Genomic DNA, 58,326 nt, shown 5'->3' with positions numbered 1-58,326 from the left:
CAAACTATGGTAATGCAAATAAATAAAGTGATGACAACATCAATATAAAAATTCAAGGTTTACACAAAAACAGTGTAAAGAACTGTGCAAAAATACAAATACAAATATCACAGAATTTTACGGACACCGAATTTTACTCTAAACTTCAATTTGTGCTGTATTGGCCATTCTCAAAGAGAATGTTACACCCCTGCACCACGATGAGGTTACAGCACGCGCAGGGGAAGAGATAGATGTTACGAAACAAAACAAATTCAACAGCAGTGTGTGTGTGGGGGGGTGGGGGTGGGGGGGGGGGGGGTGGGGGTGATAAAATATTATTTTTGAAATTCAATACGAAACCATTCCTGTCATGTTATGCTTTAGAATACCTTTCCAAATATCTATAACACATGCGTTTAGCATAATTTTTTACCCCTCCCAAGGTCACATGTAGGTCACATAACAATTCGTAATTAGAAAATTGGTCATAAATGTTTTAACATCTTGTTATAGTGTGTTTTATTACTTGAATATGCTTTAATGAGTTACTAAAATGTTAGAGTTTTTCTGTCCCACGACTGGTATAGACAAAGGCCATGGTATGTGCTGTCCTGTTTGTGGCAAAGTGTATATAAACATATCTTGCTACTAATGGAAACTACCGACTTTTGTCTGAAAACGTGTTAGATTTACCAAACGTTTGACATCCAACAGCCGATGATTAATTAATCAGTGTGTTCTAGTGGTGTTGTTAAACAAAACATTTTTTTATATATCTGGACAATATTGAAGATACAGATTGTCTGCAAGTTTGAAAGTCGGTATGTTTTCTAGAGTATCCAACTATAACTGCAGAATATGAATCAGTTCTCTTTTCTAGCAAAGTCTTTAGAACAATATTATACATCTTTGCTGTTTTGACGCAAGACTCGGCGACTTTTTTCCCGCATCCTTTTAATTGTTTAGTTGTACAATTTCGGGTGCCTTGAATTGCATTGAATTTAGTGGTTATTGTCGTCCACGCACGTTCTATTTCCCTGTTACTTCTGCTGTTTGTTGGGTTTTTTTTCATCCTCGACAACATCCCTTTGTTCACTAATAATAGAAATAAGTATTTCTCGTTCATATAAGGTATAATTGTTACTACGGGCTGTCATTACTGGCAAAAAGAAACAAAACATGAACATATGAAGGGGTACATGGAATGTCCGCTTCATGGAACAGCCTGGTTTAGTTGAGCGAGATAATGATTTCGCACGAGAAATAGGATCTGAAATGAATCATGGTTTATTATGAACTAGGTTTAGTTGATCTTGACCGAAGGTTTAAACCTAGCTGCTTTGAGCGGTCAACGAGAAATCGGGCCTAAGACTAACAGTCGATGATTACAGTGAAATCTGCGTGCTCTTGTGGTGTTGTTAAACAAACAAAACAAGAATTGATATTTTTTTTGAAGGTTTATGTCAAGAAGTTCATTGAAATAGAAAGAAAATTCCTTTCTTAATAGTTAAAAGCGTTGTGCTGTTTGAATAGCTGTAGAAAACCCCACATTAGTGTGTGTAGTTTTTATTTATTTATTTATTTATTTATTTATATTGTATTGTATTGTATTTTTATTGTATTTTTTTTTACTACCTCCTTGTTATTTTACCTGTATATATAATAAACGACAATTATAGTCCGTCCCATCCTTCTACAAAAATAAATTTGTAAATAATTCCAGTTTGGTTTGACGTAAGAAGAAAAGTGTTTTGGAAATAACAACGAAAACAACTACAACTTTTTGTGTGCAGTCGGTTCAGAAATAAATATCTTGTAGTAAATTTCATATGAAAAAAAGGCGATCCTTGTGGGAAGGACTATAGACAGGAAATCATCTTGCTGAAATATACACAATACGACTTTCAATATCCAGGCTATTGAAAGAAAAATACTGTATTCTTCTCTGCATTTTAACTACTATTGTATTGTGTTTAAAATATGGGTAAAAATTAATTTCCACCAAACACAGAATAAAATAAAACAATTTGCAAAGACCGTATTGGCGTAGCCAGGATTTTGTATTTATAGGGGGTCGCCCACATTGGGGGCCGGGGGGAAACCACACTGTCTGTAAATCGTGCTGTAGGGAGATAGGAAAATATAAAAGGTCAATGCATGTCCACAGATTAAACTGAAGGGGAACACTCCTAGGAAGTTTCTTTAACGACACACCAACACATGTTAAAGGCAATGCCGTATGGCACTTTTTTATAGACCTACTTCAATTTTTATTTTTTGTAATTCATCCACTAAAGACAGTCACACGAATTACCTAGATCTGAAATATACATTATATTTATCACGACTTTGCCAAAATGCCTTTCAGACTGTTTTTTTTTTTTTAAGTCATAAGACACATCATAAGGATACGAGAAAGGGGACGGGTGGGGTCAACTGAGCAAATCCTCAAATTCGGGCAAAAACAATTGAGATATTCGGGAAAAATGAGCTGTCCTATTCAGCATGGTTTTTTTTCCATCATTCTACTCTCAAAATTAGTTCTAATCCATGTAAAAATAAGTAGTGATTCGATTGCAACCCTATATAGCTGTTTGGCAGTAATGCTAATATAAAAAAAATTGTTTTATTAATTGATATATTAATCATCGGCTATTGGATGTCAAGCATTTGGTAATTTTGGCATATAGTCTTAGAGAGGAAACCCACTACATGTTTCCATTAAGAGCAAGGGATATAAGCACCATCCCATAGACATGATAGCACATACCACGGTCTTTGATGTACCAGTCGTGGTGCACTGGCTGGAACGAGAATTAGCCCAATGGGCCTACTGACGGGGATCGATCCCAAATCGACCGCGCTCCAAGCGAGCACTCAATACCACTGGGTTACGTCCCGCTTCTGCTAATGAGTATAAATGTTGTTATCCAGATTCGGGCATTTTCGTTTAATTCGGGCAAAAATTATCCTGGCCCCCTACAAAAATTGGAGCACATTGATTTCTTAATCATCGGCCATTGGATGTCAAACATTTGGTAATTTGTTTCCATTAGCAGCAAGGGATCTTTTATGTGCTTTTTGCCACAGAAAGGACAGTACATACCACATCCTTGGGGCACTTGAGGAAATCAATCAGGGAATGGGCCCACGAAGGGAATTCGATCCTACCACGGAAGCACCTCAGGAGAGACTGGTGTGGCTGAGGAAAACGATTTTGTCGTTCAGATTTATTTTCATCTTTCGCCTACGCTCACTACCATACACTGTTCTACAAACAATGCTTGACAGCTAGCGTCATCTAAAACTGAACAAGATTATTTATTCTAATTTGTAGCTCAGGCGCGTATGTAGGGGGGCTTCTGGGGTTCGACCCCCAACCCACGACACCCCGCATCAAGCGACTTTTTATTTTTTAATTTACATTCCGGGGTAGCATGACTCGACCCCTGCCCCCCCCCCCCCCCCAAAAAAAAAAAAAAAAAAAAAAAAAAATACCTTGGCTCGCCACAATACAGATTCCCCCTACCACACACACACACACACACACACGCGCGCGCGCGCGCACACGCACACACACACCCTCCCCGCACAGTTTCTTGCACACGCGCATGTATCTACATATCGAATATTCAATTACATTCCAAAATCACCATAACTAGTGAGGTATGATGCTCGTGTGGTTTTGTTGAATAAAGCACGTATAGATTGGTAATTACGGTACCCAGCAGGTCGCCATATGTACAATGACACACAGTTATTTATGTACACAAATATAAATATATTTTAAAACTGGATTTATTAATCATCGGCTATATTGAATGTCAAACATTTGGTAATTTGGCTATATTGAATGTCAAACATTTGGTAATTTGGCTATACTGAATGTCAAACATTTGGTAATTTGGCTATATTGGATGGCAAACGTTTGGTAATTTGGCTATATTGAATGTCAAACATTTGGTAATTTGGCTATATTGAATGTCAAACGTTTGGTAATTTGGCTATATTGAATGTCAAACATTTGGTAATTTGGCTATATTGAATGTCAAACATTTGGTAATTTGGCTATATTGAATGTCAAACATTTGGTAATTTGGCTATATTGAATGTCAAACGTTTGGTAATTTGGCTATATCGGATGGCAAACGTTTGGTAATTTTGACATATATTCTTCGAGAGGAAACCCGCTACATTTTTCCATTACTAGCAAGGGAGCTTTTATATACACCATCTCACAATCTTTTATATGCACCATCTCACAATCTTTTATATGCACCATCTCACAATCTTTTATATGCACCATCTCACAATCTTTTATATGCACCATCTCACAATCTTTTATATACACCATCTCACAATCTTTTATATGCACCTGTTTCATTTCAGCACATAATGGGATTTATACAAGATAAATCGATATATTTCTACATATCTATCTTACTATATATATTTAATAAACAACAATTGCACCCAAAGGATCGATAAAAATGCCCCGTATTGATGATGAGATACACAATGTACATTTACAAATTATCAATAGTATAAATTTATGTATGCCAATTCGTATTCGATTTAGTAGTTATTTCACCAATATAAACGAGTATTATTTTCATCCAACATCAAACAGTAAATAAATCATTTCCTGGCAATAGGGATATGAACAGTACCCAATGCTGACTAAACACATCAAGCCTGGTTTCCATAAACACAGTAGCTGGTTGTCCACAAACAACAAACACAGACCAAAATGTGTTTGTTTTGTTTAACGACGCCACTAGAACACATTGATTGATTAATGAATTAATGAATTAATGAATGTTTAACGACACCCCAGCACGAAAAATACATCGGCTATTGGGTGTCAAACTATGGTAATGCAAACAAATAAGGTGATGATCAACATCAATATAAAAATTCAAGATTTAAATAAAAACTGTGTAAAGAACTGTGCAAAAATACAAATATCACAGATAGATACTGACTTTTACTCAAAATTTCAATTTGTGCTGTATTGGCCATTCTCAAAGAGGTTACAGCACGCGATTAATCATCGGCTACTGGATGTCAAACATTTGGTAATTCTGACTCGTAGTCATCAGAGGAAACCCGCTACATCTTTCCTAATGCAGAAAGGGATCTTTTATATACACTTTCCCCACAGACAGGATAGCACATACCACGGCTTTTGATATACCAGTCGTGGTGCGCTGGCTGGAACGAGAAACAGCCCAATGGGCCCACCGACGGGGATCGATCCCACACCGACCGCCCACTGTATGCATTGAAGAAAAGTACTTTCATCATAGTTTTTTACTGAAAAATCGATCTCCTCTCCCAAGACGTCCCTTAAATAATTCACGAACATAAAGAAACATATATTATAGCCCAAAACTGATAGCCGTGCTGTCATTGGCCTACTTATAAATTATACACACACGAGGAAAGAAACAAAAAGAGTTAAATATCGCTTTATTTAACACCACCACTCGAGCACGTTGTTTTGTTAGTTACCGGCTACCGGATGTGAAACATTTGGTAAGTGTGATCCTACACTCCAGGGGAAAATATATAGTTTATATGCTGACCACATAGTACATAACACGGCCTCAGATATATCAGTTGTGGCGTGTCCTTAGGAACCGGGGTGGGGGATCTCTGCTCCCCCCCCCCCCCCCCCCCAGCCAACTCTACACTCGGAAAATGTTACATAAATGTACGTGTTGGTTTGGGTGGGGTGTTTTTTTGTCTGACTCTGTATAAACACTGCGATGGCATCATCGTATTACTCGTTCAAAACGTCATAATCCTATTCGTAGATATGAAATTTCGTGAGAATCAGATGAGACATTAAGTCTCTGTAGCGGTGTGTCGTCTCAAGTGCCTTTCCCGTATGTACGTACGTACGGGAAAGGCGATATATCCTCTCTAAGACTCGTCGCGAGGGGATAATAAAAATAGCAATACGGTTACACACCACCATTAATTACCCCATGCAGTTTAATAATAAAATGTGTATGTCAGATATATTCACTCCTGTCACGGGGATCCTATAATACCCGTAATTGAATAAAACACGATTATCCAAATATCTCTCCTAACTGTATATCTATTAGATCTCTCTGTATCGGGCAGTGTATACCCGAGTAGCTCGGCTCTAGGTAGAGATAAGATCTTATATAAAGTATATATAATATAGCACGTTAGTTCGCTAGAAAACACAAGAAAACACAATACACTTTGGAATCTGTATTAACCTTAAGCTGGCAAATATATTTGCCGCAGTTAATTAGTTAACAACAACAATAATAATAACAACCCAGAATTAATCACTTAATTAGTTAATCACTAGGTGTCTAGTTTACACAATATTCTAATCACTTCACCGTGATACAACACACACACGTGTGATAATCGAGAAACGCTGCCAGGGGAACTTAATTAATAAAGGAATTACAACCCTATTCCTAACTGGTTAATTTTTAATTAACCCTTAACTACTCATTCAGTAACCTTGTAATACAGAATTAATACTGGTACCTATCACAATAAAGACAATAACCTACAGTTTACCTAGGTCCTCTAGGATGACTGGTTAAGCTTAATTAATTTTAGACAGTGAAGCCTACAATTTACTTCGTCAGTTTACCAGAAACACTGTCTAAATAATATTGGTATAATACAGTATTAAAATATTTAAAGTCACATCAATCACATCAAGGTTATACAACAGAGCAGAAATAATATATTTACCAGTCCGGACGGACAACGTTCCCCCTGGAAGCCTTCCTATGTTTCTCCCCGATATCTCTAAATCCTATTTATTTATTACAAACCGAATATCGCCTGGGGGTACAAGGCGGTACCGAATACCTATAAGTGATATTTCCACAGCGATCAAGACGCAATATTTTTCTTAGATGGTCAGACTAGCTGTCGCCAGTCGCTAAAAATCCCCGGTCGTAAAACTGAACTCGCGGAGGTATTACGTAACTACTGGCCACATGGCCTCCGCACCTGGTCTGGGCGTGTAATGGGAACAGCTCACCACCGTCGCGCGGAGGTATTAACGTAACAAAGTGCCCACCTAGTCTAAGTGCTTATTGGGACTGCACACGGCCCTCTAAAACAATTAATATCGCCACAGGCGAAAAGAAATTAAGAGCATGTTCCGTCACAATTCTGTAAAAATAAAAAAAACACTGTCGAGAGGGTCACGTGACTACTAATTTTCGGGAATACTGTGTAAAAAATAAATATAGATCGACCACGAAATCTTTTAATTAACAGTCCCTATGCCTGACCATTGCCTTGTGTTGCTGTTATACATGTGGCGCCATACCACATGCACAGTTGTTATCAGTTAGTACTATATTATATAACAAGTTACTTCAAACCAATGGGTTATTCAAATACTACAGAGATAGACTAACGTGTAATCATCAAGGAAAGATAGCATATCAGAACAGTTTTTTTTTATGAGGAACTATTTCCAAAACCGGACTATATTAAGCTGCTACAAAAATAAAAATGTTTTGTTTAACGACACCACTGGAGCACATTGATCAATTAATCATCAGTTATCGAATGAATGAACGAATGAATGAATGAATGAATGAATGAATGAATGAATGAATGAATAAATGAATGTATGAATGAATGAATGTTTAACGACACCCCAGCACGAAAAATACATCGACTATTGGGTGTCAAACTATGGTAATGCAAACAAATAAAGTAATGATCAACATCAATATAAAAATTCAAGATTTAAATAAAGAACTGTGTAAAAATACAAATATCACAGATAGATACTGACTTTTACTCAAAATTTGAATTTTATGCTGTATTGGCCATTGTCAAAGAGAATGTTACACCCCTGCACCACGGTGAGGTTACAGCACGCGCAGGAGTCATCAGCTATCGAATGTCAAACATTTGGTAATTATGACTCGTAGTCATCAGAGGAAACCCGTTACATTTTTTCATAATACAGCAAGGGATCTTTTCTATGCACTTTCCCACAAACAGGATATGCTACAAGTGAAGGAAAGAAATGTGTTATTTAACAACGCACTCAACACATTTTATTTACGGTTATATGGCGTCAGACATATGGTTAAGGACCACACAGATATTGAGAGAGGAAACCCGCTGTCGCTACTTCATGGGCTACTCTTTTCGATTAGCAGCAAGGGATCTTTTATATGCACCATTCCACAGACATGATAGCACATACCACGGCATTTGCTATACCAGTCGTGGTGCACTGGCTGGAGCGAGAAATAGCCCAATGGGCCCACCGACGGGGAACAATCCCACACTGACCGCGCATCAAGCGAGTGCTTTACCACTGGGCTACGTCCCGCCCCGCTGTAAGTGACGACACACCAATGGCGGTGTGTTGCCATAAGGTTCGTTCCCTGCCCCACTAGAGTTTGTCACCCCATCACTAGAGATTGTGCCCCACCCCCCTTCCAAATATCGTTCCTACGGGCTTGTTTGGGACATTGACTGGGACGAGAGGGGATCGGAAAATGAATTTAGCGATATGATTCGATCCTTTGACCCAAACACTGATCTAGATTCCACTCCCAGAAAGAAATATGCCTGAAAGAACCGAGGGGGGGGGGGGGGGGGGGGAGGGGGGTTGGGGGTGCTGTGCCACTCGAGGACGAAAATATACAGGATTTGTTTTTTTCCTTCTCTAATGGGAAAATGTAGCGGGTTTCCTCTCTAAAACTTAATGTCGAAATGATCAAATGTTTGAAATCCAATAGGCGATGATTAATAAATCAATGTGCTCTAGTGGTGTCGTTAAACAAAACAAACTTCTAAACACACAACACAACACACACACACACACACACACACACACACACACACACACACACACACACACACACACACACACACACACACCACGGCAATATGGAGGCTGTCAAAATATATGTATAAACGTATTATGTACATCATATGCCGTGGTTTACGGCTTGAGAGAAGTAAAGTTCAGTTCAGTTCAGATTTCCCACTAGAGGTTGTGCCCTTCCATTATCATTCCTACGAGCCTGGGAAATCAGTACTGATGAACAATGGGTCAATTTGACCGATATTTCTCTCGAGTTTTAATTCCTCTATAACCGGCCTCGGTGGCGTCGTCTTTAGGCCATCGGTCTACAGGATGGTAGGTACTTGGTTCGGATCCCAGTCGAGGCATGGGATTTTTTATCCAAATATCGACTCCAAACCCTGATTGAGTGTTCCGCAAGGCTCAATGGGTAGGTGTAAGCCACTTGCACCGACCAGTGATCCATAACTGATTCAATAAAGGCCATGGTTTGTGCTATCCTGCCTGTGGGAAGCGCAAATAAAAGATCCCTTGCTGCTAATCGGAAAGAGTAGCCCATGTAGTGGCGACAGCGGGTTTCCTCTCCAAATCTGTGTGGCCCGTAACCATATGTCTGACGCCATATAACCGTAAATAAAAGGTGTTGAGTGCGTCATTAAATAAAACATTTCTTTCTTAATTCCTCTATAATACTATATTGGTGTTGTTGTTGTTGTTGCTGCTGCTGTTGTTGATGATGATGATGATGATGATGATGGTGGTGGTGTGGTGCTAGTGGTGGTGGTGATGATAACGATGACGACGCTGGTGCTATTTTTGATGATTTTGGGGTTTTAAAGATGAGGAGGTGTAACGACACCACTAGAGCTCATTGATTTATTAATCATCGGCTTTTGAATGTCAAACATTTGGTAATTTGACATATAGTCTTAGAGAGGAAACCCGCTACCTTTTTTCCATTAGTAGCTGCTAGGGATATTTTATATGCACTATTCCACAGACAGGAGAGTCCATACTGCGGCCTTTGATATACCAGTCGTGGTGTACTGGCTGGAACGAGAAATAGCTAAATGGGCTCATCGACGGGGATCGATCCCATACCGACCGCGCATCAAGCGAATGCTTTACTAATGGGCTACGTCCCGGCCCGTGGGGAGGTTAAAGACGTACGGTTATTCAGCTCACACTCGGTTGGGGGGGGGGGGGGGGGGGGGATGAGGGGTCAACAGTGTAACTAAGTAAGGCACGAAACGTTTCCGAAATGTAGAGCAAAAAAAAAAAAAAAAAAAAAAACATTGTGAGGATGTTTCATGCTTTGTTAATTAATCTGGTGTCAGTTTCGCGAGATCACTAGTGACTATCTGTCCGCAGTATTGTACATCGTGAAATGAATACCTTTAATGTGCTTTGTCATCATGATGAAATTGAGTTAAGGTCGACGACAGATACATGTACGTCCCGCACAATCGTTTTGCCTTCGTACACATTAAATACAACAGTAATTTGTTAATGTTATATGTTGTTGTTTCTTTCTGAAAGTTTGTTTTGTTAAACGACACCACTAGAGCACATTGATTTATTTGCCAGCGGCTATTGGATGTCAAACATTTGGTATTTTATTTACACATAGTCTTAGAGAAGAAACCCGCTACATCTTTTTTTCCATTAGTAGTAAGGATAGCACATACCACGCCTTTGATATACCAGTCGTGGTGCACTGGCTAGAACAAGAAATAGCCCAATTGGCCCGCCGACGGGAATCGATCCTAGATCAACCGCGCTACGTCCCTCCCCTTCTCAGATAATGTGCTCAGAAGACTGAAAATGCCGTGTTTGAACACCTAATATTCAAACATTGCTCAGGGTGCATACTCCCGGACCCCTCCAAACATACAAAATTAGGTCATGGCGTCGTAAATATGTACATTTTTAGGAACTACCAACAAGTACCCTATACTGGTGGTGGTCAACAGAATATTATATCCGTGGTCTTTTCATACCACTTATCTTGTAACAAGTTATTTGAAACTTCGCCTTCACTCGCTCGATACGTTTTTAAAGAACTCGTTGGTATCCAACAGCCACTCCGTTAGTATCCTCTATAACCGTTTATTGTAAACTATTTATTATATAAACATGTAATATATACATATATAGATGGTTATATCCCGTGCTTAACACAAGGAAGTGTAGATGGGGTGTGGTAGCTTTACAGTGCATGGGTTTTTCCCCTAAAATATGACTGCCGTGTACATAGCCAGGTATCATTAGCATTAGCTATATATACACGATCGCCGTGTACATAGGCACTTTTGTGTTAAGTAACACATTATGGCGACTTCCATTTCGGTTGTATTACTGGAATTCATCTTTGTACGCAACATTAATTTAGCACGATGTGTGTACGGTAGTCGACTGGACTTGAGAGCAAATATATCCTTACGAAACGCTTGACCTGGTAAGTACAAAGAATGCTGTCGGCAGTAAATATGAAAAAGAAAAGAAGCGGTCAGAACTATTGGAAACTGTTAAAACTGCCTTGCGTATATTAATAGATTATATTAGAGATACATGTGTATATATTTCGATATTTGGCTTATAGCGCGAGAAGAAACTTGCTGCTCAGCATAGCTTAATGCACCCTGATAATAGCAATGGGGATTGTATATGTAATTCCCCACAGACAGGACAGCACATACCACAACATTTTATGTGCCAGTCGTAGTGCACTTGTTGAAACAGGCTTATTCTGTAACCCTTATGTTCTATTTACATATCTTTTGCAGTGATCTATTGCAGTTTATATTAGGTCCCTGAACATATTCATAGATAGAAATAAATCGATATCTGGATACTCTCTAGACCATGTGCGAAATTACCATGTTTGACACATACATACAATAGTACAACATAGCTGTTGATTCAACAAAGCCTTGGTGTCATGTTACACAAATATTTATTTCCTGTAAATCGGTAATCAATATATGCTATGATGTCATTTATAATCCTTGTGGTTCATTAGCACTTCTCACAATGTTTACTTAGCATTAACGGTAATATTATATCTGTTTATATATTTATGTAGCTATCTAAATGTATAATAAAGCATATAGTGACACATATGTATAATAAATCATATGGTGATACATATTAAGTAGCCAGCATCAGTGGTGTAGTGTTTAAGCCATCGAACTTAAGGATGGTAGGTACTGAGTTCAGATCCCGGTAATGGCTCCCACCTTAGAGCGAAATAGATCATTTAGTTTTGTGCTGTTGCGATTGTACTCTGGGTGGATATGACATGTAAATAAAGTATTCTACTAACAGCTTCCAGTTAAAATAAACCTCATTAGTGGAGTATACGAAAATCAGCTATGTTCGCTTTCTCAAACAATGAAAATTTTCATTCTTGAGATTACATTAAACAATAAATAATAAATAAATAAATGAATAAATAAATGAATAAATGAATAAATGAATAAATGAATAAAATAAATAAATAAATAACGGTTTTGAAACTTCAGTCTGTTGTAACTTTATTCAGATATGTTACAGGTTTGGAGCGGGAGGTAGCACTGAGCTCGCATGATGTGCGATCGATCTAGGATCGATTCCTGTTGGTGGGCCCAATAGGCTATTTCTCGTTCCAGACAGTGCTCCACAACTGGTGTATGTACTATCCTGTATGTAGGACGGTGCATATAAAAGATCCCTTGCTGCTAATCGAAAAGAGTAGCCCTTGAAATGGCGACAGTGGGTTTCCTTTCTCAATATATGTGAGGTCCTTAACCATATGTCCGACGCTATATAACCGTAAATAAAATGTGTTGAGTGCGTCGTTAAATAAAACATTTCTTTCTTTCTTTAAAGTCTGGAATTTATTAAAGTCTAGACTTTAAGGTTTATAAGCACTGGGCATGGTACTGTCCATTTTAACGACACATTGATTATTAATCATCGGCTATTGGATGTCAAACAGTTGGTTATCCTGAAACCCGCTACATGTTTCGATTTGTGTCAAGGGATCTTTTATATGCACCATCCCACAGATAGGACAGCTCACACCACATCATTTGATATACCAGTCGTGGTGCACTGGCTGGAACGAGAGAAACTAGGATCTGCCACTTTAATACCGAAACTTACATTTCTCACTTACATTTCGTCCACTCCCCCTCCCCCGTTCTAAACAGGTAAATCAAGGGCGGTGGTATGTACTGTCCTATCTATGGTAAAGTGCATATAAAAGATCCCTTACAGTGTGTTTACTCTCTCTCTCTCTCTCTCTCTCTCTCTCTCTCTCTCTCTCTCTCTCTCTCTCTCTCTCTCTCTCTCTCTCTCTCTCTCTCTCTCTCTCTAAAATGTGCTGAGGTGTCGTTAGTCGTTACATATATAAACATTCATGTTCCATCTTTCCGTGAGGAACCCTTCTCGAGTTACTGCAGAAAGAGATTTACGTGACTTTCTGTAGCCGCTTAGTTTGACACTCAATAGTGGATGTATTTTTATGTGCTGGGGTGTCGTTAAACGTTATAGATTCATTTCTGTAGCCGCGGTTCCAAGGTTGGTCGTAGGTCTCAATACACAAATGCCATCTGCCATTGAAATGCATGTTAACTTAGCAAACTTCAAATGAAGATTGATAATAGAACGGATTCTCGTTGGCACCAATAACATATACCATATATACTCTTCAAAAAAAGAAACGCAAAAGGGTACAAATGGGTTATAACTCCGATTTTATGTTTCCTACCGGTTCATGCTTTGTGAATATAAGGTCATTGCATGTCCCAAACACATTCCCACGGTTACATTCGATAAAACGCAGCTACTGTACAATAAAGTTCCAAAATGTGAATATTCGCAAAAACGCAGCCACGTGCAAACCATGTCACCACTGCACGTGCGTTGTCTGCACGTGCAACATGAACACCGACAGTATAAAAGTGCAGGGTGTTCGCTTGCCTGGCCTCTGTATCTGGCCGACAGTTGACAATCCAGGACATGCCACGTCTCAGTGAACCGCAGAGAAACAATGCCATCGGCCGACTAGACGCAGGCGAATCCAGAACGGCCGTTGCCAGGGCATTCCATGTGTCCCCAAGCACCATCTCCAGACTGTGGGACCGTTACCAGCAACATGGATCAACACGTGACCTCCCTAGATCCGGTCGACCACGGGTCACTACCCCCGGGCAGGACCGCTACATCCGGAACGCCACCTTCGGGAACGATTAACTACTGCCACCTCCACAGCCGCAGCAATACCAGGTTTGCGCAGGATATCCGACCAGACCGTACGGAACCGCCTACGTGAGGTAGGAATTCGTGCCAGACGTCCAGTTCGAGGTGTCATCTTAACACCACAACACCGTCGACTCCGACTGCAGTGGTGCCAGATTCATCGACAATGGCCTCAACTGCGATGGAGACAGGTGTGGTTCAGTGACGAGTCCCGATTTCTGCTCCGACGTCATGATGGAAGATGTCGCGTGTATAGGCGTCGTGGTGAACGTTATGCGGCAAACTGCGTGCAGGAAGTGGACAGATTCGGCGGGGGTAGTGTCATGGTGTGGGCAGCCATCTCACACACTGGCAGAACTGACCTGGTCCACGTGCAGGGCAACCTGAATGCACAGGGCTACATTGACCAGATCCTCCGGCCACACATCGTTCCAGTTATGGCCAACGCCAACGTAGTGTTCCAACATGACAACGCCAGGCCTCACACAGCACGTCTCACAACGGCTTTCCTACAGAACAACAACATTAATGTCCTTCCTTGGCCATCGATATCACCGGATTTGAACCCAATTGAGCATCTATGGGACGAGTTGGACCGACGCCTCCGACAGCGACAACCACAGCCCCAGACCCTGCCCGAGCTGGCAGCAGCCTTGCAGGCCGAGTGGGCCACCATCCCCCGGGACGTCATCCGTACTCTGGTTGCTTCAATGGGCAGGCGGTGCCAGGCAGTTGTCAACACACGCGGAGGCCACACCCGGTATTGACTCCAGATGACCTTGACCTTGGTGGTGTGTCCTATCACTTACTCACAATGGACTAGAGTGAATTGTGAACAATCCTGCAACATTTGGTAATTATCGGACTCACCATTCAATAATTAAATCAATTCTCCAAATGTTACGACAATGTGGTTTTGCGTTTCTTCTTTTGAAGAGTATATGTTTATTATATATTATATAAGCATTTATTTTCACTCCAAAATTGAGAACATTTATGTCTGTTGCTATATGACCACATCTGGCTGTAGTATCGGTTCGAATAGGTGGTGGAGGAACCGATTCACAGCGGCCGCCTATTCCACTGTACACCCATGTCCAAAAAGGTCAATGCACAATATTGCAAAATAACATGGGCAAAATCCAGCCATAGGACTTGCCAATGAAAAATACAAATTGTTTTAATTCTTCCCCATTTAATAAGAATTACATTGGACCGTGGTGAATAAACTCTCATCCGTAAGTGAACTGTGTAGTGAGACCTTAGTGTTCTCAAGACACCAACGCACCCACCCTCCAGGTCATATATCCAGGTAAGAACTATGAAACCGATCTTACCCCACCCACTCTGGTAAATATTATTAAATACACAAATAGAACGTGTTGGCGGTGTATAATTTTTGGAGCTGGACGTAATCCAGTGGAAAAGCTTATCGCCTAATGCGCGGTCGGGCTAGGATCGATCCACGTCAGTGGACCTATTGAGCTATTTCTCGTTCCAGCCAGTGTAGTATAACAAAGGTCATGGTATGTACTACCCTGTATGTGGTATTGTCAAAATAAAAGATCCCTTGCTACTAATGGAAAAATGCAGGTTACATTATAGGGCTATAAGACATGGAGGGAAAACAAAAGACAATGCAGTGCATAATGCGATTTTACTTGTTTATCTAGTCTCCTATTGTCTAGGGTAAGTGTCGGGTACTCGGGTCCGGGTCGAGTGTGACCCTAGTGTACTCAAAGAGTCCAATATGTTGGACTCGTGGAGACCCCACTTACTTGTCACAAATTAGAATGAATAAATGCATTATATAAATAGGCTATAATACATAAAACCTAGATGTTTAACCCCGGTGGCTTTTTGCTCGTTTGTTGTTTGTTGTTTGGTTTTGTCGGTTTTTTGCTGTATTATACTGTATACAAATAATTAAATTATCCCACTTCATATTAAAAAAAAAAAATTCAGGCGCGTGTGAAGGGGTGGGGGGTTTCTGGGGTCCAAATATTTTTTGGGAGAGCATCACTTAAAACTTCGCTCGTCAGAGACCCCCCACCCCCCACCCCACCCCACCCTTCACACACGTACTGTGTTAAAATGCTAGCATATACAGCATCCATCATTTATTGAATTATAGCCCTAAACGTTTTGAGACATCACAATGTGCCTCTGTTAATAAACCTGTACCAAACCAATGTCATCCCGTATCCAGATAACCTTTGGTTTAACCATTTGTATATTATACCTGTCAGCAGCTCAACTCATTTGGAATCGTCATTTGCGACAAAAGGTCACATGGACACGAACAATTGCAAGAGAAAAAGTTTGTTTTGTTTAATGACATCACTAGAGCACATCGATTTATTAATCATCGGCTATTGGAAAGAAAGAAAGAAATGTTTTATTTAACGACACACTCAACACATTTTATTTACGGTTATATGGCGTCAGACATATGGTTAAGGACCACACAGATTTTGAGAGGAAACCCGCTGTCGTCACTACATGGGTTACTCTTCCGAATAGCAGCAAGGGATCTTTTATTTGCGCTTCCCACAGGCAGGATAGCACAAACCATGACCTTTGTTGAACCAGTTATGGATCACTGGTCGGTGCAAGTGGTTTACACCTACCCATTGAGCCTTGCGGAGCACTCACTCAGGGTTTGGAGTCGGTATCTGGATTAAAAATCCCATGCCTCGACTGGGATCCGAACCCAGTACCTACCAGCCTGTAGACCGATGGCCTACCACGACGCCACCGAGGCCGGTTTCATCGGCTATTGGATGTCAAACATGGTCATTTCGAGTCATGGAGAGGAAACCCGCTACATTTTTCCATTAGTAGCAAGGGATCTTTTATATGCATTATTCCACAGACAGAATAGCACATACCAGGCTTTTGATATACCAGTCGTCGTGCACTGGCTGGAACGAGAAATAGCCCATGGGCCCAGCGCTTTGCCACTGGGCTACGTACTTCCAGCTAGAGAGAACCCCATGTTACCGCGCCTTCGATCTTTGAAAATACCACAAGCGCAACCCCCCCCCCCCCCCCCCCCCCCCCCCCCCCCTCCCAAGAGAGAATCCCCCAAGTATAACGGTGGTAAGATCCAAACAAAAATGCGTAACAAAATTCCGAAATAGTTTCACAATTACACTTTATTTTAATTCAATATTTTTTGAATTTTCACACCAAACATCACTCGATGCTACCGGACACATCTTCCAACAACTCATTAACAAACTAAAATAACATATATGATGCAAAAATAACTAAGAAAAAATATATATATAGCATTAAACAAAATACATTTACATATGTATTGATACATAATACATACACGATACATACACGATCCAACCAATTCAGGAATCCTGTCCCTGGCCTAATGGAAGAATAAAATAAATAGACCACGTGCCATGTGGTGCAATATAAATAAATGTAGTTAAACCTACATATTATCTTTACGGAGACTAAGATCGTCAAGCCTACAAGCTTTAGGTTGGTAAAATGTTATAACATTCCACAGTTAAGCATTTACGTGCACCATGTTTGAACTAAAAACGTAACTAATTACAAATTTAAAAACGTTTGTCCCAATCCAGATTAATTTCCCTTGTGACAGTTGTCAAACCAATTGTCACACGATCTTATGAACAAACCAGGCAGACTCAATTTTGCACACACCCTCGAATCTGTATATAAAAATATAATGACAATTTTAAAATAAAGAAAGAAAGAAAGAAAAAGAAAGAAATTAAGAAAGAAAAATTAAAAACCAAGAGAAAAAGACGTAATCTATTAAAGGCATACGGTCACAGATTTAAGGAACTTTTTTCTCTAAAAATTGATAATACATGAAAATTACATTAATTTGTGGAAACCAAATCTACCTATCACATCACCTTAAATGAACTATGTTGGAGTGAAGTCAATGTCAACCCTCTTGGAAATATTATTTTTTGAATTATGGACCATTGCCATAATTCAATTATTGTTACGAAATATCATTAATAGGTGAAGTATAGTAGTTACGTAGATGGTTGAATAAAGTACATTTAGACACAAATCAAATATATATTTGTTCAGTTAATACTTTGTTAGGCCATCTAATAGGTTAGTGCTCTGTGACAATATGCCTTTAATAAATAGCTAGGCTCGTAATAGGAAGTATAATATGGCATGCTGTTATGTTTTCAAAACAGCAGGCCAACAGAAATGAGTCCTGCTATGAAAAATAAACAAAATGGCGTGCTGGCTATACGACAGCATGTGGTTTGGGATTGTGCTTGAAACAGTAGGACCTCTGAGATGAATTTTAGAGTATTGTGTAATTAAAATATAATAATCTCGAGCTAAATAGCAGATGAGATAATTGTATGTAAATGTGTCTCTTGAAAAATTACTTGTGAATTTCTATTTCGCCTGCTACGTCTAAACAGATGGATAGCTTTTCGCAGGCCACTATTTCGAGCCCGGAATAGTAAAATGGACACGATGGCATGAATTAAATATTTTTCAGATGTAAATGCATATACTCCACTGTATAAAACCGTTTTACTTGGGGTGGGTTATTGCAGCGATAAGAAAATACCCTCATATAAATCTTTTTATTTCATCTTATTTTCGTGTTTGTATCCAATTAAGGTTCACGCACGCTGTCCTAGGCACACACCTCAGCTATCTGGGATGTCTGTCCAGGACAGTAGGTTAGTTGTTAGTGGTTAGTGAGAGAGAAGAGGGTGTATTGATCTTACATCTTCGCATCGAGTCGTTAAAACTCGTTCTGGGTGGGAGCCGGTACCGAGCTGCGAACCATGTACCTACCAGCCTGTAGTCCGATGGCTTAACCACGACACCAGTGAGGCCGGCTACTCACATATAAACAAGAAGCCAAGACCAAACGGGCTATAACTGCCAACACAGCGATACTGGAATAAAATATCTTCACATGGTGATAATTCAAACTTGAAAATATCATACCCATACAATATAAAAAAAAAATTGTAAAACTAGTTGAAGTGAAACATTTTTGACAAATGGCAAAAACCAATGTCTGTCTCTCTCTTAATAAATTGCCAAAGAATAACATTATAAAAAAAAGACAGTGAAAAGTGTAAAACGCTTCTGTACTAAATTTTGATTTCAAACATTTGGGGCAGATTTACGATTTTAAATCCGAAATCCTAGATTCCTCGATCACCCAACAAGCCACAGGTTTATTAAATTCCATGACGAATTCACAAATTAAGCACTAGTCCTGGAGGTACAGTTATGTACTGCCCCCCCCCCCCCCCCCCCAAAAAAAAATGAATTATGATTTTCAATGTCCACACATATCCACCCTAAAAAAGCAAAACAATACATATAATCTATAAAACTAATATATGGACAAACGTACGTTTCTTTATGTCGGAAACGAGAAATGAATGGGATTCGCTCCGGGTACAGTCATATCAGCATGGCTCATTATAATAAGATGTAAACAAAGATACAGTTAAATCTACGATACAATTAAATCTTCATTGATCGCCAAACCTAAAACAAATATATACAAATCCAAAAATAATAATAAAAAATAAGACAAACGGAACGTTTTTTTATGTAAATTGTAATAATTTTAAAAGGTCGCACGGTATGTTGCCAATTAATGGTAAATACATTGTAAATCTATTTAAGCACCAAAATGAATATATTGCCAGAGTAGCAAAGGCGCTCAATTAATTGTAATATCAATATATTATTATTATTAACTCATAAAAAGTCAAATATATCATATTTTTAAAGAACATTGGTCAATGGGTTACTAGCCAAAACTGGAGGTTGCGACAAGCATTTCAAATTCGAAGACAATTTTAAATCAACGATGGTCATCATGCATGATCACCTGACGTAACCTTTCCTCTACATTGCTCAAATCAAATCAACAGTTAACTTTATACTTTGATACATCTAAAAATACACAAGAGGGCAAATTAATATTACAACAAAATCCCATGACCGATACCTTGAAAAACAATCTCGTTTCCATGATGCATAATAGCGATAAATGTCACCGGGTCTAACAGTTTGTTTTAGAATGTTAACAGCTTTCAACTTCAGCTGTCGTTACCTTTCGGAAACCTACGGATGTGTGTCGTTCATCGAAATTCGGAATCATTGTTTCGGTTAGTCCCGAAAAATATCCGTCGAACACACTAAGAGGGTAAAATTTACGCCTGGAGAACGATGGGTTTTCGAGCAATGGACCCCAAAAATTTATTTATTTATTTTATTTTATTTTATTTTATTGCTCATTTTCTTGGTTCCATGTTGTATATCTAATAATAAATGTCGATTAAACAACGCTTCTTTTCTTTCGACACAAATAAACCAACAAGAAATGGGAACGATCTGGTCAATTGAATTTCTTAATAAATAAATATAAAGGCAAATAACAATAATACAAATGATCATATAAAGTTAAAAAAGATGCATGTACTTTCACTGACAAATCGCGTTTTTTACATTACATAATATGACCGGTATAATTTCAGAACCATAAATGGCTGTACACCATCATTGTCTGTAAATAATTTTATTTTACAAATATTATAAACACTGTACGAGTGGTAAATATGGAATGCATTTTACTATTCACATTATTCTGAATATCGGCGTGTGTTGGCCTCATAAATTTTACATATGTACCTACAGAATGTTTTTTCCTATTTTCTTGCTTCTTTGTTTTTTGCGATGTAAACCTGAACATATATAGTATGAATTATCATGACCTAGTGAATGTTTCTAAGCGACTAACGTAGAGCAAGCAGTGCGCTTCTAACACAGACCAAATACTAACTTCAGACATGTACTGGATTGTCTCTATACCAAATAAACACTTTTAAAGCGGGACTATATGGTGGACGAATAATAGTGGTCAAACGCTATGCGAGAATACAGTCACCATGCTATAGGTCAATAAAAGGCCAACTAACTATCAAGGTTATCACGTGTATTGGCCGATTCTCTCCATCTGTACATACTACCACCGTTCGACTGTAACATAATAACAATAAAAATCCCAGAATGACGTTTCGCTTTCCTGATTGACAAGGAAATTCAATTTAGTTTGAGAATAGAGTTACCTAGACAAGGCAAGCCATGTGACCACACTTAAAATGCACTGTTTTGTCAAACTACTGTTTATATGAAATATTTGGCAATACCTATGGAATATCCCTCGGCCACCACGCATACACACGCAAACACTCTTAGGGCAGCGAGGTGGAACGAACGCGCCCACCCTACTAAATGTTCATTTGTTAGCGCAATGTTCTGCAGAACAATAAATCACAAGTACATTTTGAATACCGTGCCCATGGACTCCAAAAACGAGTGCATGTGCAAACATCAGTTTTCAAGTAAATGTAATTACGTAAGAGATTGAAGAAAGAAGTGCATAATATAAAACAGTTTCAGTATAAATGGCCAGCGAGGCGGGATCTAGCTCAGTCGGTAGAGCGCTCGCCCGAGGTGATTGCGATGTAAGATTGAATCACTTCAGTGGACCCATTCTCGGACTGGGTTTTTTCCCCATCTCGACCAGTGCACCACGACTGGTATATCAAAGGCCGTGCTTTGTGCTGTCCTATTTCTGAGAAAGTGCATATAAAAGATCCCTTGCTACAAATAGAAAAATGTAGCAGGTTTCCTTCCTAAGATTAAGTCAGAATTACCAAATGTTTGACATCCAATATCAGACTATTAATAAATCAATGTGCTCTAGTGGTGTCGTTAAACAAAACAAAATTTAACTTTAAAATGCCAACGAATGAATAATGGTTAAGCCATTAGCTCCAAGGATGAACAGTAGCCTAGATACTGGGCTCGCACCCCAGTACCGGTTCCATTTCAAAGCGAGGTTTAATGGTTCAGTCGTCCACCACACCGACAGTGCTCTCTGCGACTAAGCAATTTTCAAGTTATCAACAATAAAGTCTGATTTTCTTGACATCTTTAACCTGTTGCCGGCCGAGCAGAACACAGAAAGCGATTATAGGAAGACAGCTGCAAGATGGCCTGTGACCGATCGGCGACGGATCGCAGTTGAATCATGTTCAACTTTGCATATCTGACGCATAGCGTCAATGTTGGATAGACAACTAGTTTAACGTGCTCATATACTACTGGGGTTTCGAACACGCCCATCCAGAGTCCGACCTCCGATAAGATTGGTGGCCTGACTCGGGGTGAGGGGGGGGGGGGGGGGGGGGGGGGGGGGTCAGCGTCCGTTACAGATTTGATGTAAACCAGGCTTAAGCCGTCTGACACAGAATGAGGCGACCCTGTCTGTACACAGTGGTGGTGGCAGGACAGATCTGTAGAACGAAATTCTGTTAAATACTAGCAGTTTTGACCGAATTACTGCATGCTTGTTTTTGTTCAACACCACTGGAGCACACTGATTAACTAATCATCGGCTATTGGATGTCAAACATTTGGTCATTCTGACATGTAGTCATTAGAGAAAACCCGCTACATTTTTCCTAATGCCGCAAGGGATCTTTTATATAAATACTGCATGTATAAACTAAAAGGGAGGGTGGCTTTAACCTAAATTATCTACTCTATTCTATCATTCTTTCTAATCAGTAACGGACAATAATGCTCATTCTAACATTTTACTGAAACCCTATAAATACCCGTACATTAAAAAAAAAAATTAATGCATGTATATACATGCGGGTATTATTACATAGTAATGTCGCATTTCAATGACTTCTTTGGGCTTCATGTACAAATGATGCTCAACACTTAATATATAAATACAAAAATAGGATGAAAATGTTTAGATGGATGAGCCGAATGGTATGTATAATAAGCCAGATTCACACTTCGCAATTTCAATCATACTGCATTATACTGTACAGCATCGTATGGCTGGTCAGTAAATTCGAATCGGGTAAATCACAGTACGTCGACACATGCAATACTAACAGTTGTGAACGTGTTATGTAACACGCGAATAGGATTAATACTAAGTAGTCAAAGCTCAAGATTCTGCAAACGCCCCGTGAGCTTAGTGGTTGAAGAATCCGCGATTAAAGGCATACTGTCACGGATTTAAGGACCTTATTTCTCTAAAAATGGATAATAAATAAAAATTACATTAATTGTTGGAAAACAAATCTAGCTATCGCATCGCCTTAACTGAACCATGATGGAGTGAAATCCATGTCAACCTTCTCGACAATTTTAGTTTTTGAATTATGGACCATTGCCATAATTCAATTTATTATTTTTACAAAATATCATTAATAAATGGAGTATGGTGGTTATGAAGGTGGTTGAATAAAGTACATTTAGGGACAAATCAAATCATTTTTGTTCAGGTAATACTTTGTTAGACCATTAAATAGGTCAGTGATCTGTGACAATATGCCTTTAAGGTTTGTGTTCGCGTCCCAAACCGGCCTCGGTGGCGCAGTGGTACAGGGTTTGCAGCCCAGTACCGACTCCAACCCAGAGCGAGTTCTTAAAGGCTCATTGGGGTAGGTGTAAGGCCACTACATCCTCTTCTTTCTCTCCACTAACCACTAACCTACTGTCCTGGACAGACATCCCAGATAGCTGAGGTGTGTGCCCAGGACAGCGTGCTTGAACCTTAATTGGATATAAGCACGAAAATACGTTGAAATGAAATGCGTTTGTGTCCCAGTACTGAATACAACCCAAAACGAGTTTCAACGTCGCATTAGGCATGTGTAGCCTAAAGTTAATACTCTCACAAATTAACATGTTACATGTAACCATTAACTTCTGCTCTAGACTGTCGAGGTAGCTTACATTTGTATCAAGGACAACGTGCAGAATCTTAAGTGGACAGAAACATGAAAATATGAAGAAAACACTTAATTGGTGCAGAGGCGAATACTGACGCCAGTACCCGACCTAGTTCTTTTCACAAAACGTGAACATGGCCAGATCAGTAACTGATTGTCAGTCCTTTTATATTTAGGACCAAATGACAGTTAAAACTGAAATTAAGCTCACGATTTAACATACATTAAACAAATATATGTTTTAAACAACATAACATGATCCCATAAAATGACTTCCTTTTTTGCATCTCGGAAATTATGTTTCATTTCAGCACATAATGGAATTCATACAAGATAAATCGATATATTTCTACATATCTATCTGACTAGTTACATTTATAACCAGAAATTGCACGCAAAGGATCCATTAAAAAATGCTCATATTATTAGATACACAATGTACATTTACAAACTCAATAGTATAAATTTATGTATGCCCATTCGTATTCGATTTAGTAGTTATTTCATCAATATAAACGAGTAATATTTTCATCCTACATTAAACAGTAGATAAATCATTTCCTAGCAATAGGGATATGAACAGTACCCAATGCTGACAAAGCACATCAAGACTGGTTTCCATAAAAACCTGCAGCAATTCGCTCACAAACGCAGACCAAAGAAAATGTATATGGGAACACACACACACGTTAAAGTTTTGTTTAACGACACCACTAGAGCACATTGATTATTTACCATCGGTTATTAGATGTTAAACATTTGGCAATTCTGATATGTAATCATCAAAGGATGCAGCTAGGGCTCTTTTATATGCACTTTCCCAGATAGAAAAGCACATATTACGGCCTTTGATTCGTTATGTGCACTGGTTTTAACGAGATTTTTTTTTTTTTTAATGAATTGTATGGATTCATCGAGGTGGTTCGATCCTGCGGGGAAAAAAAACAGTACCTCAAGCGAGCACTCAACAGACACAGATGTCTGCGACTAGGTTCCCATGAAAAGGTCTTTGGTCTGCGTGGGCAAGGGCGGATCAGGAAATATTTTGAGTTGTCAAATTGAAAGAAGCATTTAGAAGTACTGCTAACGCAATACATTATCCCTAAAAGGCACAACAAAATTTCTTATCCTAAATTCAAGGGCCATAATTGGAAAAAAATTGCTCGTATTTCCCCAAATTCAAGGGCCATAACTCTGTCACAAATGGGTATATCGTGATGAAAGTCGAGCTTGTTCTCCAACTACACGGTAAAGCTATAAACACAATTTCAGCTCAATATCTCATGGTATTGTAAAAACAACAGCCAAAAACCTATAGGTGGGACAGACGGACGGACGGACGGACAAACGGGACGGACATGAAACCAATAATCCCCTTCGGCTGGACGGGTAGGGGACTTAAAAAAAAAAAAAAAAAAAAAAAAAAAAAAAAAAAAAAAAAAAAAAAAGCACCAACTGATCAAAAGGGCATCCCAGTGACAAAAAACAATTAGAAGAAAAAAGGGGCACATGAATATTTTTCGGAGGAAAGGGTTCTCTAGTCCGACCACCCACTCCCCACCCCCCTCCCTGGATTCACCTCAGAGTCTGTGAGCGATCTGCTCTAGTATGTACGGAAATCAGGCTTTACGCAAGTCGGTATGACCCGTCGGAACCGCAAGGTTTGGTTCCAATAGGTACACACAAACAATCCATTATATTATTCTAAAACAATTATCACATGAAAAAGTGCATGCGTGCATGCAGCAAAACTGTACCGGTTTACAAATCAGACTTAACATTATTTGTGTGTGCTAAATTTACCGCTTTTTCATCAGAAACTGCAGCTGGCAGGGTCTTTGGAATAATCTTGATTGTCCAAAAAAACATAATACTGCTCGAACAAGTTTTAAAAAAAAAGATCAGTTTGGTAACGAAGTTCCACACTTACTTTGATCATAGTTTGGGTTTGTTCACTACAAAATATCAGGTATTAACACGGGACTTCGTTCTTCATATTAAACACTTTCCAAACACTACGGATTTGAAGGCCGATTCCCAACAAACACACCTCCGTAAATTCTGGAACCTTTGCACGACGTTACGTTACGAACTGAACACAAATGATTACACAAACTCTGTCGGAACGTCACCGGTATATCAAACATGTAGGTAAAAATATTGTTAAAATGTACTAGTATCCACAGTGGATTTTTTCACTGTACGATTAGAAAATGGCTTGGAAAATCAATAATGGTTGACTCATTCTTCTCCAAATGTGCTGCATGCATGATTTGCTGCCAAGAAATAGCTACTTTTTTTTTTCTCGTTGACAACCCCTCGCCTAAACAAAAGCTGAATTATAATGTCCCCTGGTTTCTTGTCCATCGAGATGGTGAACCAATGCTTGCTTATCGATTTAATAATTTAGCAGAAATGAGCATCCTCTTGATGACCGCTGTAATCAGCCTAAAGGCGCGACTGTTACAACCGATGCAACATAACCTATTCTCCCAATCCTTAACGCAATTCGTTTAATCAATAGTCCGTTAGGTTAGGATGTCGAGGCCAGGCGATCCGATTTCCAGGTAGGAACATTCCATAAGCTGTTATCAAGACTTCGGTCTGCTTGCAGAGGCGAAAAAAAAAGACGTGGGAGTAATTATTAATGTCAATGGAAGGAAGAGGGTTTTTGGCATCGTCTACAAAATAAAGTTGCTTTGTTCGGTAGAAATTCAAACAGTAGTTAAAGTAGAATAAAGAATATCGACGATCACAATTTTTTTTTATTCCTGAACTCATGGTTGTTGGGGGTGGGTGGGGAGGGGGTATCTGTGTTCATTTAATGGCACAAGATCTCAGAATTCATAAAATATCTTCGAATTCTGAAATTCAAAACTATATCTTCAGATTGACGATAGGCTACCGGATATGCCATATTTAACAAATATATTTTTAGTTTATGCTTTTTTGCTTCTTTTTTTTTTTATCCTGGTACACGTTTAGACTTCTTTTTTGTCACTATTTTATCAAACAAACGTATGGTTCGAAGTTCTTTCAAATTAGCAACAATTTTTTTTCTTCAAGTAATCAATGCTTTTAACATTGTGTGGGAGCTTCCCTTTAACTCATCGTTTCTGAATCAAACCTTTTTTTTAAATTTTGTATTTTATTTCCATCTCCTACTTCAGAACCAGAGTTCCAAGTTCTCTCTGGCTGTTCCTTGGCACTTTGGAATTTAATAATTGTTTTCTTTTTTCTCATTTCACTGATTCGTATTGTTACTTTGTTCCCTTATGCAGCTTTCTTTGCTGGAAGCTTTTTATCAATGTATGTATTATAGAAAAACTGTGCGAACAGAATAAAATAACTCAAATACATCAGTGACGAGTATTTCAAATTTTCGTAACTCTGCTGGCAATATTCTCCCCTGGCTTTCACTCGGTACACGGAAATGTTGACGATGCACCCCACCGACATCTGCAGGAGCTGCAAGGACGTGATGACAACGTTGACGTACTTTGGGAAATTGAACCGCATGGCCCTGCACGCATAGTAGGTATACATGAACGAATGTACTATGAAATTCATCACCATGAACCACCTACCGGCAGCGGTGTGTGAAGCGTAGCTGTACCACACATACAGTAGAACCGTTATGTGATGATACCAGTGTAGAAAGATTAGCTGTTGCTTCCTCAACACGATGAATATCGTGTCCCCTAGTTCGAACACTTTTGAAACAGTAAACAAAAAGCACCAGAAGCCCGTGGGGCCTATGAAGTACGTCGGCACACATATAGAATACTGGAACCCGTGGACTTGCAAGACGGTGTGAAGTTCCGGGACGGTGCGGATGGCGCCGATTATGCTGAACACCGCCAACAAACCACTCCACAGCGCCAACGCCGGTCTCAGTCCGTAACTTGGGCGTTCTTTCATGTACATCTGGGCTCCAAATATTACGAGGACGTACATTCCTGAATAAAAAAATGAGTCGGTCCATCTCTCGAGCATAAACTTGAAGAAGGACGGTTCGTCGAAATTTTTCTCGAAGTGGAACAGGTACGAGTAGTTGTGTTCTCCCATCAGTGCCATCTTGGAACCGATAGTCGTGGCTCTTCACTCACGTGCAAGCGACAAATTCACGGAGAAACCCTTCTCTCGCACACGCCGTTTCCACGATAAATTACCACACCGGGTTCATTTATCACAAGGTCGCTGAAAAGCGCACGCCGGAAAACGGCGTGTGTGATTTGCTGAATGAATGAACTGAGAGTAATAGGCCAATGAACATCGCGGACGCATTTGACACACGAGAAAACGTGCTTCTAAACAACCTTTAACAGCGTTGTCATCATACTGTTATATAGGTATTATAATGGGCGTATATTCGTTTAATAGTCGGGGTGGTGGAGTGGGGATGGATGGGGTTGGGGGTGGATGGATAATTAAAAATGTTTCAACATTTAATACATTAACTTATTTCGACCTATTATGTTTGATACTAATCCAAGATGGATGATACATAATTCTATTTAATAATATTTGGCGATATTATGTGTAAAAATATTATGTCAGTACGATTAATTTTATTTTTCCAGTCACTAATGCAAGTTTACGTATTGCCTTGTTATTTTCATTTTCAACAATACGCCTTTTCAATATAAAAACCCCCCAGAACTTACTGTTTTGCTACATTTAAATCAAGACAAAAAATTAATTAATTATCCGATATCCGTGTAATCAGATTTTAAACCACTACATAGATTTTGTTCAGATTATTAACACATATAATATATATATATATATAATTATTTGTGCGGATTGCCAGGCTTCAAAATTATATAATAAGTACTACATTGTCAGCATAAACGTGCGAGACAGGGAGGCGGGGATGGTGGGGGGGGGGGGGGGAGGCTGCATAATTACCATTACAAAAGCACTGAGGGTAAAATGTTCGATTTCACATTACAAAAAAAATGATATACTTTCTTTTGATCTTCAGTATACGTTGTGGTTTATCTGTCATATAGACGTACCAGGCACACAGGGACGATATCTAGTGTGTGTGTGTGTGTGGGGGGGGGGGGGGTACAATCTCTAGTGCGGGCGCCACAGTCTCTAGTGGGGGCGGGGGTTCACAAGCCAGCCTTTTATCTCTAGTTATGTATGATAATAAAGACAGTGCGACATTTGTGGCATAGTGGTGTTGATGGTTATTGTGAGTCAGCATTCTATGTAATAGTGCATTTATCCTTTTTTTCTTCAAAATTTCATTCATGGCGTTTGTAAGAATTGTGAAATAAACAGAGTATTATTACATGTATACTTTCTTTCTTTTTGTTTAGTATAAATAAATAAGTATATATATATATATATATATATATATATATATATATATATATATATATATATATATATATATATATATATATATATAGACCACACACACACACACACACATTAAAAAAAAAATTGTATCTGATTTTTACTTACTTACATGTATACTTTCTTTCTTTTTGTTTAGTATTAATAAATAAATAAATAAATACATGTATACACACACACACACACACACACACACACACACACATTAAAACATATTTATTTGTATCTGATTTTTACTTCCTGTATTTTGCTTGAGCAGGACAGTAATACTAAATAAAATAACTTTTAAATTATTATTATTATATCGAAATTAGACCGAAACAACAGGCAACAACGACTTTGTATTTTGTGTTGACAAAAGCAAAAAGTCATATATCAACACTTAAAATGTTTGACACGATGCTTCTGTCAATCTTATTATATGATTTGAAATATGGCGATACGAAAACAACGATATCTATGACTCGGTTCAAATTAATTGTATTACATATATTCTGCTTGTCGAAAAGCAGGAATGTATCATCTTATATGTTGAGCTTGGTATAATGCCAGTCGAGTTAGTTATTTGACACGAGTTATCTCAGGGAAACAATCTAAACTATCTTTATTACTATACAAAGCAACTGAATTAACCCCAAGTTTTGAAATCCTTAAAGTCAAAATAAATTTTTATTATAATTTAGAAAAAGCTGCATATTGTAATAAGAATAAATACGAGAAATTTATTAAGAAATGGAAATTATGGAATCATACTTTTCAGCAGACTCAAACCTGATGGGCGACAAAATAGTTCTGGACTAGGTAAAAACAGAGAATGTTTTGGTGTGTCGACTATCTTCATAAACAAGGAAAAACTGCATCATAAAAGACTGAAAGGAAAGAAAAAATTGTATATAGTAACCTTTTGTATAACAAGCATTGTATATGAACAACTCTCAAGTGTGTATTGGTTTATATTCTACTTTTTGTGCAATGTGTAAATGTATGTGTGGCACTATAATACTTGTATATTGTGAAAATGGAGGGAAAATGAAAAAAAAAAAAAGCAAAAACAAAGCAACTGAATTACTGATGTTAAATATATTTTAGATCACTTAGGAATTAGCAATATATGAATATTAAAAATATTTTGTATAGCCTACGTAAAATGGCCATCACAACAAATTAGCATTAGATAAAACGAGCAGTACTTACAAAACACGGAGAAATAATCTACCAGAGGTAAAACCTACAAACTTTTCGAAGAGCAAATTATCTTAATAATATTCCTAAAAAAATGATAGACCGTTATGGTGGAATTTAAGACTTCTAACAACGATTTACCCGTCAAAATTACATTCTCGATGGTAACTCGGGCAACATCTCTCTCTCTCTCTCTCTCTCTCTCTCTCTCTCTCTCTCTCTCTCTCTCTCTCTCTCTCTCTCTCTCTCTCTCTCTCTCTCTCTCTCTCTCTCTCTCTCTCTCTCTCTCTCTCTCTCTCTCATTGCGATGGAAATGGTATAGGGGACTATTAATTTCGTTATTTATTCGTATTTAAATTTTTCCATGATACCCGGAGAGTGTTTGCATCCATACTATTAAATCCAACAAAATATCTATAAATGTAGGGAAATTATGAGCAGTAAAGAAATATGTACACTATAAAATTAACATATGTTAGCTTTACATATTTAAAATACTGGCATTTACCAAAATTTGCCATGATTAATTTTACTTATAGAAAGCAGGAAATTGGATTTTAGAACATCAGATTCTCAAACCTTTTCTCGCAGTATGCCCCGAACCTCCTCTAGAAATAATATAAACTCGCTATACCAAGAGATTTGAACCAGAGTTCAGCTAAACATTTCAATACATCCTACATAAGTCCTACATAGTAATGCGATTGTTTGTTAACAATATTCATAATATTTGAGATTTTAATTGTATCAAATAACTGGATATGATTGTACAGGTGTTCATGTAAGTAATTATTTCATTATATCTAACAAACTGTGAAATTCATATATTTAGCGTATAAATTGCAAACAAATGTTACAGATAGTGACAAATGACGTGTTGCATTTGTCAGCATTTGTAAATTTGTTATGCCCCATAACCCACCCACCCCCGAAAATCGGGCGCTTTGCACTCAATCTCAATCATTCGGCCCCTCAACACAAAATTACTGTTCACTTACTTTCGCCTAGGCTGACCACAATGTATAATCTGCCACCATGTCTCACCCCCACCCACCCACCCACCCTCTCTCTCTCTCTCTCTCTCTCTCTCTCTCTCTCTCTCTCTCTCTCTCTCTCTCTCTCTCTCTCTCTCTCTCTCTCTCTCTCTCTCTCTCTCTCTCTCTGGAAAAAAGTCTGGGGATGTCCATGACAATATATAGTATAAGAGTTACGAATGCCCTTAATTGGTTCATATACATACATGTATTTGTTTTTGATCCACTTGAAAAGATCTCCTTAATCCGCCACTGTGTGCCATGCTTGTATGAAGTAAAATTTGTTTTATTTAACGACGCCACTAGAGCACATTGATTTTTTTGGGGCGTCGTGGTTAGGCCATCGGATCCCAGTCGAGGCATGGGATTTTTAATCCAGATACCGACTCCAATCCCTGAATGAGTGCTCCGCAAGGCTCAATGGGTAGGTGTAAACCATTTGCACCGACCAGTGATCCATAACTGGTTCAACAAAGGCCATGGTTTGTGCTATCCTGCCTGTGGGAAGCGCAAATAAAAGATCCTGTCGTAAAAGAGTAGCCTGTGTGGCGACAGCGGGTTTTCCTCTAAAAACAAAACAGTGTTAGAATGACCATATGTTTGACGATGATAAGATAAAAAAATCAATGTGCTCTAGTGGCGTCGTTAAATAAAACAAACTTTACTTTTTCATACCACTATATAGTTTAGAATACCGATTCCGTAACCGGCCTCGGTGGTGTCATGGTTAAGTCATCAGGCATAAGGCTTGTAGGTACAGGGTTCGCAGCCTGGTACCGGCTGCCACTCAGAGCGAGTTTTAACGACTCAGTGGGTAGGTGTAAGACCACTACATCCTTTTCTCTCTCACTAACAACTAACAACGAACACACTGTCCTGGACAGACATCCCAGATAGCTGAGGTGTGTGCCATGACAGTGTGCTTGAACCTTAATTGGATATAAGTACAAAAATAAGTTGAAATGAATAAAATGAACCGATTCCGTAGATTGTTTTTTCTCCAAGTACAGGTGTATTAACCTATCAATGGTGTATATACATAACTGTGATATGTTTTGCACAGCTCTTTATCAATTACATGTATACTGTTTTAATTTAACTATTGAATTTTTATATTGATGTTGATCATTAATTCAAATTTTTACCATTGTTTGACACCCAATAGCCGATGTATGTTTTGTGCTGGTGTCGTTAATCATTAATCCATCCATCCATCCATTCCATCCATTCCATTCATTCATTCATTCATTCAGTCAGTCAGTCAGTCAGTCTGTATGTGCGTTCATATTTTTGTATGTGCTTCGGTTTGTACGACCACGTGCACGAAATTTCTTGTAATATTATGTACTATCTTGTCTGTAGAAAAACGCATATGAAAGATCCCTTACTGCTAACGAGAAAAAGTAGCGGGTTTCCTCTGGTGATTAGGTGTCATAATTATCACGGTTGACACACAACAGAAGAAGATTAATTTTCTGAAGATTAATTGATCAATGTGCTCTAGTGTTACCGTTACACAAAACAAACTAAAACTTATAATTATTTGCCACTATTCCACTACATCGCACTGTCGAATAAATAGGTTTAGAATTAAACCAAAATTAAAACGAAGTTGTGGGAAATAACGTTTGTGAACGTGCGTGTATTTTCAATCCTGTGTATCCTGTGTATCGGAAGACCCTTCTTATCGTTTCTTCACCTGTCACCTGATCTTCGCTTTATCAAAGGGTTGTATCCATCAGTTTGAAAAGGGAAGGATTCACTTGAAGCTGCAAACATATACGCAGAAAATAGCAAATAGGGGGGCATTATTTTGAGTTCCTGATGCACATTTATCTTTTGAAAGCCGGAAGGGAAGAAGAGGTGTGTTACGGGACGGAGGATTAGATCAGACCACTGTACACATGTATGCTCGATGGGGTGATGTCAACCCCCTCTACTCAACTCTTTGGGGTCTTCCATGTTATCTACTGTGACAACACTTACCCCAGATGTTTAACCAGATATTGAAAAGTGAAAGATAAATGATACCGAATCGGAGATTGAGGCGAATGCGTGATTTAGGCAGTTACCGGGTGGGGTGGGGTGAATAATGGAAAGGGTAAATCATGAATCTAGATATAATTTTAGGTATATGTGAGAATTCCATCCATGTCAATTACTAGTAATACAATAACCTTTCATTCGTTCGTTCGTGTGTTCGTTCATTTATTAATTTGAAACCAAATGTTTGACATCCAGTAGCCGATGATTAATAACTCATCGCGCTCTAGTGATGTCGTTAAACAAAACAAACTAACTTTATTAATTTGAAGGGTCAGGATATAGCTCAAGAGTCGACCACCTGCCTCAGGTATGATTGAGGGTCGGTCTCTCTCTCTCTCTCTCTCTCTCTCTCTCTCTCTCTCTCTCTCTCTCTCTCTCTCTCTCTCTCTCTCTCTCTCTCTCTCTCATCTATATCTTTCTCTGTCTGTCTGTCTTTCTGTCTATCCATCTGTCTATCTTATCTGTCTTATCTATCTACCTACCTACATATATATCTGTCTATCTATCTATCTACCTACCTACATATCTATCTGTCTATCTATCTACCTACCTACATATCTATCTGTCTATCTATCTACCTACCTACATATATATCTGTCTATCTATCTATCTACCTACCTACATATCTATCTGTCTATCTATCTATCTACCTACCTACCTACCTACATATCTTTCTGTCTATCTATCTATCTATCTACCTACCTACCTACCTAATTATCGATCTATCTATCAGGCCCTCCCTCCCTCTCCCCCACACATAAAGGAAAACCCCCACCAAAACAACATATTTTTAGACATTAAATAGCCGTCGTTTAAAATGTGCAAACACCATTTATAGAGAGTAACCAGTTATTTTATTCATCCTGTAATTGCCATCTCTTAACATTTGACTTTCGCCCAATAAGACCACGCATAGATAGTGTATATGCCCCCTTCCCCCCCCCCCCCCCCCCCCCCCCCCCCCCCCCCCCCCAACTTCAGTGTGGTTGCCCCTTCAGTATTAAAAGCTTGGTTAGGCTAATGCCTGTAATTCTACATAATTTGAAAAATAAATAAAATTAACCGTTTTACCTTTACACTTTTACATAGTAGTAGGTGCACTCATAATGATCGTAGACTAGTGGTAAAGCGATCGACTGATGCGCGGTCTGTGTGGGATCGATCCCGTTCGGTGGGCCCATTGGGCTATTTCTCTTTCCAGGCAGTGCACCACGACTAATACATGTATATATTAATGTGCTATCCTGTCTGTGTGATTGTGCATATAAAAGATCCCTTGATACTAACTGAATAATATAGCGGGTTTCTTCTCTAAGACTATGTCAGAATTATCAAATGTTTGACATCCAATAGCTGATGATTAATAAATCAATGTGCTCTAGTGTTGTCGTTAAACAAAACAAGGTTGGTTTTTTTTAGCCATTTTGATTAGGTAGCCGATGTTCTATGTTAACTACAAGTATCTATGTCTGTGTTGATGCTTGTTCTTGTCGTGTATGTTAACTGTGTTTTGTATTGTCCTCCTGTCACACTTTGCAATGTTTCTAATTCTGTAAACAATAAATCCACCGCATTTCGTTCAGTCGGTACTTCAAAGCTAGAACGCTACATTTTCTGGCAAACAAAAAAAACAAAAACACCTAGTAATTCATCTAATCCTATATAAGTTCCCGCCTCATATTTGTTTTATATATTTTTTGTTTTGTTCATAATATGTTGTTGATAATTCAGTAAATTAATACTTGACAAGAAGTCAAAATAAAGCTAGATTAGCTACATGTACTAGTCACTCAAGTATTATGATTTTTATTTGTTTTCTGTCATACGAGAAACTTGTTTTTGTGGGGATGTTTATTAAAAAGTTCATTACAAAATTCAAGCTATGAAAAAAAGACGTCCCAGATAGCACACCATGGTTGGCCAAACTTTGGCCCAACGTAAACCGCACCGTTGACTGCCGACGTTGGCACATGGTCATTTTGTCCGTTGGGCCAACGTTGGCTCAATGTTGGTAATTCCACGTTGCACCAACGGTGCACTAACGTTGTGCCAAGATTTCCATACCGCGTTATATAGTTGGCCCAACATTGTGCCAACATTGGGCCTATGTAATTAAGAATAACAAAAGCACAGATGTAACATTTATTATCGAACTACATATCAATCTTGTTTATCATCGTTTCGGATTCCGACTACGTCTTCGTGGCTGCTGGTCTCGCACGTTGCCTCTCCTCCTCAAGTGCTGCAATGACAAATGCAGAAGATAAGGATGTCATACTAAAAGGATTTCAACAGTTTAGTCTTAAATATACAACTGAAATTATTTAAAATTAAAGAATACCACTGAATAAAACGTTTGTTCGTGTGTATTCAGTATACGCAAATATCTCCTTGTTCAGACTATTACTGTTATAAAAATTCATAACATATAACATTTCCTGGAGTTAAAATGAACGTACTTAAAGTTTGTTTTGTTTAACGACACCACTAGAGCACAGTGATTTATTAATCAATGACTATTGAATGTCAAACATTTGGTCATTTTGACATAGTCTTAGAGAGGAAACCCACTATATTTATTCATTAGTAGCAAGAGATCTTTTATATGCACCATCCCACAGGCAGGATAGCACATACCATGGACTTTGATATACCCGGCTGGAACGAGAAATAGCCCAATGGGCCCACCGACGGGGATCGATCCCAAACCGACCGGGCATCAAGCGAGCGCTTTACCACTGGGCTACATCCCGCCCCATGAAACTATTTATTCGTAGGAGCGGGACGTAGCTCAGTAGTACAGCGCTCGCTCGATGCGCGGTCGGTCTGGGATCGATCCCCGTCGGTGGGTCCATTGGGCTATTTCTCGTCACAGCCAGTCAGTGCACCACGACTGGTATATCAAAGGCCGTGGTATGTGCTATCCCGTCTGTGGGATGGTGCATATAAAAGATCTCTTGCTGCTAATCGGAAAGAGTAGCCCATGAAGTGGCGACAGTGGATTTCCTCTCTCAATATCTGTGTTGTCCTTAGCAATATGTCTGACGCCATATAACCGTAATTAAAATGTGTTGAGCGTCGTTAAACAAAACATTTCTTTCTTTTTTTTTACTTATTCATAATTCTAAAACTAAATAATCTAGCTATTACATGTCTTGCCACATACAGGTGTGATATACAACTATAGGCTTTGTCTTATTTTGTTCCATGTTGATGGACATTACTTGTCGTGTCTTAGTTCTTTATTTGTTTTATCTTATTCAGTGTTACACATTAAATATGTTTAAAAAGATATAATGGATATTTCTTTTTTAAAATGGGTGGGGTTAAGCCTGAAGATTTTTCTAAATGTAGGGAGGGATGTCTTTATACAGATTCAGCTATGTTCACCATTATTACAAAATACTGAAAATGTGTAGATAAGGGGTCCAACAATGTCCAGGCCCTCTCCTCCCCACCTCATGACTAAAAAAAGGAATAGCCCTAATAAAATTATAAACCGAAAATAGTCAAATATGATGGCAAAACCTCACTTCCTTTTGCGACACTCACTTCGGTCTGATGCATATCTTAACCAATTTCTAAGATGCAGTTCCGCTCCTGCGTCTTTTATGTCGCTGTTTTTTTGGCAGTATCTTCAGAAAATAAGAAATGGCAAATATTAAATACATATTTTCAACTTATTAGATGTAGAATTATGTCACAAGTTAACCCAATTATAGCTTGAAGAAATTAGAAGTTGAACATTATTGAGTTAATGGTTTTTAACTTGAATTATTAGCAAAATTAATCATTGTAAACTTAAAGTGACATTCCCGAGTTTTCTGCATTGTAAGATATTTCCGACTAATAAAATAGTCCTACGTTAAACTTACATATTCAATAAATTTTCTTGTTTAGAATATCAGTGACTGTATATTCAATGTGTTTCTGGTCGTCTTAATATTTGTAAGAAGCCCAAACTGGATTTTGTCTTCAAATAGTTTCGTACGTACGAAAAAATCCTTTTTAGGAAATAAAATGAAATTTAACCTAGTACATATATTAGAACGATCAGAAACACGTTTAATATACAGCCACTAATATTTTATGTAGAAAAATATATTTGATATGTAAATACAGTCGTCAAAAAGTCTCTGTTAGTCGATAACATCTTAAAAATTGCAGCAAAGTCAGGAATGTCCCTTTAATATATGCATATACTAACAAATTTCTAACAAACAATAGATATTTCGTGTCTGTGTAGTTTATTATAGGATCTCAAACGACTGTCCATTTCTTATCAAGTTTATGTCACAAGTGAAATTATTTTTATTTGCCTTAGTGAGTGACAAATAAAAATTATTTCCAGTCTAATATCCTATTTATTACCCAAATAATTATGTATTAAATTGAGAAATCAGTGTATAAGAATGCAGACGGTGATCATTTGTGACGTCAAGTGGGACGTTACACTCCTAGTGGGTTGTAACACTGTCACGGGGATTCTATAATACCTGTAACTGAATAAAACACGATTATCCAAATATCTCTCCTAACTGTATATCTATTAGATCTCTCTGTAACAGGCGGTATATACCCGCTGTGGCTCGTCTCTAGGTATATCAGAGATACGATCTTATATAAGGTATATATTATTATAGCACGTTTAGTTCACTAGAAAACACAACAAAAACACAATACACTTTGGAATCTGTATTAACCTACGCTGACAAATGTACAGCCGTAGTAGTTAATTAATAACAACAATAATAACAACCCAGAACTGATCACTTAATTAGTTAATCTCTAGGAGTCTAGTTTACACAATATGCGAATCACTTCACCGTGACACAACACCCACATGTATAATAATTGAGAAACGCTTCCAGGAGAAGTTAATTAATAAAGGAATTACCACTCTATTCCTAACTGGTTAATTTTTAATTAACCCTTAACTACTCATTCAGTAACCTTGTAACACAGGATTAATACTGGTACATATCACAATAAAGACAATAACCTACAGTTTACCTAGGTCTTCTAGGATGACTGGCTAAGCTTTATATTACCAAATACTCGTATAATGTTAGAACAAAAAGTCTACGATTTACTTCGTCAGATGACCGAAGACACTGTATAAAGAATATTGGTATAATACAGTATTAAAATATTTAAAGTCACATCAATCACATCAAGGTTATACAACAGAGCAGAAATAAAATATTTACCAAAGTCCAAACGGACTACGTTCCCTGGGAGCCGTCCTTTTTGCTTCTCCTCATAACTCTAAAACACTAGCTATTTATTATAAATCGAAATATCACCTGGGGGTAAATCGCGGCACCGAATCTTATCATCTGATATTTCCACCGCGACCAAGCGGTATTTTTTTCCTCAGATCGTCAGACTTAATGTCGCCAGTGCGCTAGAGATTCCACGGTCGCGCGGAGGTATTACGTAACTACTGGCCACATGACCTCCACACCTGCTCTGGGTGTGTATTAGACGACCATCGCGCAGAAGTATTACGTAACAAGTTGCCCACCTAGCTAAGGGCATTTGGAACTGCACACGGTCTTCTAAAACAATTAATATCGCCACAGGCGAAAAGAGATTAAGAGCATGTACCGTCACAAACACTTTGATACGTACCAAGATATTTTGAACCATAATATTAGGGGTAATAATACCTTGTATCACCTTTCTGGGAATTAATTTCCTGATGCCGTTTTTTTTCCTCCTGCCAACCCAGTTGTACTGACAGGCGAAGGACTGAGTGAATATGCACTCCATTATTCTCTCAATGAGATCCTTTGCTGTTATGCGTCCAAAGAATTCAAATAGGCAACCTATATGTAATACATAAATACAGCAGCATTAAATATCATTAAAATATGTTGCAAGTGGATGTTATATTAATTGTTCAGCTCTTAAAATACATATTAAAATCACACATTACAGATTTATACTATTTGTTAGAATATGTCACAGGATTTAAAATAAATGTTTTGAAAGATTATTTTTTGTGAACAAATAATATAATACATTATGTCCACACCTTACTACAAAAATTTCAAGCAGACTGTCTGAAATTTTCAATATCACTCTGTAGATGCTAATAGTGTTAATATAAATATCATATATTTTTTAATTATAAATTTTATTATCCCCAGATCAATGAGAATGTCAGGCTTGGGGAGCCCTGAATCACTGCCTTACAATATGCTTTTAACGACATCAAATATATTAAATTAAACAAATATATAATATAATTATAGCATTCATAAAGAGATGTTTAGCTTTTTGAAAAATAAAATAAGAAAGGAAAACAGTGAGAGAGAAGAAGGGGAGAGAATGCAGGTAACATTTTGTTCAGTATCGCGTCGTGATTTGCTACATAAGTATCAGAGATCGCTACATAATTTTAAAACATTAAACAGCAGTTGCTACTCAATTTTCAATTAACAAGAAATACCACTAATCAAGATTTTGAAAACAAAATGTTTCCTGGAATGATAAGATACCGAGATATTAATAAGATTTTTTGAATGTTTTTTATTATTATTATTACTGCTTTATTTTGTTTGTGGGGTTTTTCTGTTTATTTCAAAACAAGCTGAGATTTCTGTTTCTGTTATTTAAATACAGAATTATTAATTAAATTTATTATAATTACAATTTTTTTTATATAATTTTTTCCATTTAAAATTTCCTTTGTAAAATATTTATAATGGCCTAATCTTTGGTTTTGAATTTCCATACTATAAATATTTAATGTTGATAATTGTTTTCTAGTTTCATTATTTATCATACCAAATAATGTAACTAGGTAAAATCTAAAAACGAGTGCAAGAGAAACAAATTAAACACGCTGTATAAATATGTGGGGGATATACGTGTGTGTGTGTGTGTGTGTGTGTGTGTGTGTGTGTGTGTGTGTGTGTGTGTGTGTCTACGGACGTTCGGTTCCCGGTGTATGGGTGATTAATTTGTACCACCCCTCTTGAAGAGTATTCCATGTTAGTGATGTTTTTGATAGACGTTTTAGTAACTGACAAAGTAAACAATACAGAAATGATTAATATTACTTACAGATATTCTGCGCCAATTTTCTAGCGTGTGGTATTTTATTATTTCCGCAGAATCGCCGGCGTTACTTTATTACTTTGACAGCTGCTGCCATTTTAGTTGATTTAATACAAGGACAGGTCAAAGAAGCGCAAAACAAACACAATTAAACGTTAAACACAATTTATGAACTTTGACTATTAGTAGAAATAAATGAACAATACAATGACAGGAAATAGTGTTCAGATTCGATATCAGCGATGAATTAGGAAATTCTTGCAATTTGTTTGACTTATTTCGATTGGTAAGATTGTATTGTCGTCAACTATAAAACTTCTTTTTTTACCCTGTTACAATGTTAGTTCAAAGTAAACCGGCCTCGGTGGCGTCGTGGTTAAGCCATCGGACATAAGGCTGGTAGGTACAGACAGGGTTCGCAGCCCGGTACCGGCTCCCACCCAGAGCAAGTTTTAACGACTCAATAGGTAGGTGTAAGGCCACTACACTCTCTTCCGTCTCATTAACCACTAACAACTAACCCGCTGTCCTGGACAGACAGTCGAGATAACTGAGGTGTGTGCCCAGGACAGCGTGTTTGAACCTTAATTGGATATAAGCACGAAAATAAGTTGAAATGAATGACGTTCAAAGTAATTTAGTGTTGCTTCAAATAATCACTTGTGATTAACGCAAATTTTAAAGCAAACTAGATAGTACACTATATATTATGGTTTTCAAATATTAAAGGTGAAGGTCAGAGTTTTCCTCACGCAGTTGCAAGGTGAGGCGAGATCGGCAACGGCAACGTCATGGCAACGTCATGGCAACGTTAGGCCGGCGACGGCGATAGTGCCAACCATGGCGACGTTGGGCCAACGTAGTTGTGCTATCTGGGGTTAGTTTGAGTCAGTTGTTTTTAATTGGTATCCGAATATTTGCTCGTCATTTCTATCTAATATTCGAATACCATTTTCAGACCTAATATACTGAACGCTAATATTTAGTTTCACAAGTTGGGCACTAGAGGGTTAAAATGTAAAATACAACATTATTAGTTAACATGGCATGTTGGTCAACTCGCCCCAAAACCAGCTCGTCCCTTACGATCTCGACCCAGTGTTTGAACAACTCGCCCCAAACTTTACTGTCACTAAATAATTGTGACAAAATTAAAAATGGACGTCTACAACTTTGGTGCCATTTTATTTATTAATATTACAGTGAAACTGCTATTACGACCACTTATTAAATGGTTTTATATTGGTGAGATCATAATATCGGATAGATAATAATCTGTAACAATGAACTGTCAAGCCTGACAACGTTTGTGAGTTTGTCCCTTATTTCTTTAAAAGGAATTATCGGGGAAGGCTTTTGAACTCCGACTGGTGTGCATATTCAACAATATGTAATGCACATTAATTAGTGCTTAGAATATTGGTATATTAATTAATAAAATAGTAATGATGTGAGTTGACGAAACAGTATGGGGAGAGTTGACAAACAGCTGGGGCGAGTTTGATGGGACGAGTTCTTTTTTTTCTTTTTTTTTTGGGGGGGGGGGGGTGTGGGGGTTTTTTGGGGGGGAGGCTTAATCCTTTATAAACAACAAAAATGTAAATACTGTTTAACTCCGTTATGTTTTTGTTTTTATTTATTATTATTACAAATTATTAGTTTTAATTTTGATGAAAATTCAAATATGTCATTTGAAGTCGGTGAATATAAAAGAGAACTTGTCGATTAGCGATCATCTTTTATGACTTAAAATCATATTCAAGATGGCGGCTTCCATCGTTTGGAAATGTTTCTCAGTTTTCTTTAGTTTAATAGGTACTGACAGACTTTTGTGAGCTGAATATGTTAGCTCTTTTAGTGTTGTTTTTTACAAATTGCATCAGAAAGTGTTATAACAATGTTTAGAGGGTTGATTTAGAATTGAATGTTTATTTTATATTCCAACATTGACCTGGGTCTTTGATCTTGACTGATCGAAAACCGGCGGTCCACATGACAGGTACCCCCAAACAGAAACCCCTAATACAAATACTATAGTTACATATATAAAGAGTAAAGGTAAGACACTTCGGCAAGAGTTCCTTATTTTCCCCATAACAATTACAATATATATATATTTGTTAGAATTAGTTTGTTTTCTATCATAATCGTGATACACATCATACACTGTATACAGTGATAGACGCCTACGGTCACCCGAAATAGGCCCAAAACCCAGTTTGTCTCTAACGTTTCTAACCTGGTCAATTTTGGTCACAAAATGATCATTCGTATAATTTGCATTTATTAGCATAGGAGGAGGAAAATACACAAAAATAATGAGAGTTGTCAGCCTTGTGAAAAACTGAAAAAAATGTCATACGCATCGCATCTAGGAATTGTAAATCAACTTTAGACATATGTTGAACAAATACATGTAAGTTAGTTGTAAGTTTGTTACATAAACACTATTTTTAAAGCAAACATGATCATTTACGATTATAGTATTGTGTAACTTTTTGTTGTTAAATACGGTATGTTATTTATTTTTTGAGAAGATATCAAAAATCTGTTCAATTGGAATTTTCCTACCGTTACTCTTTATTGTATAACATTATTATAACGTATATATCTGACGTTATTGTTTGGGGATACTTGTTCAAGTTGTTGTCCACATATCCTTGTTTACTCGAAATCTGTAACTAACGGGAGAGCAAAGATGTTCATCTGTTACCCCCATCCCCGCATTATATTGATACATGTATAAAGAGGTAATGTAGCTGACTCTAAACTAAAAACTAACCATAACTACATGTAAATTTAACTAACCCTAACTCTTCTAACTAAAACTAGAGAGGTAATGGTCTGATATTTTACTCAATCAGTATCCCGAGTACTCTGAAAGAAAGGTAGTTGGACAGTTGTTAAAACTCTTACAGTTGGAGACGAACCTATGTAATATTTTCACAATCGCTGCCCACCGAATGTTAGTCCAAGATTCCCTCTCTAATACCACAATAATCCTTTGTTTGACATCAAATACCTTTATACACTGATCATTTTTTAGTTCCGTGATTAAAAAAGATCCACATATTAATCATTAATACACACACTTCAGGAAGAAACCTGACAGCACCCGCTTTCAGCTAAGCTTTGGCAAACTTTGCCAGCAGTATTCCAAGCTCGCTGACCTATATCGTGGCGTAGCGTCACATGATCTGATATCACAGCCCATTCTGTGATTCTCCTTTCTAAGGGTTATCTCATACCATTTAAAGTTTTGTTTTGTGTTTTTGCGATGGAATGTGCATGTTGCAAAGAACATTTCGAGCATAAAAGTGGACATTTTCAGAGAACTGGAATTCAAAGGTGGGCCCAGTGCTGCACAAACATAAAGTGATGTTTTTGATGTAACTGTAACTTCCGAAAAAGAATTATTCGACACAACACAGAAAATTGTCAAATGTGGAGACCAAATTTTGAAAAGTGAGAAAAAAAATATTGATGTAAAGGTATTTGACATTAAACATAGGATTGTTGTGGTAGAGCGTGAATCTTTGACAACCATTTGGTGGGCAGGGATTGCAAACAAATTACATAGGTTGGTCTATGACTGTAAGATAGTTTTTAACAACTGTCAAAATGTCCGTCTAGCTCTTTTACCGTGGGGGGTGGGGGGGGGGGGGGACATAGCTCAGTGGTACAGTGCTTGCCTGATGCACCATCTATCTAGGATTGATTCACTTCGGTTGGCCCATTGGGCTATTTCTCATTCCAGCCAGTACTCCACAACTGGTGTAACAAAGGCTGTGATATGTACTATCCTGTCTGTGGGATGGTACATATAAAAGATCCCTTTCTGCTAACCTAAAAGAGCAGCCCATGAAGTGGCGACAGTGGGTTTTCTCACTCAATATCTGGGTGTTCCTCAAACACAAGTCCGACGCCATATAACTGTAAATAAAATGTGTTGAGTGTGTTAAATAAAACATTTCCTTCCTTCTTACCGTCAGAGTACTCGGGCTACCCAGTCAGCTAACGTAAACAAAAACAAACAATGTGGACTGAAAATTACTCCATTCTAATAAACAAAAGTGAAGCACCATCCTGTGAACAGGAAAAGGTGCAATGTTTCATGCACATGCATGAAAAAATTAGCAAAAATTAACCTATTGGGCATGTACGGTTTGTCATTTTCAATTTGTAAGGCCACTACATGAAAAATAACATGTTTCTGAAATGTGTACAGTGAACAAACACTTCGATTAAAATTGTTTAAAAGGAAATATTAACAATAGCAGTCAGCTTACCGGTACCTCTTTTTGCCCCATGATCGCTAGCAACACTTGCTGGCCTTAATCTTGCCAACGAAATGAGCGGGGTTTGTTTTCGCTGAAAGTCAGTTGAAGTCACCAAGTTACTAGCTGTAGTGAGAAGTTGAAGTCGCCATATTATTCAGGACCTAATCTGATTTCAAAAACGAAATCATACAGCAGACATCAATGGTCAATATCCTGACTTGTTTAGTGTCATAGCTCACTTGGCACCTTGTCGCCGTATTTTGGACAAGTGTTTTAACTTTGGTGCCGGCCTATTAATGGGAAATGGTTTCTGTGTACTCGCACTGTAATGTAAATTGTCTTTTTAATGAAATAATGTTTTACCTTGTTCAATTTATTATCAAAATTAATGAACAAATGTTAATAATCATGCCAGTTTCTGTTGTGAAGAGATTAAATACATGTGGTAGTCTAATGTTGACATTCTGTAGATACACACGTGAACCGGGCTAGGGAACAGAAAATGCTGTATACCTTTTGCAAATTAAATATAATAAATAAAACAATTCTAAAAAGACAGATGAATATCATACAAAGGTAATAATTTGACCATGTTGATCTGGTACGTGTGAGGTCATGAGACACACCAGATGTTAATTCATCTTTCTCCATTTTCACTCAATTTCACTCAAGTCAAATGGCCCAATAATGGTAATTTTAAGGAATAAACAAGAATGACTTGGTAAAATTAATGGTTTTATGGTTTTGTAAAGTTTTGTATTTAAATACTAACTTGTCTGAACTTCATTGTTAGTGAAAATTATTCCCAAACTGCAAAGAAAAACCTCACAAATGAACAACAAGCAGACAACAACAAATCAGATGTTGATTGTGCAAACCGTGCACGAGAAAACAAACCATACAGAGTTTGAAGCATAATGCAGTTAGGGACATTGATGATACATTTATAAATATTCCAATGGGTAAGAATATGTCATTCTAGCACTTTTCATTGGTTAATATTAGAATGTACACGGCAGTTGCTACCAGTTGATTACGTCATTTTTTAAACAAAGTAGTATATGACGTCACATAATATGAGTAGGTCTTCTCGACACCACTGTATGCTTTCACACTCGTGACGTAACATGGGTGTCAGCTTAGAGGTGGCGTCACGTTACAAAAATAAAATGAAGAGACTTACAGTATAGTTAGACTAAATTAATAATTAAATTTATGAGACAGGTTGTGCTAGAAAATATTTCTGGCACTCGTCCTTTTGTAGATGGTTTTTCTGACACTCATCTCAAGAAAATCAATCCATGGAGCTCGCTCCAAAGATTGATTTTCTTGAGACTCGTGTCCGAAAAACCATCTACAAAAGGACTCATGCCAGAAACTATTAATCTCACTCAGTTGAGCCCTCACCTGATGTGCTTGCGTTGCATCACAACTGGTCAAAGGCCTTGGTATGTGCTTTCCTGTCCGTGGGAAACTGCACATAAAAGATCCTTTGCTTTTAATGGAAAAGTGTAACATGTTTCTTTTGATGACTAGGAGTCATAATTACCAAATGTTTGACATCCAGTAGCCGATGTTTAATTAATCAATGTGTTCTAGTGGTGTCATTAAATGAAACAAACGTTTTTTGTTTCTACTTTTTTTTTTTTTATAATCGGTTGGTGGAAACTAATCATAACCAGTGATAATATTTTAACTGATTCCCATCACTAGTTGTTAGCACACAAATAGCCGAATTTACAATTTTTTATTTTTAAATGCATTGTAAATATATGTAGATACACCAGTGTAAATCAAAAACAGGCTTTGTAAATTCGGCCCTAATCATTTCCAACCAAACAGAAATGGTCCTACAGGGACACAGTCTGTGCAGTATATTTCACCATAGACCATGTTGGCATTCAATATAAATTCTGAAGACACTTTCAACGACTCAGTGGGTAGGTGTAAGACCACTACACCCTCTTCTCTCTCACTATCCACTAACAACAAACCTACTGTCCTGGAAAGACAGTCCAGATAGCTGAGGTGTGTGCCCAGGACAGCGTGCTTGAATCTTAATTGGATATAAGCACAGAAATAAATTGAACTGAAACTGCTAAAGGTTCTAGATGTGGCTGCTTAAACTTTGCATTTTACCTAGGTAATTCTGGTATTGTACACAAATTATGGAAACATGGACAAATATAGAGTAGATTTAGTTTGTAAAGTAATTAATATCACCAATATGGAATTAATTCATTTGTTAACCACTTAAGATATATGTACACTAAATACTTTACAATTTATTTCTTTTCTTCTTTCTTTTCAGTTTTAACTGCACCATTTGCTAGAATTATGTGTCAAGAATTGGCTTCTAGTAATATACAAAAAGAAAAAACTGAAACTGAAGAAACCAAGATATTATACACACAGTCCGATCAGCCAATAGCCATACAGAATACAGAACCTGGAGTTAGTGGAGAGACTATTGCTGACCAATCCAAAACATCAACTGAAAATGCTCTTGATGCACCAACTATCACTGAGCATGTGGAAAAAAAGATTGACAACAAAGACAACAAGTTTTTTTCTCTAACAAATTTCGTGAAAAGCTTCTTGAATCCGTTTATTCACGAATTCCAAGAAGACGTTCAGGCTGAAAAAGACAAAAATGAAACGAGTGATTCTCAACACACGCCAAATATCTTATCATTGGTGTTGCCGGGGAATACCACTGCCGAAAATACTTCTAACAACAATGATTCCAAGAATGGAACGGATGGCAATAAAAAATTTAAATTTCAGTGTTTAGGCAAAAATTTGACTGCCAATGCTACTAGCCGACCACCTGTTGTTGAGATTGTGAACGGCACCGTGCTGATCGAGATGCTAACTTTTAATAAGAACTACACAGTTTCAGATTGCGTCTTAGTTTTATTTTATGCCCCGTGGTGTCATTTTTGTGCAAAAACTGCTCCTCACTATAATGCAATGGCTCGAGCATTTCCCCAGCTTGAGGTGCTTGCCGTGGATGTTGCACAGTTTAGCAAGTAAGTTAGTAAGCTTTTCATGCATATATTCAAATTCCTGTGTAGTAGAGCAGGCCATAGGATTTCAAATTTCATGGGAAACACTTTTTCGGTTCCGTGCCTTGTGATCATGGTAACCCATCGGACACTGAAAAGTCGTACTCGATGTAATAATCAAGGGAAACTAGGGCTTCTAGAATTTTTTAAAAATCCACTAGCCATGGGATCAGTGATTTAAACAAATTTCTAGCCAGGATTAAAAATTCACTAGCCCTACTTTATTTTAAGTTAATACAGTTTTACTAAATAATAGTAATAATCAGATATACATGTATGTCACCTAAAGAGGTAGATAGAGCTTAAAACACTAACATTGTGAGTTGGAGTGGGTCAGGATATTCTTAATTGCAACATTTGACATTTCTTTTTCACAAGCCATCGGGCATGGCAATAGTAGTTATTTACTAGCCCGACACTGAATATCACTAGCCATGGGAGTGGGGCTACCATAATCTAGAAGCCCTGACTGAGGGAAAAAAAAATTTGGTTCCATAATTTTACCAACACGGTATCAGAAATGATCGTTTAAGTGAAATCGGAAGGCCTGGTAGAGATGGATATCCAGGGCATAATATTCCATGTAAAACATTGTTCTGTTTTCATGTGATCAGATATGCAACTTTAAATGTAAGTAAACGGCCAATGATCAATTTAAAAGTTGCAGATTTCAGAATCGATGGAACTTTATACATATATTCCAAAATAATAAATGTATTCCAAAAATGTTTTATGCTGAGTTTTGGAAACTAGTAGACAAATTGAAAAATAATTTCTCATTGCAAAATCAGTTTGTGAGATAACTCACTTATTGCATTTGGTTATCGTATCTACATTGTAGGTAAAATCATATGAAGTAACTTCTAGAACTTGAAATATTGTCCCTTGGATATTGCCATAATTTGCCATAAATATTGTGATATGTGCATGGGTGTAGTGATAAATATTGCAAAATACTGGTATTGCTCAATGCATAAATGGTTTTAGCTTTAGAAAACAAAAACAAAAGTAGGCTGTTGTATTTTTCAAATGTTATCACAAAAATGCTTACGAGTACTGTTCCATTGATTACATACATGTATGTTATTTAAGTAAAAATAATCCATCAATTTATATGTATCATGAAAACTTTTATTTCGAAAATCGAGGCAAGCTCAAGATCACTCAAATAATGCCAGGTGAGCAATGAAGTTCGTAATTTTTTTTAATTTGCAGCTGTATTACAGCTTTGCAGGCGAGTTTGTGGAGGAGAGCAGGAGTTATCACTTGTCTTTCCTGTACTTGATGTATCTTTCTTGTACCATGATGTATCTTTCCTGTGCCATGATGTATCTTTCCTGTACCATGATGTATCTTTCCTGTACCATTATGTATCTTTCCTGTCCCGTGATGTCTCTTTCCTGTCCCGTGATGCATCTTTCCTGTACCATGATGTATCTTCCCTGTACCGTGATGTATCTTTCATGTGCCATGATGTATCTTTCCGGTACATGATGTATCTTTCCTGTGCCATGATGTATCTTTCCTGTACCGTTATGTATCTTTCCTGTCCCGTGATGTATCTTTCCTGTCCCGTGATGCATCTTTCCTGTACCATGATGTATCTTCCCTGTACCGTGATGTATCTTTCTTGTACTATGATGTATTATGACTCCTGTAATTCTTTTGTTTCTTTACAGCTTGAATGCAAGATTTGGAACAGTTGCAGTACCAAATATCATGTTGTTTCACATTTCTAAATCAGCCGTTAGATTCAACCATACAGAACGCAACTTCAACACTTTTATACAGTTTATGAAGAATGTCACAGGTACGATTACAGTAAATAATGCACCTAACTGTACATGTCAAGAACTACAATCTTTGTACACCTGCAGGGGACAATATTTCAAAATCTTAGGTAATCACAAGTCCGTTCACATGAGTTTTACTTACCAGGTAACCGATTGTTTGATTACCTGACTATAGTTCTCGTAACCGATGAGTTAGGCCTACCTAATCTAAAATACTTGAACTACGATTCTGTGCTACATTCAATTGGTGGTTCAGAAACATAAACTGATTTTCGCTTTCATCACTGATACATGTATATGGTACTTACAATGTTAGAATGTAATTGTTCACCACATAACCAATTGGCAGTTCTTGTGATTTTAAAGTTGTGTAACTGACACACGAACAGAACAACAGTTATTGTGAAATATTGTGCCCTGACATATATTTTTCTGGTTACATACTTCATACTGTTTTTTTTTTTAAACTACTAACTACTAACTTATGTATAGTAAATGCAGAAATTCATCTTTTTTTTTCTTCTTTAAAATTTAGCATGTTAGCACAACAGGAAAACTGTTCCTGTTGACGAAAACTTCACAGTAATACTCCCACACACACTTTTCAAGACCCTTCCAGATTTTTTATCCATTAATTTTCCACCCTGATTTTAGCATATTTAATTATGTAACGAGTAACAATGTTATGGGCCACTGGTCTGCCTGATGCGCAGTCAGTTTCGGATCGATCTCCATCGGTGGGCTCGTTGGGCTATTTCTCGTTCTAGCCAGTGCAGCACGACTGATATATCAAAGGCTGTGATATGTACTATCCTGTCTAGAATGGTGCATATAAAAGATCTGTTGCTTCTAATGGGAAAATGTAGCGGCTTTCTTCTCTAAGACTATATGTAAAAATTGCCAAATGTTTGACATCCAATAGCCGATGGTTAATAAATCAGTGTGCTCTAGTGGTGTTGTTAAACAAAACTCTCTAACCCAGTTGACCCACTCTGTATAATATACATTTGATTCAGGTTTCTGAGAGCTGAACATTTTCATTAACTATTTGAGTCATGCAAAACGAATTCATGTAACCCACTTCATTTTTGCCTAACCCATCATGACCAACCGGCCTCGGTAGTGCCGTGGTTAGGCCATCGGTCTACAGGCTGGTAGGTACTGGGTTCAGATCCCAGTCGAGGCATGGGATTTTTAATCCAGATACCCGACTCCAAACCCTGAGTGAATGCTCCTCACGGCTCAATGGGTAGGTGTAAACCACTTACACCGACCAGTGATCCATAACTGGTTCAACAAAGGCCATGGTTTGTGCTATCCTGCCTGTGGGAAGTGCAAATAAAAGATCCCTTGCTGCTAATCGGAAAAGAGTAGCCCATGTAGTGGCGACAGCAGGTTTCCTCTCAAAATCTGTGTGGTCCTTAACCATATAACCGTAAATAAAATGTGTTGAGTGCATCGTTAAATAAAACATTTCTTTCCATCATGACCATATAAAATGTCAAAAATTAAATGCATGGACAGGGCAGGATTTAGCTCAGTAAGTTGAGTGCTCACTTGAGGTGCTTGCATCGCAGGATCGAAGCACCTCTGTGGATCCATTCAACTGATTGTGTTTTTTCTCATTCCAACCAGTGTACAAGAACTAGTCAAAGGATGTGGTATGTACTTTCCTGTTTGTGGGAAAGTGCATATAAAAGATCCCTTGCTGCACTGGGAAAAATGTAGCGGGTTTCCTCTGATGACTAGTGGGTGAGACGTAGCCCAGTGGTTCGCTTGATGTCACTTGTGCAGTTGGTTTGGGATCAATACCCATCGGTGGGCCCATTGGGCTATTTCTCGCTCCAACCAGTGCACCACGACTGGTACATCAAAGGCCATGGTATGTGCTGTCCTGTCTTTGGGATGGTGCATATAAAAGATCCCTTGCTGCTTATCGAAAAGAGTAGCCCATGAAGTGGCAACAGCAGGTTTCCTCCCTCAGTATATGTGTGGTCCTTAACCATATGTCTGACGCCATATAACCGTAAATAAAATGTGTTGAGTGTGTCGTTCAATAAACCATTTCCTTCCTTCCTCTGATGACTATGAGTCAGAATTTCCAAATGTTTGCGATCCAATAACCAATTATTAATTAATCAATGTGCTCTAGGAGCACGGAGGGGGGGGGGGGGATATATATATATATATATATATATATATATATATATATATATATATATATATATATATATATATATATATATATATATATAATGTGTGCCGACCCCCCTTTGGCACCTTCCTACACCCGTGACTGGTGTTGTTAAACAAAACAAACTTTTAACTTTTTAATTCATGGACAAAAAATAGGTTATAAATACAAAACAAGAAGTGTGTGAATGACATGCAAACAAAACAATTTCCAGAGCCGTGTTGATTGTTCACATGTTGATGTTTCAGGTTTGGATGCTAACAGCACAGTGAATGTCACGGAGAGCGACTACCTCGGCCCCGTGCCAAGCGTGCCCACAACGGACACCGACTACCTGCTGTGGCTTGCCTGGATCTTTGTCATCGGCTGCAGCGGCTGGATGTTTGTACACAGCCACTACGGGCAACAGTCTATCAACAGGGTCCGAGTCTTGTGGCAGGAACACCAGCATATAGAGTGATGCTTGTTTAATGCAGTACGAGGTGACACTGGATTAATGCCACATAGAGTGATGGTAGTGTACAATAAAGAGTGACTCCATTGTCATATATCACAATATGACCACTGGTTAATAGTAAGGTTAGGTCTGGGTGTGCAGAAAATGTTGAAAATATCTTTTAAACATGACAAATTGCCGGAAAAACACTATTATTTTACAACAAAATATCAATCATTACATGAAATTATTTGGTAAAATTAAATAAAATTTGCTCAAAATTTGCACAGTGATATGGGTTCAATGGCACAGAAAGTGACATGGGGCGTAATGTTAACTAAAGTGACACTTGTTAACACTGTATGGTGTGAAATCATAGAAAGTGACACTGGTTTAACACCATATATCGTGATCATGTTTTGACACCATATACAGCATAGAGTGACTCATGTTTTAACTCCTTATTGAATGAAACTGGTTTGGTTTAAACACTGTGTTTTTACTCTCACGTACGGTTTTAGGTTCGGCCAACAGGCATAAGCTGATATTAAGGCATGCCACTGGTTTTAACTGCTAACATGGGTTTAATGCCATATTTAGTGACACTGCTTTAACACCATATAGAGTGACACAGGCATTGCCCTTTAAAGTGGTTGTGGTTTAACACTATATGCACTGTAGAGTGTCACAGGTATAATTCCATATAGTAACACACCTTTAACTCCATATAAAGTGACACCGGTTTAACACCATATAGAGTAACACAGTTTTAACTCCATATAATGTGACAGGTTTAACATCATATAAAGTGACTGGTTTAACTCCATATAAAGTGACACTGGGTTAATACCATAGAGCAATGTTGGCTTTGGCTGTTGGAATTTCACCAATGTGGAATAACATCGAGTACGTTTAACAGTTCAAAAGTAATGGGGGTTTTTCTTTCTTTTATTAACAAACCAACATATTGTCAACTGGTAGCTGTTTGATACATTTCTGTTTGGTAGTCACCACTCATGTCATGATCTAGGTGGGAGATGGACTCGACATATCGTATGTGACATTCTGGCTCTGGATCAAATTTTATGAAAGAATTTTCCTGCATTGCCTTGGCACTGCATTCCGTACCCACCCATCTATTCATCTGGTCCAGAGGCAGGTTTATACAGGTCATGGAAATCAGGTCATGGAATTTGACTTTGAGCTGCATTCCAGACCAACCTGCCTATCCTGTGGTTCAGGGGAAGGTTTATACAGGTCATGGAAATCAGGTCATGGAATTTGACTTTGATTTGCATTCCACACCAACCTGCCTACCCTGTGGTTCAGGGGAAGGTTTATACAGGTCATGGAATTTGTAAATGTCATTTTCCAGGTGTGTGGAAGTTGTGGAATTTTCAATCACGCTATGAAAAGTTATGGAAAATTTAATAAAAATGCTTCTTTTTTTTTTCATTTAAAATGTCACAATGAGAGATCAATAACTTGTGTGGGAATATTGTAATATTATTAGATTATGTTGATGATCACAGAAAAAATCCATGAAAGTACTATTAAAGATGGTGGAAAATGCTTTTAAAAAGTTACGGAAAGTTGTATTAATTCTGAGGAGTGCTTTGCCCACTCCCGATCTTGATTGTTAAAAAAGGCAAAAAGTCTTGTCTTATTAAACTAAAACTATTAGTCTAAATGCAGTTTGTACAGTAACTAGTTATTCTTGAAAGGGAGAATGAACATAATGTATTAAAGTGCAATAGATTACTGCCAAACATTACTTGTTGTGGGAATGGTGAACAATGTCATACATATAATTTTAATATGTATGGTCTTGTCTTCATGTTAAAATCTCCAGATATAATTTAAGCCTTACGTTAATTTTGTAAGCATAGGTTACACATGTTTGAACTGTCTTGTGGTAAGAATAGGAATCCCGCAATATATTACACGTGTTGGAAGGCACCATGATATTTTATTTGTCACTTGTGGTGTGTCTTCCACATCAGTTCCCTGTATGTGCTGTGTAGATGTCTGTCTGGTGTCATTTTAGATTGGTCAAATCAGTCTTGGACATGGCAGTCTTCCTACAGACGACTTAGGAGTAGTGTTATGATGAGTGGTAGTTCTCCTGCAGAAAAAGCGTCTGATGGCAATTCCTGGAAACATTTAGTGATTTACAGCTTTGCCAATGCCCTTTCAACTCTGCCTTGTGCGGAAATATGATTTTGATCATAATAACAGCTTTGTCATTCAAATTACATAAACATTTATATTTTGAGGACCCTGGTGGGTTTGTAAAAGATACTTCCCATGTGACCAGTTCTGGAATAACCATGATAAAATAACAGATTCTTTCGGATTCCAGGTTCTTTCAGTCGTACACTGAACATAGCCATGATAAAATAACAGATTCTATCGGATTCCAGGTTCTTTCAGTCATACACTCAACATAGCCATGATAAAATAACAGATTCTATCGGATTCCAGGTTCTTTCAGTCGTACTCTCAACATAGCCATGATAAAATAACAGATTCTATCGGATTCTAGGTTCTTTCAGTCGTACACTCAACATAGCCATGATAAAATAACTGATTCTATCGAATTCCAGGTTCTATCAGTCGTACACTCAACATAGCCATGATAAAATAACAGATTCTATCTGATTCCAGGTTCTATCAGTCATACACTCAACATAGCCATGATAAAATAACAGATTCAATCTGATTCCAGGTTCTTTCAGTCGTATACATGTACTCAACAAAATTAATTAAAGGCCAGTAGATATTTTTAGTATTTATCTTCCAATATGGTAAGAAGTAAATACACATTTTTCTGTTATAATGTGTCGAAATTGTGCCATGATTTTAAATGTAATGATTTATACAACAATTTAGAGTAAACAAAAAACAAATGTCCTTATGTACCAATGTGTAAGACCTCCCAGCCGATTTAGCATTTAAAGTTTGTTAAAGTTTGTTTTGTTTAACAACACCACTAGAGCACATTGATGTATTGATCATCAGCTATTTGATGTCAAACATTAGGTAATTTTGACATATAGCCTTAGAGATAAAACCTGCTACATTTTTTTCCATTAATAGCAAGGGATCTTTTATATTCACCATCCCACAGACAGAATAGCATATACCACGGCCTTTGATATACCAGTTGTGCTACACTGACTGGAATGAGAAATAGGTCAGTCGACCTACCGATAGGGATCGATCCCAGACCGACCACGCATCAGGCTAGCGCTTTACCACTGGGCTACGTCCCACCCTTGTTTAGCATTTAAGTAGTTTTCAAAAATGCGCCCCCCCCCCCCCCCCCCCCCCCCCAAAAAAAAAACCCCAAAACAAACCCCAACAACAAACAAACAAACAAAAAACCTCAAGATTTATGCATATATTATCAAGGGTCAGATTTTACTGCAGTAATGTTTAGAAGTCATTTCTGATCAAAATGTGCTAAAATAAAACAAAACTAGCAAAGAATTTCCAAAAGACCACTGGCCCTTAATTAATTTTGTCGAGTTTACATTTAGTTAACACATCTAATCTGTGCACTGTAGTGTTTGTATGTAATGCTTGACACACACCTGCTGATTAACGCCGACTTGACTGTCGAGCCGGCAGGAGTCTGAAAATGTGCACCTGCACACACCAGCCGACGCGAGAGTCTAATCAAGGAAAAAAAGATTTTTATACACGTTAAGAACGCAACACCAATATTTATGCTTTATGGAGAGTTAGGGAGAACGCCTGTCGAGTTAATTATATATAGAAGAATGGTATGTTACTGGGCGCGACTGATATCAGGAAAACAATCAAAATTGTCTACTCTTTTATACAAAATTATGTTAAATGACCACCTTACTAACGGAACTAACTATAACTGGATTAATACTGTTAAAAACACACTGAATAACTTGGGAATGGGTGATATCTGGATAAGACAATCTTTCATATCAGTAAATTGTCTCTCGCAACAAATTAAACAAAGGCTATGCGATCACTATTTACAAACATGGAAAAATAACATATCACTGTCATCGAGAGGCAACACTTACCGATTATACAAAGAACAACTATTTTTCGAAAGCTATATCAATAAACTACCAGAAAAAATGTGGACAGCACTCTTAAAATTTAGAACGTCTAACCATTACCTACTCGTTGAAATTGGACGTTGGAATAATATACTCATAGAAGATAGAATTTGCACATTATGTAATGTAATAGACATTGGCGACGAGTTCCATTATCTTTTTATTTGCCATTTTTTCCATAATTAAGAGTCCAATTGCTACACCCATATTATTATACGTGACCAAGTATTTATAAATTTAGAGAACTAATGGAGAATAAACGAATTAGTACCCTAAAGAAATTATCATATTTCATAAATATAATAACTAATGAATTCAAACGCCCTTGACTACAAACACCATCAAAACCAAACATAATTAACAAAATACTATCATCATCCACTGCACCATATATAAGTTTAACAATCTATTCGTTTATAAGTACTTGGATACCCGTATATTTGTATTAAATATCTGTATTATTACATAATATATTGATGTGCGTGATTGTATGTGTTTGCGTATGTATTGTTATTAATGTATTTACTGTCAGCCATCTTGTCACGTGTATATAACAAAATGTTTATGTATATATTCCTCCTATGCCGCTGTGTAACGGCCCGAGTGTAAATAAAGTCTAGTCTTGTCTTGTCTTGTGGATTTTTTTCCTGCACACACCTACCTATTAGCGCCGACGGGTCTGTCGATTCTGCGTTAATCTGTTCGTGTGTGTCAACCATAAACCACGCTGAGAATTTAATGAACCTTATTTTAACAATGTGTGTGTATTTTGATGGAAACGCTACGTATACATTCCAACGATCGGGTCAGTGAAGGTAACATAAGAGAATGTCGTGTTGGCTTGTGATACTGTGATTCTGATTAACATTGGTAGATGATTGCTTTTTAATTATTCATGGGCCAGGACGTGGTCGGTCTAGGATCGATTCCCCTCGATGGGCCCATTGGGTTATATATCTGCCCAGCCATTGCTCCACAACTAGTATGTGCTGTTATATCTATGGGATAGTGCATATACATGTAAAAGACCCCTTGCTACTAATCGAAAAAAAATGTAGCGGGTTTCCTCTCTGTGACTGAATTACCAAATGTTTGATAAATCAATGTGCTCTAGTGGTGTCTTTAAACAAAACAAACTTTTTTTTTTTTTTACTTTAAATTATTCTTTTATGATATATATTTTTTAAATTTATTATCTTGCGATACTGTCATATTTAAAACCCACAGAAAACGTGTGTATCGATGTTCCACCAATAAAACTGATATTCACTCAATAATTTTGACTCGATTTATTTTTCATTCTGTCATCTGAGTTGTCGGTCCAGGACAGCATTTGATGGTTAATGAGAGAGAGATGTGAAACTTTGAACTTTATTTTAGAACACTCAGGCCGTCAAACGACAGCATATGAGGAATTATTGTACAATGGGTATTTTACAATAACAAGATGACAATATGAGCTCTTAGAATATATACACACATAATTAAAAAAAAAACCCGAATATTTCTGTCTCTGTAAAGCTTTATTTCATGTTTTATATTTAATTTTTAATGATTTGTCTATTTTATATTTATATCATATGTTCAATGACTTTTACACTGAACATATGATATAAATATATAATAGACAAATCATTAAAAATTAAATATAAAACATACACAGAGACAGAAATATTCGAACTAAATTAAAAGTAGCTATATACACGTTTTTGGATGAAGGCATGTCTGTGGTGGTCATTGAGCTATTCAATCCTATCGAGTTAGAAAAAAGAAAGAAAGAAATGTTTTATTTAACGACGCACTCAACACATTTTTATTTACGGTTATATGGCATCAGACATAATATGGTTA

General features: G+C 37.6%; 2 protein-coding genes and 1 long non-coding RNA gene across 4 annotated transcripts; 1 reads left to right on the top strand and 2 right to left on the bottom strand.

The window, feature by feature from the left end:
- Positions 1-24,757: 24,757 nt before the first annotated feature.
- On the bottom strand, positions 24,758-28,099 carry LOC121380000 (elongation of very long chain fatty acids protein 6-like). Its single transcript, XM_041508708.1, has one exon. It carries the CDS (start codon positions 27,973-27,975, stop codon positions 27,172-27,174), a length of 804 nt encoding a protein of 267 aa, XP_041364642.1. The 5' UTR covers positions 27,976-28,099; the 3' UTR covers positions 24,758-27,171.
- Positions 28,100-35,660: 7,561 nt separating this feature from the next.
- LOC121378516 lies at positions 35,661-40,641 on the bottom strand. 2 transcript variants are annotated; one of them, XR_005958741.1, is made up of 4 exons: positions 40,605-40,641; positions 39,213-39,361; positions 37,064-37,165; positions 35,661-35,772 (listed from the first exon to the last, which is right to left on the bottom strand). It is a non-coding gene; the product is annotated as an uncharacterized LOC121378516 (long non-coding RNA). The 2 variants fall into 2 exon arrangements; XR_005958742.1 differs by having other exon boundaries at positions 37,083-37,165.
- Positions 40,642-42,362: 1,721 nt separating this feature from the next.
- Positions 42,363-55,443, top strand: LOC121379894 (thioredoxin domain-containing protein 15-like). The gene is made up of 4 exons (XM_041508565.1): positions 42,363-42,413; positions 47,190-47,910; positions 49,626-49,756; positions 52,182-55,443. The coding sequence occupies exons 2-4, from the start codon at positions 47,216-47,218 to the stop codon at positions 52,391-52,393; spliced, it is 1,038 nt and encodes a 345-aa protein (XP_041364499.1). The 5' UTR covers positions 42,363-42,413; positions 47,190-47,215; the 3' UTR covers positions 52,394-55,443.
- Positions 55,444-58,326: the final 2,883 nt, after the last annotated feature.

The sequence above is a fragment of the Gigantopelta aegis genome, chromosome 8 (assembly GCF_016097555.1).
Source record: "Gigantopelta aegis isolate Gae_Host chromosome 8, Gae_host_genome, whole genome shotgun sequence".
Taxonomy (NCBI): domain Eukaryota; kingdom Metazoa; phylum Mollusca; class Gastropoda; order Neomphalida; family Peltospiridae; genus Gigantopelta; species Gigantopelta aegis.
This window is presented reverse-complemented; position numbering and strand designations above follow the sequence as displayed.

Excerpts from the sequence above, each read along its gene's own strand:
- LOC121380000 (XM_041508708.1), bottom strand. The coding sequence starts at position 27,975 with ATGGCACTGATGGGAGAACACAACTACTCGTACCTGTTCCACTTCGAG.
- LOC121379894 (XM_041508565.1), top strand. The coding sequence starts at position 47,216 with ATGTGTCAAGAATTGGCTTCTAGTAATATACAAAAAGAAAAAACTGAA. Across the intron at positions 47,911-49,625 it reads GATGTTGCACAGTTTAGCAA|CTTGAATGCAAGATTTGGAA; the intron begins GTAAGTTAGTAA and ends GTTTCTTTACAG. Across the intron at positions 49,757-52,181 it reads GTTTATGAAGAATGTCACAG|GTTTGGATGCTAACAGCACA; the intron begins GTACGATTACAG and ends TTGATGTTTCAG.